We start from the raw sequence: 72,089 nt of genomic DNA on the forward strand, positions 1-72,089 counted from the left end.
AATTAATAAGTTGAGTAAATGGATATTTGACCACATTCATGAACTGGTCTCTGATCTCAGTTTGAGTAACAACATAAATAATAGGGTTTGTATAGCAACTCAGGAGTTGCGACACAAATCCTATTTCACAAATAAATGTAGGCAACGGTCCAGATTCATATCCTCTGAACCACGTTCCAGGCCATGCGTAATACACTGCAGTCAGTGACCATAAGAGGATGCAATCAGCAGAAATGAAAAACAGTAAAATAATAGATTTTCTTTGATTCTCCAGCTGTGGAGTGTGGTGACCCTGGAGAATCCTACATGGTCTACTGGCCAAGAAAACATGTCTGATGGTGAAAACATTGAGCAGCAGAATGAGAACAAATGGAACAAATGGAGTGAGAATGTAGTGAAGGAGCATAAATGTTGACCACTTTGGTGAGTCCAAAATGTTTCTTGGCATAGGGCAAAACCAGGGGCCATTCCACAGTGGATAACTATCTGAAAATATAAAATACCAAGTGATTACCTTCAAACCACTCAGTAAAGTCACTGTTCCCAGAACCACCACAGCAGTTTTCTCAGTGCAATATTTCCTTTTCAGCTTCTGGCAACAAATGGCCACAAATCGATCAAAGATGAAAGTGACGGTGAACCAGACAGAGCACTTTGTGGCTGCATAAAGCAGGACACTGTGGATATCACACTTTGGGATGGAATCGACAAAAAACAACTCTTCCTGATTAACAAATGGAGTGTACCTCGTCATCAAATCTGTAATAATTATAAGAACCAGTAGATCTGCTGCTGCCATGGCCACCAGATAGCAGGTCACACAATTGCAGAGCCCATACATCCCCTGGAAGAGCATCACAATTGTCACTACGTTAACTGTGAGGAGGAGATATAACAAGTATACTTTCCTTCAGATTGGGAGCACAGTCACCAGTTTCACTGAATATTTCCTGACATATGGAAATATTTGTATTTTCTTTAATAATATGTTAGTGTCTGATCTCAGAAAGATCTATATAATTTTCTAGACGTCTGTAAAATAATGAGAGGGCATAGATCAGGTAGACAGTCAGTGTAGTTTCCCAATGGTCAAGGAGTCTAGAGATACAAAAGGGTTCAGAGGGGCAATTTTTTCACACAGACGATGGTGGGTGTCTGGAACAAGCTGCCAGGTGTAGTAGTAGAGGTGGGTATAATGTTGCCTTTTAAAAAGCTTTAGATAATTACATGGGCAAGTTGGATATAGAGGGATGTGGGCCAAACACGGGCAATTGGGACTAACTTAGTGGTTAACAAAAGGGGCGGCATGGACAAATTGTGCCGAAGGACCTGTTTCCATGCTGTAAACCTCTATGGCTCTTTAAGTTGAATTGGTTCTACTCTGTTTTGTTTATGCTCCTACTGACTTACTTCTTCCCAACATTTGTGAAAAAGAACTCATCCATACAGGATCAATTGGGAAAAAAATACCTGAACATATTAAGAATAAAAGCTGAACAATATGTGATCTGTCCGGATCACAGAACCTCTGCATGCTGCTCACACTGAGGAAACTGCTGCATGAGCAGACGACCTGCTCCAAGTGTACGTGGGAATTCTATCCCATGCTCTGCGCACCTTGTCCTTCATAAATACAGCATTCATAAAGACAACACTCCTTGGTCATGATGTTGTATTTCAGTCTGTGAATGTGACTTAAGAGCACCCTACTGGAAACAGTAAGCAAATGCTGGCACTTTGTATCTTTGCTGACAGGTTTCCTGCCTCTGCACAGTGAGCTCAGTTCATGCATTGAAAAAGCAGATGACAAGTTGTTGATTAAACAACACAACAGACACGAAAGATCATCAGATCAACTCAAGGGACTCAAAAGGAAAGATTGCGTCTTCAGGACATTGTTGTATGATAATGAGTCTCTGCAACTTGCACCTACCAAGAACAAAGGCATTTGCCTACAACACTGGTTTCACATGAGGTTGGTGGGTGGGTGGGGGTCAAATTCCTCAGTAATGCTGCCCTTTCTCAGAAATGCTAGCAACAGTCAAGTAAATGAGGGCCATTGAGGTTGGTGTTTGCACTAGTTGGACAGTGGCAACATTACTATTGACCTGTGATCTGGCAGTAGAGTACTGTTTACTGCCTAGACAGGGGAGGGCAGCCAAATCCCCTAAGCAGGAATGCTGACAAAAAAGCCCGCAAATCCTTAACATGAATGACAATGAGTTGGAATTTCTAGTTGGCAATTGATGGAAATGATAATATCAGCTATGAGCAGGGTTTTAACACCATGAAGTCATGTCCTTGCAGAAGATCACCCACAACAACGGCAAGAGGCAACCTCATGGGTGGCAACTGAGGCAGATTTTACCTTTGTAGAATGAACATATTCACCATCAGAAAAGGTACAACAAGCGATCTGACGAAACCCTTGCCAATGTTTAGATGCTGTATTTGCATCATCTCTCACTGATGGAAGGATGCCAACTCAAAACAAACAATGAACTATACAATGACAGTGTTACCTGTTAAAGGCAGTGACTGTCATTGAATGAAAGCAATCATTAAAATTAATTTCATATTTCAATTGCAGTATCACATAGAGAGAAACAGTTTGTAAAGGCTAGGTAAAAGTTGCTGCAGATCTAACCCTTTCCTTGTTCTGATGAAAGTAGTTGAGTGTTGCAGCAAATATGAAAGTTGACATGAAATATTTACATTAAAGGTCAGAGCAACCGATATTTGTCTATGAGGTTTACTGAGATATTTGCTCATGGGTTATAATTCAATAAAGCCTAAACAGTAATTCAACAGGAGACCTTTGGAATCAATGCAATCCATCAACTTACTTGCTGCAGAAATGTCAATACTTCTTCAAACAAAAAAGCATTTACAAAAAATATCACTATGGATTTTGTCAGCTGAAACAAGTTCAGAAAATGCTGGACAATCTCAGCAGGTCTGGCAGCATCTGTGTAGAGAGAGAGAATAGACTTAATGTTTCAAGTCCACATCACTTGAACTCTGAAGTGGGTCATGCGGACTCGAAATATTAACTCTGTTTTCTCTCCGCACAAATGCTTCCAGTCCTGCTGAGCTTTTCTTCCAGCATATTCAGAAATGCTGCAGAAAGTGAAACATCTGAAAGCAGAGATGTCTGATTGTGAACTGGACTGCAGGACGTGGATTCTGAGCCATCAGCACAAACCATGTCAACATTTATTTATGTTCCAGCAGAATCTGATTTCAGATTTCTATTCTGTATTAAAGGCAGGAGAATCCTTTAAAATTAAGAAGCGGACAATAGGTGAAGGATATGTTGAAAGTGACAGATACGCCATTCTTAAAGTTCAGAATGAAGTGAATATTGTGTAATAATAAAATCAAACCAAATGAAAACAACATCAAGAGCAGAACGCAAGAATTTCACTGAACCTACCTGAGCTGAATCTACTGATAAACAGGATGAGAAGATTAATGCAGTGGAACATGGATTATAGAATTAATAGCTAGATATTGGGACTTACCAGGGATGCCAATGGCAGCAAGGAGAGGATAGAAAATCTGTTTTAACCCAAAAATAAAGAAGATTATCTTCCACTGGTCCATTCCTGTGGAGCCACTGATCCTGGTTACCATTGGAGGTGAAACTCCTCCTGATACTAAGAGATAAAACACATTGGAAGCAGGCTTTTATGAATAGAAGGGTGAGATCTCCAGAGACTCAAAGTGGATCCATGGAGACTAACATTAATCATAGTCACTGAACAAACAAATTCATTGAACTCCTTCCAATCTGATACCTAGTGGCAGCATATTTGTTTGACAATGTTTGAAAGTGTTCCAGTGTCAAAGGGCAAACAGAAGTACACATTTTATGGCCAAATCTATTCCTGTTTTACAGCCTTGTGTCCTGTGTGTTGATGGTATGAACCTAGATGCTCAGCTGTAGGTAGTCAAGGTCTATTTTCCAAATGTTTATAATAGCACTGGAGATTGTGATAAGATTAATAGATATCTAAAAGAGAAAATTGATTAAAATAATTAAGATATAGAGATGTCAGCATTGGCGTGGAGTGTGCAGACCAAGAAGTCTCACAACACTTGCGTCAAGTCTAACAGATTTATTTGGTATCACATGCTTTTGGAGCACTGCTCCTTCACTGGGTGAATGGAGAATAGGTTTACAAACATGGTATACATAGGCAAAGACACAATTGCAAGATAATTACAGATTGAATGAAAAGAATGATTGGAATGGAGTCTTTATAGGTAATCAAGTCTTTACATTTAAAGACAGTACGAGTGAAGATAGGGATGATTACAGGTTAAAGAGGTGTGAATTGTCTCAAGCCAGGACTGTTAGTAGGAGCTTGCAAGCTCAGGTCAAATGCTGGTGGTGTGACATGATCCCAAAATCTCTGTTGCAGTCATCCTCACACATGTGGAACTTGGCTATCAATTTCAGCTTGGTTATTCTGTGCTTTGCTGTGTCTTGAAGGCCGCCTTGGAAAATGCTTACCTGAATATCAAAGGCTAAATGTCCTTGGCTGCTGCATTTTTCCCTGACTGGAAGGGGACACACCTTTCTGGCCTTTGTTGCATAGTGTCCATTCATCCGTTGTCCTAGCATTTGCATGTCCTTGACAATGTACCACACCTTGGGACATCATTTCCTGTAGAGTATGAGGTAAACAACATTGGCTGAGTTGCATGAGTGTGTACCTTGAACCTGGTGGATGGTGTTCTCAAGCGTGATAGTTCTATCATGTTGATGATCCAGCATGCCTTGCATAGGTTGCCACGGCAGGCTTGTGTGCTGTCATTGTTACTATTCTCCTGAAGGCTGGGTAATTTGCTGCGAACAAAGAGGTTGGGCGATTGTTTGATGGAAATTAGTGGGGGTTTGGGGATGGCCTTGGCGAGATGTTTGCCTTCATCAATGACATGTTGAAGGCTCTAAAGAAGATGTTGTAGTTTCTCCACTCTGGGGAAGTACTGGACGACGAAGGACACTCTGTCAGTATTGTCCTGTGTTTGTCCTCTGAAGAGAAGGTGTGATTTTATGCTGTGGCGCGTTGAAACTGTCGATCGATGAGTTGAGCGCCATGTCCTGTTCTTAAGAGGGTGTATTTCAGTGTCTGTAGGCATCTGTTGTGTTCCTCTTCGTTCGAGCAGATCCTATGCAAACGGAGTGCTTGTCTAGAGGGGATGGCTTTTTTAAACTTATTTAGGGTGGAAGCTGGAGAAGTGGAACATTATCAAATTAGCCGTGAGCTTGTGGTAGAGTGACGTGCTGAAGTGACTATCCTTGATGAAGATGAGTGTGCCCAAGAATGCAACTGATTCTGGAGAGTAGTCCATGGTGAGTCTGATGACAGAATGGAATTTGTTGATATCATCTATAGTCGTTTCAATGATTCTTTGCTGTGAGTCCAAAGGAAGAAAATGTCACTAATGTACCTGGTGTACAGCGTCATTTGAAGATCCTGTGCTGTGAAGAGGTCTTTTTCGAATTTGTGCGTGAAGATATTGGCGTGTTGAGGTGTGAATATTGTCCTCTTGGCTGGCTTGTGTATCTGGATGAAGAACTGGTTTCTAAGGTGAATGAATGGATAATTGCAGAATTGCGTTTGGAAATTGGCAGTTGTCAGTGTTGAATGCTGACGCTGTTCCAGCAATGCCTTCATTCTGGGGGATGCTGGTGTAGAGTGCCAAGACATCCATTATAACGAAGAGTGTTCCTGGTTCAACTGGACCATAGGTGCTGAGTTTCTGTAAAAAGGCCATACTGTTGCAACAGAAGCTGGAAGTTTGTTGTTAACTGTGTGGACAATAATGTGGCAGATGGAATATGATGTAAAAAAATATGAAGTTATGCAATTTGTTAGAAAATGTAAAAACTGAATATCAATTAATGAGAGAAAGACTGGAGAAAGTTTTAGCAAAGAGGGATTTGGGCATACTTGTGCAAGTTCAACACATAATAGAGAAATGAAATGGAAAGTCGGTATTTATCTCCACGGGAATGGAGTACAAAAAGGGAAAGTCTTGCTCCAACTATACAAGACAATAGTAGGATCACATCTGGAATAATGTGATTTGTTTTGGTCCTCTGTCTCAGGAATGATATAGTGGAGGGTGTTCAGAGAAGGTTCACACAATTGATCTCGGGTATGGAGGGATTTTCTTAAGAACAAAGGATGAGTAGATTGGGCATGTACTCATTGGAGTTCAGAAGAATGAGAAACGACTTTGTTGAGACACATTGGACCCTCAGGGGGTTTGATGGGGATGGAACTGAGAGATTGTTTACCCTTGTGTGAGAGTCCACAATCAGAGGGAATGATCTCAGAGTAAGTGGTTAACCATTTAAGACAAAGCTGAGGAGGAATTTCTTCTCTCGGGGGAGGGCAGCAAATATATGCTTTTTTTAAACCACAGACAGCTATAGGGGTTGGGTCATTAAGTATGTTCCACGCTGAGATGGACAGGTTTTTAATTAGTTATGGAACCAATGGTTTTAGGGATAAGAATGAGAAAGTGGAGGTGCGGATATCACATTAGATCAGTAATGATCTCACTGAATGACAGAGCAGACACAATGGGTCGAATGACCTTCTTCTGCTCCGACATGGTATGGTCCAAGGCAGCTCACCATCACCTTCTCAAAGGAAGTTAGGAATGGGCAACAAATGCTGGTGTGGACAACTCCCACATCCTTTGAATGAGTGAATACATATTTTTTATGAGAAAGAAGGCAACTTCATGAGAGAAAATTAAATTAAAAGATAAGCTAAAAACGTGAGATAGGGCTGATTAAGTGAGAAGTATCACCTGGAGACTATAAGGCCAGCTCAAAATATTTAGTTTGAATCACCTGATATTCTTCTGTAGTATCCACACAAAATATAATCCTCTACCAATTCAGTTCTGCCTGCCTACCTATCAAGAAGGCAGAGACTCTGGAAGTTGCAGATGCCTTTCTCCATTAAACGGATGAACTAACTTTTCACTGCCGAGCACAAGCAAAATGCCACAAATTACTGATACTGCCCTGAAAGCAAATGTTACAACACCAGTCCAAAAACAGAACCATGTCCGCTACACAAATGTTTGCCCTCTGTGTCACTGGAGTGATTTCACAACTTGCCACACAGTACATCCCCAGCTCCTTTTGGAGTTAATTGAGAATAACCCCAAGTGAAACACTTTCAAACCTCCAGGCAGAGAAATCCAGCCCTCATTGATGCTTAAATAAGTGTACAGAATTGTGAACTCTCCCACTTAATGAGAAACTAAGTTTCCATTCAAGATTCTTACCTTCCCTTGGATAGCCTTTTTCAAATAAATAACTAATAACCAGCTCATCATTTTCTAGGATATTGTCAGTGTTTGGGTGAGAGCTCCTCGTTAATGTATTCCAACATTGAAGGGAAAGTGGAGTTGTATTCTTCATTATTGACAGAAAATGAGAGGAAGTAGTCAATTTAAAGTGTACAGCATTGTACTGAGGAACTGAACCTGGAGTCCAATTTCTAGGTGATAAACATAAATCAATACATCACAAAAATCTAAAAAAAGTCTGAAAAACTAGCCTTATGCAAGATTAAGATTTAATTGTGATGGAGATAGCGGAAAGCAATCTCATATTGAAGTAATGTGATCCTAATCCTTCCCTTTGTCAAAATTTCTTGTAATTATAGAGACTGTATGGTTATTGTTAAAGAGAGATGTGTTTCTTTTTTGCTAATGGGGGCGCCCCTACTAACCTTCCATGTTTGGTGAAAACACAACTTATCATCATTATATGTCATTTTTTTAATCCTGTGAATTCATAGCTGAACCTGTCCCAAGAAAGCAAGGACTAGTTAATGTTCATGTTGGCCCTTTGCTCTCTTAGTCATAGGCTGGCCTGCTGTGAGAAAATATGACTCGAATCCTGCAGCTTTTCAATTTGGTTGTGACTTTCATTATTACTGCCTGCATCTTCCGCTTTTTGAACCAATTGTACAATAATTGACATTGTCTCATTGTTTTTTGATTGTAGATAATTGATATCGATGGAGTCACATGGTTGTGAAGAGGATTACACTCTAACTTGTATCTGAATGATAGTAGGCAATTCTTAGTCACGTAACCTGTTTGTCTGGGGGAATGCAGCTCAGGGAGTTGCTGAGAGAATAGGATAATTATTTATTTTAACCAATGATAGTTGTGCACTTAAACAGAGCTAATGAATATTTGTGTTTGGATGTAATTTTCCCTTATGGTCTTGATTAAAGCAACGGAATGTGGGTTTAAGCATACAGGTTCATGTGATGATATTGTTAATAGGAGGAGCTATGCTGGTAACAGGAAATAAGAAACATCTTTTATGTTCTATGTGGAGTTGATTTGAAGACAGATATCTGCAAACTCCTCTGAATCTCATATTCTCTCTCTGACATCTTTGAGCCTGCAAACACTCCTTATAGCAAGCATATTTATGGTTACTAATGCCATTTCACGTGGACTTGCAAGTCTAGAAGAGAATGTTGCTTTCTCAGAACTGAACACTTGTAAGCTAGAAATTTGAGTTGTTTTCATTTATTTTTAACTGTTGTTCAGTTTTTAATAATTATGCTGTTTCCTTTATTAGCCGTAATCAAAACTGTGTTATCAAATAAAGTTGGTTTTATGATACAACATTTTAATTTGTCAGTGGAATTACTCCTGGAGTGAAGCATCCTACCCTCACCCTTATGCCAAAAAATGTTGATCTCCCATCTGATTTCGGGATATACCTTGGAGTTCTGGTCTGGGACCTTAATGAGGACTTTTTTTTATTTTTGTGTTAAAAATTAATGATATTTTCTATGATTCCACATGGAAATAAGTCTTCTAACTTCATCTTCTGGAGCCATGTTCAGATTTCTTTACATCTATCTTTGCTCTATCTCTGCCTGTTTCTGGTGTCATTCAACTGAAGGAAATATAAGAATAAACAGTAATTCATGGATTAGAAACACTAGAACTGTCTACGTTTTCCTTCCTTCAGTCATTAGCTCTTTTCTAAGTTGTTAATTTATTAATTAATTGAAGAATTGATGTAACTGAATACTTCACCATGATTGTGAGCTCCTGTCTGAACTTGGACTGAGTCAGCCCATAAAAAATGTGTTTGTGCAGCAGCTCAATTCCAACAGCAACACTTTGACTTCATCAATGCTGTATGAAGAATTTTCATGATACCTGGAATTTTCTTTCCTGCAACATTATGATATATGAAGTGTATAACATCTAATATCCACAGAATTATGAAGTTGCCAGATATGGTGAAATGTAAAATACAGACTTCCTTCTGCTCTCTATCTCTGGGTCTTTATGATCATCTCTTTTGTCCTGAGCCCTCAGTCTTTGACAGACTTGACTGTTTACTAAAATTTTTTTGACTGTCAGTATGCTGACCAACAGAATAATTGCATATGAGATCAATGGGGTTAAAATAGTAACAAACCAGTTAAATGCCACCCATCCTGGATCTGTATAAAAGCTTAATTTTTCATTGCAGAACCAGGAGACATTATAAACTATTTCTCTACGTTCAAAATCATAGTAAAATGGAATGGTTTTGAACAGAGAAAAATACCCCTTGTTGCTTTTGCAGCTGCAGTTTTCTTGGTGCAGTATTTTATTTCCAACTTCGGGTAAGGTAAGGTCAAAAAAACGACAAAAGAGATAGTGAACCAGACAGAGCAGACAGCTGCTGTAAAAGGCAGGGCAGTGAGAACACTACACACTGGGGTAATTTCCAAAAACGATTCTAGGAAATAATAAAAACTGATTTGGAAGAGTATGACATCCACAATAATGCCCAATTAATCAGCTGCTGCCATGGCCACCAGGTAGCAAGCCGTGCAAGCGGAGAGGCTACATTTCCTTCGATTCAGGATCACAATTGCCGGTAAATTAAGACAAATAACTTATTGATCACACATTGTCTGCTACCGCTGGATTGAAGTCAGGTAATGTGAATATATTTTACAAAATAGCCTTAACAGCCCATGTCCATCATAAACCGATCTACTTTAGAGTTAAGCAGAGACACACAATGGGAGTTGAACAGTTGAGCCAAATTAATAAGGCAAGAGAATCAGGAGGCTAAGGAAATCCGGCATGCCCGCTTCGATTCTCACCAAGTTTTACAAATGCACTATAGATAACATCCTCTCTGGTTGGATCGCCGGTTGATATAGCTGCTGCTCTTTCCAAGAAAGCAGAAAACTACAAAGTGCATGAAGGAAGCCCAGTCCATCACGCAAACCAGTCTCCCATCCATTAACTCCATCTACATTTCCCACTGCCTTGGAAAAGCAGTCAGCATAATTAAGGACCCCACGTAACCCGGACATACTCTCCTCCACCTTTTTCATCAGGAAAACGATGCAAAAGTACGAACCAGCTCAAGAACAGCTTCTTCACTGCTGTTATCAGGCAGTTGAATGGACCTTTCTTGTATTAAGTTGATATTTCTCTGCACCCTAACTATAACTAGAGCATTGCATTCTGCAATCACCCATTTCCTTCTCTATAAATGGCTTACTTTGTTTGTCTAGCAAGTAAGAGACGGTACTTTTCACTGTATGCTAATACATGTGACAAGAATAAATCAAATCAGATCAAATGAAATCTACTGGTATCTGCTGATTTTCACCTGTCTTACAGAGATAGTGCAATACAACAGCTGAAGTGAGGGTGAAAAAAGCTTTGCGGGAAAGTTAAGTCTTTTCAGTGCACGGTCCTTTGAATCACATGTCCTTATCTTCCAGCTTATTTAACATCCACTGTACATTCTCCAACAGCATCCTATACAAACATACCAAGTACAACGCTGCCCTTTCGCCACTTTCCTTCCCATTGTCTGCGGTCCCAAGCACTCCTTGCAGAAACAGCCGTTTACTAATACATCTTAAAATTCAGTCATTGCTTTTACTGCTCACAACTTGGTGTCCTCTACATTGAAGATACTGAGTGAAAAATAACAAGATCATTACAACTGCAAATGAAGGAGAGTGGTTACTATCCATAGGATTCGAATAATATCTAATAGCAGAGGTCAAATTATACTTTTTACAGAACATTGATAATATTACACCTATTGTATTGATCTCCATAGAACAAGAAGATGTTGAATGGTTGAACATATTTCACAATGATGATATCAGCCTACTCCTGCTCCTATTTCTTATGTTCTTATATGTCTGATTATGAGTAGCTGGGAGGAAGGGACTGGTCGGGCATCTTTTCTTTCGTAGTGGGAAGTCTGAGGCTATAAATTCGATTACATTATAGCATCCACATAGAGACGATGGTTCCAGTTCGTGAGGCGTCTAAAATGAAAGATAATCAGTATAATCGCTAATGAGCCCAAAATGAATTCAGGAGAAATATACTCAATCAGGTAATGGTTGAATGTGGAACTCGGTATAACGCAGAGCAGGTATGATGAATACAACAATTTTTTCTGATTCCATGAGATACAGAGCAGCAGAGTACCACAGAAAGATCAGTTAAATACATTGAAGAAGAAAGCGACCTAGTGATGAGAAAAGTCCTCTTTATAAAGGGCAGACGGCAGGGCACCATTCGACTAAAGGAGAAAATGCTTAATGCAAAAGTGAAGGAAAAACATGTGATATTTATAATTGCAACAAGTTTGCATACACGAGGTCGAATTGCTGGAAGTAAAATGGGATCCTGATTGCACTGAAAAGTTCTAAAGTAAAGGTGAACGGACAAAGATAAAATGCTATCATTGCAACAAGTTTGACATAGGAGGTAGAATTAATGGAAGTCAAATAGGAGGCAGAGAGTGGGGGTCAACGGGTGCTATTCGGATTGGCGGATGGTGACTAGTGGAGTGCCCCAGGGGTCGGTGCTGGGGCCTCAGCTTTTTACCATTTATATAGATGATCTGGAGGAGGGAACTGAGTGTAGGGTGTCGAAATTTGCTGATGACACCAAGATTGGGGGAACGGCAAATTGTGCGGAGGGTGTGGAGAGTCTGCAGAAGGATCTAGATAGGCTGGGCGAATGGGCCAGGGAATGGCAAATGGAATTTAATGTTGGCAAGTGTGAGGTGGTCCACTTTGGTAGGAAGAATGGTAGGAAGGACTATTACTTACGTGGCGAAAAACTGCAGCAGGCGACGGTGTAGAGGGACCTCGGGGTCCTTGTGCATGAGTCGCAAAAACCCAGCTTGCAGGTGCAGCAGGTGGTCAGGAAGGCGAATGGGATGCTGGCCTTCATAGCGAAGGGGATTGAATATAAAAGTAGGGAGGTCTTGCTGCAGCTGTATAGGGCATTGGTGAGGCCGCAGCTGGAGTACTGTGTGCAGTTTTGGGCGCCGCACCTGCGCAAAGATATTTTGGCCTTGGAGGGAGTGCAGAGGACGTTTACTAGGCTGATACCGGAGTTGAGGGGGTTGAGCTATGAGGAGAGGCTGAATAAACAAGGCTTGTACTCGTTAGAGTTTAGAAGAATGAGGGGAGATCTCATTGAGACGTATAAGATGATGAATGGGATGGATAGGTAGAGGTGGAGAGACTCTTCCCGCTCAAAAAAGACAGTAGGACTAGGGGGCACAGCCTCAAGATAAAGGGGGGGTGGTTTAGAACGGAGTTGAGGAGGAACTTCTTCACTCAAAGGGTGGTGAATCTCTGGAATTCTCCACCCGTTGAAGTGGTGGAGGCTGCCTCGCTAAATATTTTCAAGAAGCGGGTTGATGGGTTCTTGATAAGAGAGGGGGTTAAGGGTTATGGGGAGAGGGCGGGAAAGTGGAACTGAGCCACGACAGATCAGCCATGATCTTATTGAATGGCGGGGCAGGCTCGAAGGGCTAGATGGCCTACTCCTGCTCCTATTTCTTATGTTCTTATGTTCTTAAATGGGAGCCCGGTTGCAGTGAAATGTTCTAAAGCAAAGATGAAGGGAAGACGGTGATAGGTTATCATTGCAACAAAATTATTGAATTACTGGAAGTTAAACGGGACACAGATTGCACACACAAAAAAAACGCAAGAGTTAAATAAATAAATGTGTTTTGGACTCTGTGTCTCAAGGGAGGACAAACAAAGAGCATTCGTACAGGTACACAGGGATCAGCTAGAGAGATGGATGGAGAGATTATTCTACACCGGGAAATTCGGCGGACAGGCGACATAGTTGTTCAAAACTTTCATATCTGACGGGAAGTTGTAAACTCTTGTTTTTCAGGAAAAGAAACACAAGGTGTCGACATTTTGGGAGGTACGGTTGGCAGTCAATCACAAATGTTATGGGCTAGTGCCATCTGTTGTCCAGAGGAGTTATTGCAGGTTTATGTTCAATTACTCGACAGATTCAATTTGAAACTTAATTTGAAAATTGGGGAGGCAAGTATTGGTGTGATAGAGAGATTGCCCATTACAGGAGTTCAAATCATTTTCGGAAATTACACAGTTAGATCTCAAACATTGACCACACATAGAGAGGTAGAAAGACCAACTGAAATACATTCAATGAATGTGATACAAGAGCATCCAGGTTGTGTGGTGACAAGAGCACAGGCACCAAATAATACAGGATGGATCCAAAAACACAGGAGGCAAATGCCAAACCTCAGATGGCTGGGGTTATTTTTGATACTGTTTGCTCAGGGGGAGAAAGTTGGAGGAAATGTGGCTGAGGTGCTTAGCCCATCAAATTTGGTGGAATTACAGCAGAATGATCCAGCATGCAAGCAGTTATACAAGCAAGCTGTGACAGAGTGTCGTTTCTTTTTTCTCTCCTAGAGGCTCAACAAGAATAAATTGCTGGACGCTCACATTGTCAAGCAGATTATCAGCATAATGTTGTACACAGGGCAGGGGAACGCAATGTGAATGCCGACGCATTGATTTGTGTTTCTCTACTGCATTTAACCATCAAAGACAATTTTCTTATTCGAGCGAGTGGCACAGTCTACGGTAAGCGTGAAGCAGCGGATGGACAGAGATCCTAATCTGACACGAGTTGAAAGATTTCTGATTGCAAGGATAGCCAACTATCTTCGAAGATGTTGAGCTGAAACTTACTGTGAAGAATATGGATGAATTAATTGTGCGGATCGGGTGCATACAGTGAAGGTAAAAGAGAGGCCGTCCCACTGCTTGTTATTTACAAGTAATCCAGGTGCTTCTATAATGAAACGTCAAGCCAGGTCATATGTGGTGTCTAATATGGACCTGGTGTTAGAGTGCAAGGTAAAATCATGGTAGATATGGCAGATAAACTACAAGATAGCGCCACCAGCACCACTTCAGCTTGGGGATAGCCTGATGTGGATCCGAATTGCATGCTGACTTTGTCGCAAATTTCATGAACCATGGCCAGAATTATCCATCCCGCCCACTACAGGAATTCTCGCGGGCGGGGAGTGGATCATGTATAGGTCCATTGAAATCGGGCGGGATTCTCTGTTTTTCGAGCGCGGTCGGAGAATCATACGTTTTCGGTTGTCTTGGATGCACTTTATTCCTTCTCTGACAATTGTTGTGATTCATGGTGTACCAGATTCGCTTGTGTTGGACAAGGGAACTGGGTTTACAAATGGATTATTTCAAGAGTTCGTGCAAAATAAGTATTTGCACAATGCGTATCTGTGCATTTTGTCCGCGCTGTTTCATTTGACTTCGAGTGGTTTGCGCAGTGATCCGTTCAAATTCTAAAGGAGGGATCGAAGAAAATGGCAGATAATCGTTCGAGTACAAAGGTCAGAATTTATTTCATTACTACATCACGAGACAATCCGCAACCTGGCACCCTTCAACAGAACTGTTGTCAGCAGAACTGACCTGGAATTGAATCAACTCGATCTGGAGACAAGAGAAGCAATATTATGTATTGTGTGTCTCACTTCTGGGGTGGAATGTTCCAACCCCGTCTGCAACTGGGATTATCCAGTCCCGCTGAAGTGAAAGGAGTTTTGGCTGAGCACAAATTCTCCATTCTCGCTGTCAGCGGTAACGGGGAATAGAGTTTTCAAGAAGTTTCACACTTTATTTAGGAACAAGAAGGTATTTACTCAAAAAGAGAATTAGGCATTTGAGATATCGCAGCACTAGGCTGCCCAAGGCAACAGCTCCAATTCTTGCACGCTTATTAACTGAAGGTTATACGTAAACTGGTCGAGAGAGGGCGCCACCCTTCAGGGTGATCACTCACTCTCTGTTCCCATTGGTCCTTCAAGTCAGGTGACACTTTTCTTCTCTATTGTCTTAAAGAGGAAACACTACATACACAACTTCCCTTTACCTTTCCTTTACAACCTTCAAAATCGATTTAATCAATCCACATTCTAAATAAACGCTAAAGTCACAAGGTAGTCATTTATAAATCAATGGAGTCATAGTTTAATCGAGGGGTCTTGAGGGTTGCGTTTAATGTAACATTTCGAGAATGCTTCAAAAATGATCAATCGCAATATAGTCTTGCACGGGACTCCTGCATACAGGCTTGTAGCTTTTTGAGTTATTTTCTAAAATGTATGCTGAGCAAAGACTACGTCCTTTATCCCCTGTACAGTGCCACTCAAATCCACGGTTGGTTCTTATTTCTGTCAATAAACGTACTCTACATTTCCTGCAGGTACCGTCATTGCAATGCAACACATTCTTACATCTTGACAATTCGTGCGCAACCTTCGTTTCTCACTTGCCCTTGTCCTCTATTCCTCATACTGATGTCAAGACAACGTTTCTTCTTCTGGTGTCTCTATGTAGCATCTTTTCCAGCGACCATTTTATCAGATTACTTCTTATGCTTTTCTGCTAGTGTGAACATCTTGTAATTTCCGATTACATGCAATCTTATATCGGTTACAGCTTTTACAGCAATCTTATATCGGTTACATGTAATCTTAGTTTCATTCTGTGGCTGAATTGTTGATTGTTCTACTTATCTCTGGTACAACTCTTTGAACTGAGTGGCTTAATTTCCCAATCTGTTTCTTTCGCCCTCTGCATCAACCAAACCGCTATTTTCACTTGAGCAGCTCTTGGCTTAATACACATGCTTTCCCCTCCGCCCGTGTGTGACACTCAGTCTCCGCCAATTGTATTTGGCCTGACCAAGTTACAGCTCCATATCCAGTCTTTTTTTTTAAAGCTTCTTTGTTTTATCTCGATATTCATCTGCAGTATCCTTCAATGAAGTGACAATTTTAAACCATCCATCTTTGTTAAAACGTTCTCTGCAGTGACCACCGTCTTTAACCTGCTTCCAATCCTGTTTTAACTCATATTTATTTCGCAACAGTTGCCTTCCCAATCTCTCACTCAACTGAGAGCTGATTTGCCTGTATCTGTTGATTAAGCTCGTCTTCTTAGTTTCTGAATCACATTCTCAGAATGTACAAGTTTCACTCTGTCCATTTGACCCATGTAAACATTACTCTATCAGCTCTCCAACCTTGATTTCCGGGTACTTGTGAGGAATTTCCGATCAACTGATATTTTTTCGCCCCCTGAACAGTCTGTAACTGAACGCATCGGAGTTCTTCCTCAAACACAGCAGTTTTTTCTCTTTCGTTTCTCTGTCAAAATAACTTTCTTTTGCCCAAGATAATCACAATCATGTTTTAGACTTGTTCTGCCTTTGCAATAAATTCAGTTTTTTTTTCATTTGCAGAACATTTCAACAACTTCTTGATTAATTGGCATCTCCAAAAGACTGAAAGTGAGAATTAGTATTTATTGACAATTGGTGATGTTAGTGGCAATGGCGAATGTATCCACAAGAGGCGAGTTCTTTATAGAATAACAGCAGAGGTGATTGTCCAAGAATTAACCAAATTCTTTAAAATATTCCACTTGCAGAAGAAATACAATCTGATCAGGGTTGAAAATTCGCGTTGCATGTGCTTAAAGATGTGAGGCACAGCCTGGGAATAAAATAAATCAGTCTGTCAGCTTATCATCCTGAATCACATGCTGCTGTGGAATGATGGCAACAACCTTACAAACAAGAGGCTAGAGCGTACTTTCATGCTTGGAAATGGGAAGCTCTATCCTTGTTAATTTCTGCTACGGACCATGTGTCATAAGGACTCAGTTCTTTCGAGGCAATTTGTGGTTAAGAAATGCTCAGTCAAACGAATTCAGAATAAGTTATTGAAATTATTCTCCTGAATTATTGAATGAAATCAGGAAAAATATTAAGTAGAGTATGTGAGGGAGCCAGGAAGGATAGCATTTTAAGGCACCTCAATAAGGTAGATGCAGACGAAAATTGATCGTCGATTTGTAGTTGGGGTGGGGGAGGGTAAGGGATGTTTGTATTGTTGCTCGTCTCACGTGAACAAATTGAAGGCAAGGTTTAGGGACCCTTATCAGATCGAAAATAAACATGACAACCTAAAATATGTGGTGAATACTCCATATTGGAGAAAGAGTCAGCGAGTGTGCTATATCAACATGCTCAAGTGGTAAATTAACAGGCGGGATGAACAGGAGCGGGTGTGAGTAAAGGAAGAGAAAACGGGGGGTATAATGTGCAATCCTTACACGTGACTCTAGAGCCACAGCAATGTATTAGATTATGCATGACAGCTTAAAGATTGTACTGATGACAACTGTTTTAACAATACCTGATTCAATGAACACATTCTAAAATGGTTGTTGGTACCAGTAATGTTGGTATTGTTTTGTTGCCGGAAGATAAAACGGGAATTGAGAAATCATTCGGATATTTTTCACAGGACGTAACAGTACACCAGAAGAAACATTCAACTGTGGAAAAGGAGACATTCAGCTTTTGAAGTCTGTATTGCAAACAACTCAGAGATGATTACCTAAAATGAGAACAGTTCTTTGAAGTTTCTGTGGACCTTTTGGGATACAAATGTATGACTCTTCCAGTGGAGATTGTAAATGCAAACATTCAACTTGAAAGTGATCCATGTAACTGAATGGGAGATATCATTACAGATGTGTTGTCAAGAATTTAAATTCAAAGGACTTGGATGTGGCTAACTGAAAAATTAACTAGAACTAACTTCATTCTTACTAAAGACTTCTGCACATTATCATGACTCATGCAAGTACATTATAATCTAATAGTTTTTGCATAGCTAAGTACAGTATGTAACAAGAAATAGGTAAATAAAATGAATACGTATTTAAAATATGACATTTCGTTCTTTTTCTAAGATAAATGTATTTTTTAAAATTTCTTGTGATTGTGTTCCATGCCTAAGTAAAGCAAATTGTGTGTGTGTGTGTGTGCGTGTGTGTGTGAGAGAGAGAGAAAAGCATTAGTCGATGGGGTGAAGTAACAAAAAAGATTGCCTGTGTGTTGTATGAGATGAAAGGTTAAGGTGTTAGAATTGTACATTTGTAATGACAGGTTATGTTGTGTTTTAAGTACAAGTGAATAGGCTAGTTTGAAATTTGCATTGAGAGACAAGTGGTTGAACTGATTTTGGATTGGTAAATTCAAACAGGGAAATGCAGAAGTGTTGAGGAATATATGCATTCAACAGGAGTCCCATGAGTAAACAATGCATGGTATATTCAATTTTAGTGACTTGAAGTAGAGACAAATCAGAGAACATGATGTTGAGTTTGAAGGTGTGTTTAACAATGGAATCTGAGATGAAAGGGAGAAAATTATTTAAGAAAAAGGATGATTAACTGAGTCGAGTTGCTGTCTGGGAAAGTCCTGGAGAACAATCCATTTGTGTTCGAAGTTGAGATGCTGTGAAGGTTTTGAACTGGTGGCTGATTCTCCATGTTAAACACACAGGGTGTTTGCTTTGGGAAACTTATTGTTTAAACTGTCTTATTTGAATGTGCATCTCACTTTATGATAAAAACATCTCCTATACGATGATCAAATAGTAATCCAGGTTTCAGGAGTTAAGAATTTCTTTTTCCTTCTGACTCACTCAGGGAAACACATTGAAACTAACAACAGCCTTTATAGCTGCATCGACACAATTTCATTTCACAAACATACATTTGGGTTTGGCCACAGAGTTTGCCTGAACATCTACTCCCCAGGGCATGAGCATTCTGCTGCCAATGGAGATTTCCAAGAGTTTATGGATCCTGATTAAGATGCTTTCATGTAAACGCTGTGGGTTGTTGTTTAGATCACATTAAGCCGAATCCTGATCGTTCTAACTAATTTGAGGAGAGAGTCTAATGTTGATACAGGTTAGTAATACATTAGGAGAACACATTTGATGCATTGGCGTCAAATTGAGCTACGTGACTGTGCATTATTCGACGATCGGGGGAACAGATCCACAGATCTAAGTTGAATTGTACACTTACTATAAATCTGTTTTGGAAAATAATTGGTGTGTTTATGTAATTAGTCCTCAGAGGCAGAAGTTCTTTCACCATAATCTCTTTATTTTCAAGTCTGACAGAGGCATACAGAGTGCTTTCAGTTAGCAGTTCAACATCAGGAGTCCCAGAGGAACTGACACTCCTGGTCAAATACGAAGCAGGGGGCTTCCTGGTTGGTCCATCAGTTCAGCCCTAAATCAGGAAGCACATATTCTTAACAGGCCAACCTCAATTGTCTGATTAGAGCTGTTACAGTTTATATCTAATCAATTCAGGAAAAATAATAAAAACGGTGATGGATGTTATCCACTCAGGAAGCACTGTGTGTAAGCAGTTGGAGCCTCTTCATTTCTCTCACTAAAGCCATGTCTTTAACTAATATTCACCTAACCACAGTTAAATACAAAATTGTTTCTGCTGTACCATTTGTGGGGACGGACTTGGAGTGTGCTTCCGCTGGGAGGGCAAATCAAAACTTATTCTGTTTGCATTAATCCATTCCATATCCTGGATATCTAATTTAACTATTCTCGCCCTCGCCCTGTCCATATATGACTCAATAGCGGCTACACTGCTTCACTTGTATTGTTATTGCGTTGTAAAGGAGAATATTTCTCATCAGTCATACCGACGCTATGCCTTGTGGCCCTTAATTTTGGGAGAATCATTTTTCCTGCTCACTCATTAGTAAATTTTAAGAATCAGCACATCCTTCATTTATAATACAAACCCATTTGAAATAATTGAATTGTCTTTCCAATATTACACACTATAGATATCCACTTCATTCCTTCATGGAGTGTCACACCACAATTAGTTTCCTATCCACAATTGCCCTTCAACTGAATGGCTCGCTATGATGTTTCCAAGGGCAGTTTCAAGTCAAAAACATTCCTATCTGCCTGGCCTAGCCAACATTGCTCATTACTCGTAAAATAATAAAAATCAATTAGCTGGTCTAGATTTCCTACCCAGCAACATAACCACAGTTGTTCCCCCTATGACCACCACTACCACTAACCCATCAATCTGAACCTTATTCTGATACAATGAAAACATTAAGTTCATGCATTTTAAACGTCTATTAAGAGAGTTGTCATCACTATGATGTATAAAGTGTTGATAAAATTCGAGCGTGTTTATCTTATGGAACCAATGTTCTTGTATTGACACATGAGAAGATGCTTGAAGGTTTTCTTCAAGGTCGGATTACAGAGCGCGTAGCAAGCGGGGTTGACAGTGCTATTGATATAACAGAGCCAATATCCAATAGTCCAGACTGTGTCGGGGACACTGCTTGGACTTATGGTGTAAATGAGCACCATGACAAAGTATGGGCTCCAAGTGACGATATGTGCCAAGAGAAGAGCCAGGACAGTTCTAGTTACCTTCTTCTCCCGGGACAGGTCTCCCTTACTCTTAGAAGCTGTGCTGGTAATCGAAATGATCTTCTCTGCTCTACTTTCGCTGTCATGCCCATTCTTGCTGATGACATTTGGCACTGTCCTGATTGTGGTGGCACTATCAGCACCATTTTCAGATTTGCCTATAGCTTTTATGGAAGAGAGTTTGGGGTTGTCCATTCTTAAATGGTTTGATGGGACCACACTGGGGTGAGGTAATTTACCAGGAGACGACGTCGCCACCTGGCCATCCTTACTAGTTAGTATTTCTCCAGTTATTTTGACATTTTGCTGTTTGTCATGTGACAAAAAAATAGTACCATCTAATGTGTTGTTTTGGTTCAGCTCCATTGTGCTGCCGTTCACTAGAGAGGGTGAAATGGCGCCCTTGCTGGATCCCGGCACCTTTTTATTCCCTTTCATTCGACTTTTGCTGGCTCGAGCTGTTTCCACAGAGAGAACAATTACAATGAGCGCAGGGGCATAGAAAGTAGCTACAGCAGTGCCAAAGACGATGGCTGGATTGGAGAGGAACTGTACATAACACTCGATCTCACTAACTGTCCGTTCGCCTACGATGAACTGCCAGAAGAGAATAAGAGGAGCCCAGATCGTTAATGGTACCACCCAAATTGCTGCAATCATCATCCCCGCCACCTTCACTGTTCTCTTCACGGGGTAGCTCAGGGGCCTGGTCACACAGAAATAGCGATCAAAGCTGATGGCTAGAAGGTTCGCGCCGGAGACATTGCTGACAAAATAATCCAGAGCAAGCCATAAGTCACATACCACTGGGCCCAATGGCCAGTAGCCCATTACAATGTAAGTGGTGTATAGGTTCATAGAGAACACACCAATAAACAAATCAGCGCAGGCCAAGCTGAAAAGGAAGTAACTGTTAATAGTTTGTAAATGTCTGTTTAGTTTGATAGAAACAATGACCAAAATGTTTCCAATAATTGTCACCAAGCTTAACGCAGCTGTCACAGTCACAATAAGGACCACTTCAAACGTTTTGTAAGGACTCGCTCTTTCACCGTCAAACAATCCTGTTGGGTTGCTGAGAAATGAGTTGACTGCCGTTGAGTTTGCCATCATTTGCTTCTGATGTGTAGGTAGCACTGACAAGGCTAAAGTGCAGAAAATAAGAGAAAAAAATTAGGAATCATTTCACAGTGAATAGTCAACCAGCAACTCACTGACTTTCAACCAGCAAAACTATCTATTCTTACAAACTTCAATACTTTTAGCAGAAAGGGCTCGGTTTTAATTAGGAATCATCTCAAAGGTTGTCCATTGTACACTTACATAAGAACATAAAAAATTGGAGCAGGAGTAGGCCATCTAGCCCCTCAAGCCGGCTCTGCCATTCAATAAGATCATGGCTGATGTGATAGTGGTTCAGTTCCACTTATCCACCTGCTCCCCTTATTGGTCAAAATTCTCTTAATTCCCTTATTGGTCAAAAATCTATTTGTCTGTGACTTAAACACGTTCCAAAGATTCATTACCCTCTGGGAGAAGAAGTTCCTCCTCAACTCTGTTCTATTGTTATATTATTCTATTTAATTATAAGCTTATCCTTAATTATTTGTATGGAACTGAACACAGATGATGATGAGTGACTTTTCAAATACACCTCTCAAGGTTCATAGCTTCATCGCTCCAGAATAACTCGATTAAACATCTTTGAAAACTTAAATGTTCTGCATTTCCCCCGAGAAGGAGAGAGGAATCTGAACCTGAATCACTTCATGTCGAAGTCATGTGTTTAAATGCAGAAGTTCATGGGTTTTTAAGAATAAAGGCTTAAAACAAATTTTAATTTCTCTAATTTCGATAGCCATTTAATTTGAAACTTGTATGAGGATTGTGCTGAGTATGTATATGTATATATATAAAATATGTGAGGATAACTTTTAAAGCAGAAATTTGAAGGCAAAAGTAGGAATGCAATACATCAGACTTGGACACCAAATGGGAATATCCATCACTTGTGCTCATGTGCGTAGATGATAACTTCCTCTGGCTTAACTCCTGTGCCTTTACTCAGCTATTCCAATTCACCTTTAATTATCCTGAATTCGTCCCTCAATCTCATTCATTTGTTTATCCTTTATGTAGATATTTAATTTCTCATATTGCCAACATGTCCTGAATATTGAATCATTTGATCTGTGTGCTGCGTTTATGGTAGCTAATAAACTTACCTCATCGTTGACTCAAGAGAAGCTGTTTATATTGACTCCGAGTAAAAAGTAAATATACTTAGATTGTGAAAATGTATCTTGGGAACTGGATTATTAATAAGATGTGGCCTAGAAAAGGGTGTGGGGCTATGTGGGAGAGGGGATTCAATAAATAAGGGCAGCCAGAAAACTCCACCTCACCTGAGGGCATAACAAAATCGAGCACCGTCCAGGACGTTAACAAATTAGAGGATCTCATCTGCGACCAATTATAACAAAGTGCACTCAAAAATTTCAAGTATTAGCTTTGTAAGTCTTCTCTACACCCTCTCTGATGCCTCTATGTCACTTTTTTATAACGTGGCCACCAGTTCTGCTTTTAATAGTGCGCAAAGTTGTGCACTGAACTCTTAAATATATGTGTGGTCTTAACATGTTTGTTGCAGATTAAAAATAACTTCTCTACTTTTCAAATCTATCCCTCTACGAATAAACCCTTGTGCTTGCTTTGCCATGTTTTCATGGCAAGACAAGCAGGAGGCCACAGTGTATCTTTTAGTGATTGACGTATTTGGAGCAAAACGTCAATTTCTGCATCAATCCTACAGTGACTTGAAATTTCCAAGTAACGTGAGCTCGCTATTCCTCTAATGAAGTGTTCCACTGCACACTTCTTTCTGTCAGGCTTCATTTTTTCCATTATTTGCTGCTCTGAAAATTTAACAATATCCTTCTAAAATCTTTTGCAGTCTTCCCAACCATGACACCAAATGCCTACCCAATCTACCCACAAAAGTTAATTGCACATGGAATGGGTTGGACAATGATCTTGGAAATTCTTCAGTTCTTTTCATTATTTAATCAATTTAACAAGTTCAGTAAATGGATATTTGCCCACATTCACCAACTGCTCTCTGAACTCAGTTTGACTAACAGCATAAATGAAAGGGTTTTTACAGCAATTGAGGAGCTGCAGCATGAATGCTATTATGCCAATAAATGTCGGCAAAAATCCAGATTCATACCCTCTGAACCACATTCCAGGCCATGTGTAATATGTTGCATACACTAACCATAAGAGGATGCAATCTGCAGAAAAGTAAAACAGTAAAATAATACATTTTCTTTGACTCTCCCCCTGTGACATGCTGGGACTCTTGCCAGTGCTGTGATGCTCGAGTCTCCTACAGACTCTACTGGCCAAGAAAACATGTCTGAGAGTGAAATCATTAAGTAGCAGAATGAGAACAAGTGGGACAACCGGAATGAGAATGTAGTGGAGGAGCAGAAGTGTTGACCAGACTCGTGAGTCCAAAATGTTTCTTGGCACAAAACAAAAGGGGTCATTCCACAGCCGAAATCTATCTGAAAATAAAAAATACCATGTGGTCTCCTTCAAACCATGCAGTAAAGTCACTGTTCCCAGAGCCAGCACTGCAGTTTTCTCGGTGCAATATTTCCTTCCCAGCTTCTGGCAACAAATGGCCACAAATCGATCAAAGATGAAAATGATGGTAAACCAGATGGAACAGTCTGTGGCTGCACAAAGCAGGGCACTGAGGATATTACACTTTGGGATGGAGTACACAAAAAGTAATTCCTGCTGATGAACAAACGGAATACGCCTCATCATCAGATCGGTAATAATTATAATAACCAGTAGATTTGTTGCTGCCATGGCCACCAGGTAGCGGATCACAAAATTGGAGAGCCCACACCTCTCCCAGAAGAGGATCATAATTGTCACCACATTAACTGTGAGGAGGAGACATGAACAAGGACATCTTCCATCAGGTTGAAAGCACAGTCACCAGTATTTCCTGACATATGGAAACATTTGTATTTTCTTTAATGATATGTTAGTGTCTGGCCTCAGAGAGGTCTGTATGATCTCATAGAGGTCTGTAAAATAATGAGAGGGCATAGATCAGGTAGTTAGTCAATGTAATCTCCCAAAGGTAGAGAAGTCTAAAATGAGAGGGCATAGGTTTGAGGTGAAGCAGGAGAGATACAAAAGGGTCCAGAGGGGCATTTGTTTTCACACAGAGGGTGGTGAGTGTCTGGAACAAGCTATCAGGGGTAGGAGTCGAGGTAGGTATAATGTTGTCTTTTAAAAAGCTTTCGATAATTACATGGGCAAGTTGGATAAAGGGGGATGTGGACCAAACACGGGCAATTGGAAATAGCTTAGTGGTTAACTAAAGAGGTGGCATGGACAAGTTGGGCCGAAGTGCCTGTTCCCATGCTGTAAATCCCTATGACTCTAAATGTTGAATTTGTTCTACTCTGTTCCATTTCACGCTACTACCGACTTACTTCTTTGCTACGTTTGTGAAAGGAGGAAGCATTCACACAAGATCAATTGGGAAAAACCTGAACATATTAAGAATAAAAGCTGAAGAAAATGTGACCTGTCCTGATCACAGAACCTCTGCATGCTGCTCACGCTGAGGAAACTGCTGCATGTGCACACAATCTGCTCCAAGTGTACGTGGGAATTCTATCCCATGCTGTGCGCACCTTGTTCTTCATAAATACAGCATTCATAAAGACAACATTCCTTGGTCATGATGTTGTATTTCAGTCTGTGAATGTGATTTAAGAGCACCCTACTGGAAACAGTAAGCAAATGCTGGCACTTTGTATCTTTGCTGACAGGTATCCAGGCACAGTGAGCTCAATGCATGCATTGGAAAAGCAGATGACAACTTGTTGATTAAATAAGACAGTAGACACGAAAGATCATCAGATCAACCTGTGGCACCAAGAGACTCAAAAGGAAAGATTGCGTCCTCAGAACATTGTTGAATGATAATGAGTCTCTGTAACTTGCACCTACCAAGAACAAAGGCATTTGTCTGAGACACAGGTTTCATATGAGGTGGGTGGGTGGGGAGGACAAATAACGCTGCCCTTTCTCGCAAATCAAACAAATAAGGGCCATTGATGTTGCTGTTTGCACTAGATGGACAATGGCCACATTACTATTGCCCTGTGATCCGGAGAGGTAGCCCGTGCCTGGATAGTAGCGGGTAGCCGAATCTCCTATTCAGGGATACTGACAAAAGGACCTGCAATCTCTTAACATGACTGATGATTAGTGAGAATTTCTGGTTGGCGATCAATGGAAATGATAATAACAGTTATAAGCAGGGTTTTACTGCCATGAAGTCATGTTCTTGCAGAAGATGACACGCAACAACGGCAAGAGGCAACCTCATGGTTGGCAACTGAGGCAGATTTTACTTTTGTAGAATGAACATACTCACCATCAGAAAAGGTACAACAAGCGATCTGATGAAACCCTTGCCAATGTTCAGATGCTGCATTCGCATCATCTCTCACTGATGGAAGGATGCCAACTCGAAACAAGCAGTGAACTAAACAATGACAGTGTTACCTGTTAAAGTCATTGAATGAAAGCAATCATTAAAATTAATTTCATATTTCCATTGCAATATCACATGAAGAGAAACAGTTTGTAAAGGCCAGGTAAAAGTTGCTGCAGATCTAACCCTTTCCTTGTTCTGGTGAAAGTAGATTAGTATTGCAGCAAATATGACGGTTGACAAGAAATGTTTACAGTAAAGGACAGAGCAACCTGATAGAAATTTTTCCATGAGGTTTGCTGAGAGATTCGCCCGCAGGTTATAATTCAATAAAGTCTAAACAACAATTCGACAGGAGAGTTTTGGAATCACTGCAATCCATCAACTTTCTTTCTCACACATTTCAATGCTTCTTCAAACAAAAAAACCATTTAGCAAAAAAAAAAACCACTGGGGATGCTCTAATCTGAAACAAATTCGTAAAATGCTGGATAATCTCAGCAGGTCTGTCAGCATCTGGGCAGAGACAGAGAGAATAGACTTAAAGTTTCAAGTCCACATCACTGGAACTGTGAAGTGGGGTCACACAGATTCGAAAAGTTAAATATTAACGAAATATTTATCTCCCCACAAATGCTACCAGTCCTGCTGAGCTTTCATCCAGCATAATCAGAAATGCTACAGAAAGTGAAACATCTGAAAGCACAGATATCAGATTGTAAGCTGGACTGCGGGACATGGATTCTGAGCTATCGGCACAAACCATGTCAACATTTATTTATGTTCTAGCAGAATCTGATTTCAGATTTCTATTCTGTATTAGAGATGAAGGATATGTTGAAAGTGACAGATACGCCATTCTTTAAGTTCAGAATGAAGCGAATATTGTGTAATAAAATCAAACCAAATGAAAACAACATCAAGAGCAAAACACAAGAATTGCACTGAACCTACCTCAGAGCTGAGTCTACTGATAAACAGGATGAGAAGATTAATGTAGTGGAACATGGAATATAGAATTAATAGCTAGGTATTGGGACTTACCAGGGATGCCAATGTCACCAAGGAGAGGATAGAAAATCTTTTCTATCCCAAGGACGAAGAAGGTTATCTTCTGCTGGTCCATTTCTATAGAGCCACTGATCCTTGTTACCATTAGATGTGAAACTCCCCCTGATATGAAGAGATAAAACACATTGGAAGCAGGCCTTTATGAATAGAAGGGTGAGATCTCCAGAGACTCAAAGGGGATCCATGGAGACTAATATTAATCATAGTCACTGAACAAACAAATTCATTGAATTCCTTCCAATCTGACACTTAGTGGCAGTGCATTTGTTTGACAATGTTTGAAATGTGTTCCAGTGTCAAAGGACAAATAAAAGCACACACCTTGTGGCTAAATCTATTACTGTTGCAGCCTTGTGTCCTGTGTGTTGATGGTATGAAGCTAAATGGTCAGCTGTAGGTAGTCATGGTCTATTTTCAAAATGCTTAAAATAGCACTGGAGTTTGTGATAAGATTAATACATATCTAAAAGAGAAAGTTGATTAAAATAGTCAGGATATGGAGATGCCAGCATTGGAGTGTGGGTGGGCACAGTAAGAAGTCTCACAACACCAGGTTCAAGTCCAACAGGTTTATTTGGTATCAGGAGCTTTTGGAGGGCTGCTCCTTCATCAGATGAATGGAGAATAGGTTCACAAACATGGTATATATATGCAAAAACACAACTGCAAGATAATTACAGATTGGAATGTGAAGAATGTTTGGAATGCAGTCTTTATAGATAATCAAGTCTTTAAATTTAGAGACAGTACGAGTGGAGATAAGGATAATTACAGGTTGAAGAGGTGTGAATTGTCTCAAACCAGGACAGTTAGTAGGAGCTTGCAAGTCCAGGCCAAATGGTGGGGGTTACGTGTAGTGTGACATGAACATAAAATCTCAGTTGCAATCATCCTCACACATGTGGAACTTGGCTATTCTGTGCTTTCCTGTGCCTTGAAGGCCGCCTTGGAGAGTGCTTACCCAAATATCAGAGGCTGAATATCCTTGGCTGTATAATTGTTCCCCGACTGGAAGGGGACACACATGTCTGGCGTTTGTTGTATGTTTCCGTTCATCCATTGTCCTAGCATCTGCATGTCCTCGTCGATGTACCACACCTTGGGACATCCATTCCTGCAGTGTATGAGGTAGACAACATTGGCTGAGTTGCATGAGTGTGTACCTTGTACCTGGTGATGGTGTTCTCATGTGTGATGGTGGTATCCATGTTGATGATTCGACACATCTTGCATAGGTTGCCATGGCAGGCTTGTGTGGTATCGTCCTGAAGGCTGGGTAATTTGCTGCGTACAATGTTCTGTTTGTGGTTGGGCGATTGTTTGATGGAAAGTAGTAGGATTGGGCTTGGCCTTGGCGAGATGTTTGCCTTCATCGATGACATGTTAAAGGCTCTGAAGAAGATGTCATGGTTTCTCCACTCCGGGGAAGCACTGGATGTCAAAAGGTACTCTGTCAGTCATGTCCTGTGTTTGTCCTCCGAAGAGAAGGTATGATTTTTATGCTGTGGCACATCAAAACTGTCGATCGATGAGTTCAGTGCCATATCCTGTTCTTATGAGTGTTTCTTTCAGCTTCTTTTATATCTGTTGTGTTCCTCTTCATCTGAGCAGATCCTATATATGCAGAGTGCTTGTCCAGAGGGGATGGCTTCTTTAACGTGTTTAGAAGTGGAACATTGTGAAGTTATTGGTGCACTTGCAGTACGGTGAAGTCCTTGATGGAGATGAGTGTATCCAAGAATGCAACTGATTCTGGACAGTGATCCATGGTGAGTCTGATGGTGGCATGGAACTTGCTGATATCATCATGTAGTAATTTCAATGATTCTTTGCCGTGAGTCCAAAGGGAGAAAATGACATCAATGTATCTGGTGTATAGCGACAGTTAAATATCCTGTGCTGTGAAGAGGTCTTGTTCGAATGTGTGCGTGAAGATGTTGGCCTGTTGAGGTTTGAATATTTGTCCCCGTGAGCAGTTTGTGTGTCTGGATGAAGAACTGGTTGTCTAAGGTGAAGGTGTTATAGCCCAGGATGAAGTGGATGTGTTGTAGAATTGTGTGTGGAAATTGGTAGTTGTCAGTGTTGAGTCCTGAGGCTGTGCCAGCAATGCCTTCATCGTGGGGGATGCTGGTGTAGAGTGCCAAGATGTCCATTGTAACGAGGAATGCTCCTTGTTCCACTGGACCATGGGTGCTGAATTTCAGAAATAAGCCCATAGTGTTGCGACAGAGGCTGGGAGTTTTTTGTTAACTTTGCAGATAGTATATGAAGTAGGAAAATGTGAAGTTATGCAATTTGTCAGAAAATATATAAGCTGAATATCAAGTAACAAGAGAACGATTGGAGAAAGCTGCAGCAAAGAGGGATTTGGATGTACTTGGGCATAAATCACAAAAAGCTAGCTTGCAAGTTCAGCATATAATAGAGAAATGAAATGGAAAGTTGGTATTTATGTCCACAGGAATGGAGTATAAAAAAGGAACGTTTTGTTCCAACTATACAAGACAATGTGATCTGTTTTGGTCTCAGGAATGATATAGTGGAGAGAGTCCAGAGGAAGTTCACTCAGTTGATCTGGGGTGTGGAGGGATTTTCTTATGAGCAAAGAATGAGTAGATTGGGCATATACTCACTGAAGTTCAGAAGAACGAGATGCGATCTTGTTGAGACCCATTGGGTTCTCTGGGGTTTGACAGGGAGGATACTGAGAGATTGTTTACCCTTGTGTGAGAGTCCAGGACCAGAGGTAATGGAATCAGAGTAAGGGGTTATTCATTTAAGGCAGAGGTTAGGAGGAATTTCTCCTCTCGGGGACAGCAAATATGTACATTATTTTTACCACAGGAGGCTGTAGAGGTGGGGACATTAAGTATGTTCCAGGCTGATATGGACAGATTTTTAATTATTGGAATAAGGGTGAGAAAGTGGAGGTGAGGATATCACGCCAGATCAGGAATGATCTCATTGAACGATAGAACAAACACGATAGGCTGAATGGCCTTCTTCTGCTCCAACATGGTATAGCCCAAGGCAACTCGCCACCACCTTCTCAAAGGAAATTATGACGGGTAGTCAATGCTGGTGTGGACAACGTCTACTTCCTTTGAATGAGTAAATATGTATTTTTTAAGAGAAACAAGGCAAGCTCATGAGAGAAAGTTAAATGAAAAGATGTACTAAAAACAGAGATGGGGCTGATTAAATGAGAGGACCCTCGTGAGGAGTATAAAACTAGCCCAAAATAGTCGGTTTGAATCGCCTGATATTCTTCTTAGTATCTACACAAAATATGGCCTCTACAGGTTCAGCTCTGCCAGCCTACCTATCAAAAAGGCAATGGCTTTGGAAGTTGCAGATGATTTCCCCCATTAAACGGCTGAGCTTTTTTTTGACAGCCGAGCACAAGCAAAATGCAACAAATCGCTGATCCTGCCCTGAAAGCAAATGTTAGAACGGCGGTCGAGAAACAGAACCATGTCCGCTACACAAACGTTCACCCTCTGTGTCACTGGAGTGATTTCACAACTTGCCATACAGTACAACCCTAGTCCCTTTTGGAGTTAATTGAGAATAACCCCAGTTGAAACACTTTCAAACCTCAGGCACAGAAATCCAGCTCTCATCAGTGCTTAAATAGATGTGCAGAATTGCGAAGTCTTCCCCTTAATGGGAAACTAAGGCCAGTCGAGATTCTTGCCTTCCCTCGACAGCCTTTTTCAAATAAATAACGAACAACGAGCTTGTAATTTTCTAGGATATTATTGGTGTTTGGCTGACAGTTCTTCTGTAATGTCCTCCAACATTGTAGGGAGAGTGGAGTTGTGTTCTTCATTATTGGCAAAGAATGAGAGAATGTAGACAATTTAAAGTGTACAGCATTGTATTGATGAACTGAACATGCGTTCCAATTTCTAGATGGTGAGCATGAATCAATACTGCCTAAAAACCTAAAAAAAGGTTAATAAAGCCTTATGCAAGATTAAAATTTAATTGTGATGGAGAGAGTGAAATCCCACTCATGTTGAAGTAAGGTTATCTTAATCCTCAAATGAGATTCACGTTTTGTCAAAGTTCTTGTCCTCATACGGTTACAGTGAATATAGGGACTGTATGGTTATTTTTAAAGACAGGTGTGCTTCTTTTGTGCTGAGGAGGGCACCCCTACTAAGCTTCCATATTTAGTGAAAAGACGACTTACCATCATTTTTTTAATTCCAAGAATTCATGGTTGAACCTGTCCCACAAATGCGAGGACTGCTTAATGTTCATACTGGCCATTTGTTCTCTTAGTCATAAGCTGGCCTTCTGTGAGAAATTATGACTCGGACTCCACAACTTTTCTGTTTGGTTATGGTTCTCATTATTGCAGCCAGCACTTTCCACTTTCCACTTGCACATCAATTGACATTTTGTCATTTTTTTAAATTCTAGATCCTCGATATCGATGGAGTCACGTTGCTATGACGAGGACTGCACTTTAACTTGTATCTGAATGATAGCAGGCAATTGCTGTATATATATATATATATATATATATAATTATGTTTCAGCTAAATGTTTAAAATTCAGCTTTATTCTGCAGGTAATCAGAATGTCTGGGCTAATGCAGCTCAAAGAGCTGCTGGGAGAATAGGGTAATTGCTGATTTTAACCATGTAGTTTGCACTTAGGAGAGAGCTAATGAATATATGTGTATAGATGGAAATTTCCCCTATGGTCTTGATTAAAGCAATGAATGTGGGGGTTTAGGCATGCAGGTTCATGTGATGATATTGTTAATTGGAGGATCTACGTTGGTAACAGAGAAAAAAGAAACATCTTTTGTGTTCTATCTGGGGCTGGGGAGGCTGACATCTGCAAACTGCTCTGAATCTCAAAATCGCTCTCTGAAAGCTTTGAGGCAGCATACACTCATTAAAGCAAGTATATTTATGGTTGCTAACTCTATTTCAAGAGGACATGTAAGTCTATAAGAGAGTATTGCTCATTTAGAACTGAACCATTGTAAGCTAGAAATTTGAGTTGTTTCCTTTCATTTTTAACTGTTGTTCAGTTTTTTTTAATAATCAAGCTGTTTCCTTTGTTCGTTATAATCAAAACTATCTTCTCAAATAAAGTTGGTTTTACAATGAAACATTTTAATTTGTCAGTGGAATGCTCCTGGAGTGAATAATCCTATCCTTACAATTGTGCCACAAAATGTTGGTCTCTAATCTGACCTCATGATTATCTTGGACTTCTGGTCTGGAACTTTAACACAAACTATTTTTTTGATTTTTGTGGTAAAAAAATGATATTTTATATGAGTCCATGCAGAAATAACTCTTCTAACTTCATATTCTGGGTACCATGTTCAGATTTGTTTACGCCTATCTTTTCTCTATCTCTGCCTGTTTCTGTTGTCATTCAACTGAAGGAAATATGAGGATAAACAGTGATTCATGGATTAGAAACACTGGAAGTTGTCTATGTTTGCCTTCCTTCATTCAGTAACTCTTTTCTAAGCTGTTACATTATTAATTAATTGAACAATTGGTGTAACTGAATATTTCACTATGATCATGAGCTCCTGTCTGAACTTGGACTGAGTCACCCCATTAAAAAAAATGTTTGTGCAGCAATTTAATTTTAACAGCAATACTTTGAATTCATCAAAACTGTATCAAGAGTTTTTGTAATTCTTGGGATTTTTTCCTGTAACGTTGTAATATATGAAATGTATAACATGTAAAAGCCATGGAATTGTGAAGCTGCCAGATATGGTGACGTGTAAAATACAGACTTCCTTCTGTTCTCTATCTCTGGGTCTCTATGATCATCCCTTTTGCTCTGAGCCCTCAGTCTTTGATGGACTTGACTGTTTACTAAAATGCATCTGACTGTATGAATGCTGAGCAACAGAATAATTGCATATGGGACATTAGTGTTAAATCTTACACTCCAAGGTCTGCATAAAATCTTAATTTTTCATTGCAGAACCAGGGGACTTAATGAACGATTCCTCTACCTTCCAATCCAAAGTAAAATGTCATGCATTTAAACAGAGAAAAATGCCACACGATGCAATAACAGCTGCAGTTTTCTCGGTGCAATAATTCATTTTCAACTTCTGGCAATAAAAGGATAAGAATCGATCAAAAGAGAAAGTGACAGTGAGCCAGAAAGAGCAGTCCGGTGCTGCGGAAAGCAGGACAGTGAGGACGCTACACACTGAGGTAATTTTCAGAAACAATTGCAGGAAATAATAAAAACTGATCCTGAAGAGTATGACATTAACAATAATGACCAGAAAATCAGCTGTTGCCATGCCCGTCAGGTAGCAAGTAGTGCAGGCGGAGAGGTCACATTTTCAGACTGACAGGATCACAATTGCCAGTAAAGAACGCAAAAGAGGCTATGACTTGTAGATCAAAAATTCTCTGCTGCCGCTGGATTGAAGTCAGGTAATGCGAATATATTTTACAAAATAGCCTTAACAGCCCATGCCCAACATAGACCCATCTACTTTAGAGTTAAGCAGAGACAGGACAATGGGCGCTGAATAACTGATCCTGACTAATAAGGCTATGAGACACAGGAGGCTAAGGAAATTCGGCATGCCCACTACGACTGTCACCAACTTTTAAGATACACCGTAGAGAGCATCCTTTCTGATTGGCTCGCCGCTTGGCTCCTGCTCTGTCCAAGGTAGCAAGAATCTACAAAGGTCGTGAATGAAGCCCAGTCCATCACGCAAACCAACCTCCCACCTAGTAACTCCGTCTATATTTCCGGCTGCCTTGGAAAAGCGGCCAGCGTAATCAAGGACCCCACGTACCACGGACATACTCTCTTCCACCATTTTCAGTCGGGAAAACGATGCAAATGTACGAAAAAGTCAAGAACAGCTTTTTCCCTGCTGCCATCAGAATTTGCATGGACCTATCTTATGTTAAGTTGATATTTCTCTGCACCATATCTACGGCTGTAACACTACATTCTGCACTGTCTCCTTTCCTTCTCTTTAAACGGTATGCTTTGTCTGTCTAGCGTTCAAGAAACAGTACTTTTCACTGTATACTAATACATGTGACAAGAATAAATCAAATCAGATCAAATCAAATCATCCGGCAGCTTTGAATTTCACCTGTTTCACAGATATAGTGCAATGTAACAGCTGAAGTGAGGGTGACAATAGGTTTGCGGAAAAGGAAAGTGCTTTCAGTGCACTGTCCTTTGAATCGCATGTCCTTATCTTCCGTCTTATTTAACATCCACTGTACATTCTCCAACAGCATCCTATACAAGCATACCAAGTACAACGCTGCCCTTTCGCCACTTCCCTTCCCATTGTCTGCAGACCCAAGCACTCCTTCCAGAAGCAACGGTTTACTGGTACATCTTCCAATTCTGGCACAGCTTTTACTGCTCACAAATAAGTGTCCTCTATATTGGAGATGCTGAGTGAAAAATTACGAGGTCATTACAATTGCAAATTAAGGAGAGTGATTACTATCCAGAGCACTGGAGTAATATCTAATATCAGAAGACAAATTGTACTTTTTGCAGAACATTGATAATATTACACCTATCGCATTGATCTCCATAGTACAAGAAGATATTAAGGAATTCAAGATGGTTGAACATATTTTACAATGATAATATCAGTATATGCCAGATTATGACTAGCTGGGAGGGAGGAACAGGTTGGGCATCTTTTCCTTCGTAAAAGGAAATCTGAGGCTGTAAATTCGGTTGCGTTAGAGCGTGAACATAGAGACGATGGTTCCAGTTCGTGAGGTCTCTAAAATGAAAAAAGTCCGTTTAATCGCTAATGAGACCAAATCAGAACTCAGGAGAAATATCTCAAATCAGAGAGATTGAATGTGGAACTCAGTATAACGCAGAGCAGGTGTGATGACTACAACACATTTATTTGAATCCATGAGGTACAAAGCAGCAGAGTGCCACAGAAGGACCACATTGGAACAATTAAATAAATGGAAGATGAAAGCGACCTGGTGAGGAGAAATGCACTCGTTGTAAGGGGCAGACGGAAGCGCACCTTTACACTAAAGAAGAACATGTTTAATGCAAAAGTAAATGGAAAAATGTAACATGTTACAATTGCAACAAAGTTGCATACACGAAGTCGAATCGCTGGAAGTTTGTTGGGAGTCTGATTGCACTGAAAAGTTCTAAACCAAAGGTGAACGGAAAAAGTTGGGACATAGGAGGTGGAATTGTTGGAAGCTAAATGGGAGCTCGGTTGCACTGAAATGTTCTAAAACAAAGGTGAAGGGCAGATGATGATAGGTTATCATTGCAACAAGATTATTGAATTATTGGAAGTTAAACGGGACACAGGTTGCACATAAAAAACCTAAGAGTTCTGTAAATGTGCTTTGGCCTCTGTCTCAAGAGAGGACAAGTGCAGAGCGTTCGTACAGGTTCACAGCGAACAATTCGAATTAGCTAGAGAGATGGATAGAGAGATTAATCTACACCGGAAAATTCGGCGGACAGGCTACATAGATGTTCAAAATTTTCATATCTGTGGGGAAATTGTATAACTCTTGTGTTTCTGGACAAGAAACACAATCTGTCGGCATTTTGAGAGGTACGGTTAGCAGTTACAAATATTATGGGCTAGTGCCATCTGTTGTCCAGAAGGGTTATTGCAGGTTGATGTTCCGTTTCTCCACAGATTCAATTTGAAACTTAATTTGAAAATTGGGGAGGCAAATACTGGTGTGATAGAGAAATTGTCCATTACAGGAGCTCAAATCATTTTTGGAAATGATACAGTTACATCTTAACTGTATTGTTTGCTGGAGCAGACGAGTGAAGGAGCAGAGAGAGAGATAAGATTTTTACCTGTTTAAATAAGTTTAAAGCACTTTGTTCTTTGAAGAACTGTTTAAAGCATTTATTTATTGTATTTACTGCTTTAAGAATTCTGAGGGAGTGGTTAGAAGGAGTTGTGGTCCAGCCAGCTTTAAATCAGCGCCAGGTTTAAAAGGAGGCCTGGTGTAGACAGCGGGCAGCGTCTGAGCGGGCAGTGGAGTGAGAGGGAAGCAGAGTGAGCAATTAGGGCTTAATATCAAAAAGGGCTGGAGAGAAAAAGGGCCAGGTCAGTTCGTGTGGAAATTTTCAAAATTACTGCAGTGAATAATGGAGGGGCATGTGATGTGTGGTTTCTGTATGATGTGGGAACTGGTGGACCCCAGGGTCCTCCCCAGTGACCATGCCTGCAGTAAGTGCAGGTTGCTGGAGGAGCTCCAGCTCAAGGTAGATGAGCTGGCCTCTGAGCTACGGACGCTGAGGCTCATCAGGGGGAGAGAGGGTGCCATTGTCAATGGGGTGCAAGTAACATCCACCCCCCCTGGACTGGCTAACTCTAAGGGTCAGGGACAAGAGGGGGCTGCTGGGAGGAGGAAGGGGGGTGAGGAGCGGAGGACTCAGCCTCTTAATCTGCATAACAGGTTTGAGGTTCTTGCTTCCAGGCTGGACGAGAACGAAGCAGGTGAGGTTGGTGAGCAAACTGCACATGGTACAGTGATGCAGCAGGACATAGGCAAACAGAGGGGGAAAAGGAACGTAGTAGTGATTGGGGATAGTGGGGTGAAGGGTATTGACACTGTCCTTTGTCACAATGACAAAGTGCACAGAAGGGTGTGTTGTCTGCCTGGTGCTCGGGTCCGGGATGTCGCAGCTGGGCTGCAGAGTAACCTGGAGTGGGAGGGTGAGAATCCGGTCGTTGTGGTACATGTGGGTGCCAACGACGTAGGCAAAATGCGAACTGAGGACCTGGGGAGGGAGTATGAAAAGCTGGGAATGGAATTAAAAAGTAGAACCGACAAGGTGGTTATCTCTGGGCTACTGCCTGAACCGAGTGCAGACGGGCATAGGGTTGACAGGATTAAGGAAGTGAATGGGTGGCTCAGAGATTGGTGTGGGAGGAATGGGTTTGAATTTATGGGGCATTGGCACCAGTATTGGGGTAGGTGGGACCTGTTCAGGCGGGATGGGGTTGGTCTGAACCGTGCTGGGACCAGAGTGCTGGCGAAACGAGTAAAGAGGACTGTAGACAGGGCCTTAAACTAATTAGGGGGGGGAGGGTGCGAGGGTAGGTGATGTTACGAGGTCTAAAGTTAAGGAGAGGGTACAGGTAAGGGAAGAGGCCGAGGATGTCCCAATAATAGAGGGAGTAGGGGGCGTGAGTATGGTTGGTGGCATTACGGCAAATAGGGTCCAGGTGAAGGCTGGGATGAAAGCGCTTTATCTGAATGCACGAAGCATTCGGAATAAAGTGGATGAGCTGGTGGTGCAGATCGACACAAATGGATATGATCTGGTGGCCATTACAGAGACGTGCTGCAGGGTGACAGGGACTGGGAGCTGAATGTACAGGGCTATCAAGTGTTTAGGAAGGATAGGCAGGAGGGAAAAGGGGGGGGGCGTAGCTCTGCTGATTAGGGATAGCATCACGGTGGTAGCAAGGGATGATATTGGAGCCAAGGAGCAGAGGGTGGAATCGTTGTGGGTGGAGATAAGGAACAGCAAAGGGAGGAAGACGCTGGTGGGTGTCGTCTATAGGCCCCCGAATAATGATCTGGAGGTGGGGCGGGCTGTTAACGCGCAAATAAGTGCGGCGTGCAGGAATGGGACGGCCGTAGTTATGGGGGATTTCAATCTGCATATTGATTGGTCGACCCATGTTGGACGCGGGGGGCTCGAGGAAGAGTTCTTGGATTGCTGCCGGGATAGTTTCCTCGAACAGTGTGTGTTGGAGCCGACGAGGGAGCGAGCTATCTTGGATCTGGTGCTATGTAATGAGGCGGGTAGAATTAGGGACCTTGTGGTGAAGGATCCTCTTGGGGAGAGTGATCATTGTATGGTGGAGTTTCTGGTGCAGATGGAGGAGGAGAAAGTGGGTTCCCGGACACGCGTCCTCTGTTTGAATAGAGGGGAGTACGGTAGGATGAGAGAAGAATTGGCGAATGTGGACTGGGGGAGCGCGTTGGAGGGAGGGTCTGTTGAGGAGCAGTGAAGGATCTTTAAGGAGATCTTTCTTGGTGCTCAGCGGAAATTTATTCCGATGTTCAAAAAGGATAGTCGGAAGAGAGGTGATGAGCCGTGGATAACGAAGGAGGTGAAGGAAAGTGTTAAATTAAAAACGGAGGAATTTATAGTAGCTAAGAGTAGTGGGCGAGAAGAGGATTGGGAGAGGTTTAAATGTCAACAAAGATTGACAAAGAAGTTGATAAAGAAGGGTAGGAGAAACCATGAAGCTGGGCTAGCGCTTAATATAAAAAAGGATAGCAAGAGTTTTTATAAATATATAAAAAGGAAGAGGCTGGCTAGGGTGAATGTTGGTCCTTTAGAGGATGAGAAAGGGGACCTAGTGGTAGGGGATGAGGATATGGCTAAGGTATTGAATAACTTTTTTGTTTCTGTCTTCACGGAGGAGGATGTGAATAATTTGCCGGGTGTTAGCGATGGAATGGTGGTAGGAATGGAGGGTCTTAATGACATTACTGTTACTAGAGAGGCGGTGCTCGACAGACTGGAGGGGCTGATTGTGGACAAGTCCCCAGGACCGGATGGAATGCATCCGAGGGTTCTGAAAGAAATGGCGGAGGTGATAGTGGCTGCCTTGGTGGTTATTTTCCAGACGTCGCTGGATTCTGGGGAAGAGCCGGATGATTGGAAAACGGCTAATGTTACGCCGTTGTTTAAGAAGGGTGCCAGGCAAAAGGCGGGGAATTATAGGCCGGTTAGTTTAACGTCTGTGGTAGGTAAAATGTTAGAATCTGTCATTAAGGAGGAAATTGCGAGGCATCTTGAAGGGAATTGCTTGATAGAGCAGACGCAGTACGGTTTCATTAAAGGGAAGTCGTGTCTGACAAATTTACTGGAGTTCTATGAGGATGTGTCTAGGGCGGTGGATAGAGGAGAGCCAGTGGATGTGGTCTTTCTAGATTTTCAGAAGGCGTTTGACAAAGTACCTCACAAGAGGTTATTGCAGAAGGTCGAGGGACATGGAGTTGGGGGTAGGGTGTTAGCGTGGATAGAGGATTGGTTGTCAAATAGGAGGCAGAGAGTGGGGGTCAACGGGTGCTATTCGGATTGGCGGATGGTGACTAGTGGAGTGCCCCAGGGGTCGGTGCTGGGGCCTCAGCTTTTTACCATTTATATAGATGATCTGGAGGAGGGAACTGAGTGTAGGGTGTCGAAATTTGCTGATGACACTAAGATTGGGGGAACGGCAAATTGTGCGGAGGGTGTGGAGAGTCTGCAGAAGGATCTAGATAGGTTGGGCGAATGGGCCAGGAAATGGGAAATGGAATTTAATGTTGGCAAGTGTGAGGTGGTCCACTTTGGTAGGAAGAATGGTAGGAAGGACTATTACTTACGGGGCGAAAAACTGCAGCAGGCGACGGTGCAGAGGGACCTCGGGGTCCTTGTGCATGAGTCGCAAAAACCCAACTTGCAGGTGCAGCAGGTGGTCAGGAAGGCAAATGGGATGCTGGCCTTCATAGCGAGGGGGATTGCATATAAAAGTAGGGAGGTCTTGCTGCAGCTGTATAGGGCATTGGTGAGGCCGCAGCTGGAGTACTGTGTGCAGTTTTGGGCGCCGCACCTGCGCAAAGATATTTTGGCCTTGGAGGGAGTGCAGAGGAGGTTTACTAGGCTGATACCGGAGTTGAGGGGGTTGAGCTATGAGGAGAGGCTGAATAAACTGGGCTTGTACTCGTTAGAGTTTAGAAGAATGAGGGAAGATCTCATTGAGACGTATAAGATGATGAATGGGATGGATAGGATAGAGGTGGAGAGACTCTTCCCGCTCAAAAAAGACAGTAGGACTAGGGGGCACAGCCTCAAGATAAAAGGGGGACGGTTTAGAACGGAGTTGAGGAGGAACTTCTTCACTCAAAGGGTGGTGAATCTCTGGAATTCTATGCCCATTGAAGTGGTGGAGGCTGCCTCGCTAAATATTTTTAAGACGCGGGTTGATGGGTTTTTGATAAGAGAGGGGATTAAGGGTTATGGGGAGAAAGCGGGAAAGTGGAACTGAGCAGCGACAGATCAGCCATGATCTTATTGAATGGCGGGGCAGGCTCGAGGGGCTAGATGGCCTACTCCTGCTCCTATTTCTTATGTTCTTATGTTTTTTTTTTAAGCTTCTTTGTTTTATCTCGATATTCATCTGCAGTATCCTTCAATGAAGTGACAATTTTAAACCATCCATCTTTGTTAAAACGTCCTCTGCAGTGACCACCGTCTTTAACCTGCTTCCAATCCTGTTTTAACTCATATTTATTTCGCAACAGTTCCCTTCCCAATCTCTCACTCAACTGAGAGCTGATTTGCCTGTATCTGTTGATTAAGCTCTTCTTCTTAGTTTCTGAATCACATTCTCAGAATGCACAAGTTTCACTTTGTCCATTTGACCCATGTAAACATTACTCTATCAGCTCTCCAACCTTGATTTCCAGGTATTTGGGAGGAATTTCCGATCAACTGATATTTTTTCGCCCCCTGAACAGTCTGTAACTGAACGCATCGGAGTTCTTCCTCAAACACAGCAGTTTTTTCTCTTTCGTTTCTCTGTCAAAATAACTTTCTTTTGCCGAAGATAATCACAATCATGTTTTAGACTTGTTCTGCCTTTGCAATAAATTCAGGTTTTTTTTTCCATTTGCAGAACATTTCAACAACTTCTTGATTAATTGGCATCTCCAAAAGACTGAAAGTGAGAATTAGTATTTATTGACAATTGGTGATGTTAGTGGCAATGGCGAATGTATCCACAAGAGGCGAGTTCTTTATAGAATAAAGAAGAGGTGATTGTCCAAGAGTTAACCAAATTCTTTAAAATATTCCACTTGCAGAAGAAATACAATCTGATCAGGGTTGAAAATTCGCGTTGCATGTGCTTAAAGATGTGAGGCACAGCCTAGGAATAAAATAAATCAGTCCGTCAGCTTATCATCCTGAATCACATGCTGCTGTGGAATGATGGCAACAACCTTACAAACAAGAGGCTAGAGCGTACTTTCATGCTTGGAAATGGGAAGCTCTATCCTTGTTAATTTCTGCTACGGACCATGTGTCATAAGGACTCAGTTCTTTCGAGGCAATTTGTGGTTAAGAAATGCTCAGTCAAACGAATTCAGAATAAGTTATTGAAATTATTCTCCTGAATTATTGAATGAAATCAGGAAAAATATTAAGTAGGGTATGTGAGGGAGTCAGGAAGGATAGCATTTTAAGGCACCTCAATAAGGCAGATGCAGACGAAAATTCTTCGTCGATTTGTAGTTGGGGTGGGGGAGGGTAAGGGATGTTTGTATTGTTGCTCGTCTCACGTGAACAAATTGAAGGCAAGGTTTAGGGATCCTTATCAGATCGAAAATAAACATGACAACCTAAAATATGTGGTGAATACTCCATATTGGAGAAAGAGTCAGCGAGTGTGCTATATCAACATGCTCAAGTGGTAAATTACCAGGCGGGATGAACAGGAGCGGGTGTGAGTAAAGGAAGAGAAAACAGGGGGTATAATGTGCAATCCTTACACATGACTCTAGAGCCACAGCAATGTATTAGATTATGCATGACAGATTAAAGATTGTACTGATGACAACTGTTTTAACAATACCTGATTCAATGAACACATTCTAAAATGGTTGTTGGTACTAGTAATGTTGGTATTGTTTTGTTGCAGGAAGATAAAATGGGAATTGAGGAATCATTCGGATATTTTTCACAGGACGTGACAGTACACCAGAAGAAACATTCAACTGTGGAAAAGGAGACATTCAGCTTTTGAAGTCTGTATTGCAAACAACTCAGAGATGATTACCTAAAATGAGAACAGTTCTTTGAAGTTTCTGTGGACCTTTTGGGATACAAATGTATGACTCTTCCAGTGGAGATTGTAAATGCAAACATTCAACTTGAAAGTGATCCATGTAACTGAATGGGAGATATCATTACAGATGTGTTGTCAAGAATTTAAATTCAAAGGACTTGGATGTGGCTAACTGAAAAATTAACTAGAACTAACTTCATTCTTACTAAAGACTTCTGCACATTATCATGACTCATGCAAGTACATTATAATCTAATAGTTTTTGCATAGCTAAGTACAGTATGTAACAAGAAATAGGTAAATAAAATGAATACGTATTTAAAATATGACATTTCGTTCTTTTTCTAAGATAAATGTATTTTTTTAAAATTTCTTGTGATTGTGTTCCATGCCTAAGTAAAGCAAGTTGTGTGTGTGTGTGTGCGTGTGTGTGAGAGAGAGAGAGAAAAGCATTAGTCGATGGGGTGAAGTAACAAAAAAGATTGCCTGTGTGTTGTATGAGATGAAAGGTTAAGGTGTTAGAATTGTGGATTTGTAATGACAGGTTATGTTGTGTTTTAAGTACAAGTGAATAGGCTAGTTTGAAATTTGCATTGAGAGACAAGTGGTTAAACTGATTTTGGATTGGTAAATTCAAACAGGGAAATGCAGAAGTGTTGAGGAATATATGCATTCAACAGGAGTCCCATGAGTAAACAATGCATGGTATATTCAATTTTAGTGACTTGAAAGTAGAGACAAATCAGAGAACGTGATGTTGAGTTTGAAGGTGTGTTTAACAATGGAATCTGAGATGAAAGGGAGAAAATTATTTAAGAAAAAGGATGATTAACTGAGTCGAGTTGCTGTCTGGGAAAGTCCTGGAGAACAATCCATTTGTGTTGGAAGTTGAGATGCTGTGAAGGTTTTGAATTGGTGGCTGATTCTCCATGTTAAACACACAGGGTGTTTGCTTTGGGAAACTTTTTGTTTAAACTGTCTTATTTGAATGTGCATCTCACTTTATGATAAAAACATCTCCTATACGATGATCAAATAGTAATCCAGGTTTCAGGAGTTAAGAATTTCTTTTTCCTTCTGACTCACTCAGGGAAACACATTGAAACTAACAACGGCCTTTATAGCTGCATCGACACAATTTCATTTCACAAACATACATTTGGGTTTGGCCACAGAGTTTGCCTGAACATCTACTCCCCAGGGCATGAGCATTCTGCTGCCAATGGAGATTTCCAAGAGTTTATGGATCCTGATTAAGATGCTTTCATGTAAACGCTGGGGGTTGTTGTTTAGATCACATTAAACCGAATCCTGATCGTTCTAACTAATTTGAGGAGAGAGTCTAATATTGATACAAGTTAGTAATACATTAGGAGAACACATTTGATGTATTGGCGTCAAATTGAGCTACGTGATTGTGCATTATTCGACGATCGGGGGAACAGATCCACAGGTCTAAGTTGAATTGTACACTTACTATAAATCTGTTTTGGAAAATAATTGGTGTGTTTATGTAATTAGTCCTCAGAGGCAGAAGTTCTTTCACCATAATCTCTTTATTGTCAAGTCTGACAGAGGCATACAGAGTGCTTTCAGTTAGCTGTTCAACATCAGGAGTCCCAGAGGAACTGACACTCCTGGTCAAAGACGAAGCAGGGGGCTTCCTGGTTGGTCCATCAGCTCAGCCCTAAATCAGGAAGCACATATTCTTAACAGGCCAACCTCAATTGTCTGGTTAGAGCTGTTACAGTTTATATCTAATCAATTCAGGAAAAATAATAAAAATGGTGATGGATGTTATCCACTCAGGAAGCACTGTGTGTAAGCAGTTGGAGCCTCTTCATTTCTCTCACTAAAGCCATGTTTTTAACTAATATTCACCTAACCACAGTTAAATACAAAATTGTTTCTGCTGTACCGTTTGTGGGGACGGACTTGGAGTGTGCTTCCGCTGGGAGGGCAAATCAAAACTTATTCTGTTTGCATTAATCCATTCCATATCCTGGATATCTAATTTAACTATTCTCGCCCTTGCCCTGTCCATATATGACTCAATAGCGGCTACACTGCTTCACTTGTATTGTTATTGCGTTGTAAAGGAGAATATTTCTCATCAGTCGTACCGACGCTATGCCTTGTGGCCCTTAATTTTGGGAGAATCATTTTTCCTGCTCACTCATTAGTAAATTTTAAGAATCAGCACATCCTTCATTTATAATACAAACCCATTTGAAATAATTGAATTGTCTTTCCAATATTACACACTATAGATACCCACTTCATTCCTTCATGGAGTGTCACACCACAATTAGTTTCCTATCCACAATTGCCCTTCAACTGAATGGCTCGCTATGATGTTTCCAAGGGCAGTTTCAAGTCAAAAACATTCCTTTCTGCCTGGCCTAGCCAACATTGCTCATTACTCGTAAAATAATAAAAATCAATTAGCTGGTCGAGATTTCCTACCCAGCAACATAACCACCGTTGTTCCCCCTATGACCACCACTACCACTAACCCATCAATCTGAACCTTATTCTGATACAATGAAAACATTAAGTTCATGCATTTTAAACGTCTATTAAGAGAGTTGTCATCACTATGATGTATAAAGTGTTGGTAAAATTCGAGCGTGTTTATCTTATGGAACCAATGTTCTTGTATTGACACATGAGAAGATGCTTGAAGGTTTTCTTGAAGGTCGGATTACAGAGCGCGTAGCAAGCGGGGTTGACAGTGCTATTGATATAACAGAGCCAATATCCAATAGTCCAGACTGTGTCGGGGACACTGCTTGGACTTATGGTGTAAATGAGCACCATGACAAAGTATGGGCTCCAAGTGACGATATATGCCAAGAGAAGAGCCAGGACAGTTCTAGTTACCTTCTTCTCTCGGGACAGGGCTCCCTTACTCTTAGAAGCTGTGCTGGTAATCGAAATGATCTTCTCTGCTCTACTTTCGCTGTCATGTCCATTCTTACTGATGACATCTGGCACTGTTCTGACTGTGGTGGCACTGTCAGCACCATTTTCAGATTTGCCTATAGCTTTTATGGAAGAGAGTTTGGGGTTGTCCATTCTTAAATGGTTTGATGGGACCACACTGGGGTGAGGTAATTTACCAGGAGACGACGTCGCCACCTGGCCATCCTTACTAGTTAGTATTTCTCCAGTTATTTTGACATTTTGCTGTTTGTCATGTGACAAAAAAATAGTACCATCTAATGTGTTGTTTTGGTTCAGCTCCATTGTGCTGCCGTTCACTAGAGAGGGTGAAATGGCGCCCTTGCTGGATCCCGGCACCTTTTTATTCCCTTTCATTCGACTTTTGCTGGCTCGAGCTGTTTCCACAGAGACAACAATTATAATGAGTGTAGGGGCATAGAAAGTAGCTACAGCAGTGCCAAAGACGATGGCTGGATTGGAGAGGAACTGTGCATAACACTCGCTCTCACTAACTGTCCGTTCGCCTACGATGAACTGCCAGAAGAGAATAAGAGGAACCCAGATCGTAAATGGTACCACCCAAATTGCTGCAATCATCATCCCCGCCACCTTCACTGTTCTCTTCACGGGGTAGCTCAGGGGCCTGGTCACACAGAAATAGCGATCAAAGCTGATGGCTAGAAGGTTCGCGCAAGAGACATTGCTGACAAAATAATCCAGAGCAAGCCATAAGTCACATACCACTGGGCCCAATGGCCAGTAGCCCATTACAATGTAAGTGGTGTATAGGTTCATAGAGAACACACCAATAAACAAATCAGCGCAGGCCAAGCTGAAAAGGAAGTAACTGTTAATAGTTTGTAAATGTCTGTTTAGTTTGATAGAAACAATGACCAAAATGTTTCCAATAATTGTCACCAAGCTTAACACAGCTGTCACAGTCACAATAAGGACCACTTCAAACGTTTTGTGAGGACTCGCTCTTTCACCGTCAAACAATCCTGTTGGGTTGCTGAGAAATGAGTTGACTGCCGTTGAGTTTGCCATCATTTGCTTCTGATGTGTAGGTAGCACTGACAAGGCTAAAGTGCAGAAAATAAGAGAAAAAAATTGGGAATCATTTCACAGTGAATAGTCAACCAGCAACTCACTGACTTTCAACCAGCAAAACTATCTATTCTTACAAACTTCAATACTTTTAGCAGAAAGGGTTCAGTTTTAATTAGGAATAATCTCAAAGGTTGTCCATTGTACACTTACATAAGAACATAAGAAATAGGAACAGGAGTCGGCCATCTTGCCCCTCAAGCCGGCTCTGCCATTCAATAAGATCATGGCTGATGTGATAGTGGTTCAGTTCCACTTATCCACCTGCTCCCCTTATTGGTCAAAATTCCCTTAATTCCCTTATTGGTCAAAAATCTATTTGTCTGTGACTTAAACATGTTCCAAAGATTCATTACCCTCTGGGAGAAGAAGTTCCTCCTCAACTCTGTTCTATTGTTAAATTATTCTATTTAATTACAAGCTTATCCTTAATTATTTGTATGGAACTGAACACAGATGATGATGAGTGACTTTTCAAATACATCTAAGAACATAAGAACATAAGAAATAGGAGCAGGAGTAGGCCATCTAGCCCTTCGAGCCTGCCCCGCCATTCAATAAGATCATGGCTGATCTGTCGTGGCTCAGTTCCACTTTCCCGCCCTCTCCCCATAACCCTTAATCCCCTCTCTTATCAAAAACCCATCAACCCGCATCTTAAAAATATTTAGCGGGGCAGCCTCCACCACTTCAACGGGCAGAGAATTCCAGAGATTCACCACCCTTTGAGTGAAGAAGTTCCTCCTCAACTCCGTTCTAAACCGTCCCCCCTTTATCTTGAGGCTGTGCCCCCTAGTCCTACTGTCTTTTTTGAGCGGGAAGAGTCTCTCCACCTCTATCCTATCCATCCCATTCATCATCTTATACGTCTCAATGAGATCTCCCCTCATTCTTCTAAACTCTAACGAGTACAAGCCTAGTTTATTCAGCCTCTCCACATAGCTCAACCCCCTCAACTCCGGCATCAGCCTAGTAAACCTCCTCTGCACTCCCTCCAAGGCCAAAGTATCTTTGCGCAGGTGCGGCGCCCAAAACTGCACACAGTACTCCAGCTGCGGCCTCACCAATGCCCTATACAGCTGCAGCAAGACCTCCCTACTTTTATATTCAATCCCCCTCGCTATGAAGGCCAGCATCCCATTCGCCTTCCTGACCACTTCTGAAGGTTCATAGCTTCATCGCTCCAGAATAACTCGATTAAACATCTTTGAAAACTTAAATGTTCTGCATTTCTCCCAAGAGGGAGAGAGGAATCTGAACCTGAGTCACTTCATGTCGAAGTCATGTGTTTAAATGCAGAAATTCATGGTTTTTTAAGAATAAAGGCTTAAAACCAATTTTAATTACTCTAATTTCGATAGCCATTTAATTTGAAACTTGTATGAGGATTGTGCTGAGTATGTATATATATATATATATAAAATATGTGAGGATAACTTTTAAAGCAGAAATTTGAAGGCAAAAGTAGGAATGCAATACATCAGACTTGCTCACCAAATGGGGAAATCCATCACTTGTGCTCATGTGTGTAGATGATAACTTCCTCTGGTTTAACTCCTGTGCCTTTACTCAGCTATTCCAATTCACCTTTAATTATCCTGAATTCGTCCCTCAATCTCACTCATTTGTTTATCCTTTATGTAGATATTTAATTTCTCATATTGCCAATATGTCCTGAATGTTGAATCATTTGATCTGTGTCCTCGTTTATGGTAGCTAATAAACTTACCTCGTCGTTGACTCAAGAGAAGTTGTTTAAATTGACTCCGACTAAAAAGTAAATATATTTAGATTGTGAAAATGTATCTTGGGAACTGGATTATGAATAAGATGTGGCCTAGAAAAGGGTGTGGGGCTATGTGGGAGAGGGGATTCAATAAATAAGGGCAGCCAGAAAACTCCACCTCACCTGAGGGCATAAGGAAATCGAGCACAGTCCAGGAAGTTAACAAATTAGGAGATCTCATCTGCGACCAATTATAACAAAGTGCACTCAAAAATTTCAAGTATTAGCTTTGTAAACCTTCTCTACACCCTCTCTGATGCCTCTGTGTCACTTTTTTATAACATGGTCACCAGTTCTGCTTACAGTAGTGTGCAACTTTGTGCACTGAACTCTTAAATATATGTGTGGTCTTAACATGTTTGTTGCAGATTAAAAATAACTTCTCTACTTTTCAAATCTATCCCTCTACGAATAAACCCTTGTGCTTGCTTTGCCATGTTTTTATGGCAAGACAAGCAGGAGGCCACAGTGTATCTTTTAGTGATTGATGATTTGGAGCAAAACATCAATTTCTGCATCAATCCTACAGCGACTTGAAATTTCCAAGTAACGTGAGCTCGCTATTCCTCTAATGAAGTGTTCCACTGCACACTTCTTTCTGTCAGGCTTCATTTTTTCCATTATTTGCTGCTCTGAAAATTTAACAATATCCTTCTAAAATTTTTTGCAGTCTTCCCAACCATGACACCAAATGCCTACCCAATCTACCCACAAAAGTTGATTGCACATGGAATGGGTTGGACAATGATCTTGGAAATTCTTCAGTTCTTTTCATTATTTAATCAATTTAACAAGTTGAGTAAATGGATATTTGATCACATTCACCAACTGCTTTCTGAACTCAATTTGACTAACAGCGTAAATAAAAGGGTTTTTACAGCAATTCAGGAGCTGCAGCATGAATGCTATTATGCCAATAAATGTCGGCAAAAATCCAGATTCATACCCTCTGAACCACATTCCAGGCCATGTGTAATACGTTGCATACACTAACCATAAGAGGATGCAATCTGCAGAAAAGTAAGGCAGTAAAATAATACATTTTCTTTGACTCTCCCCCTGTGACATGCTGGGACTCTTGCCAGTGCTGTGATGCTCGAGTCTCCTACAGACTCTACTGGCCAAGAAAACATGTCTGAGAGTGAAATCATTAAGTAGCAGAATGAGAACAAGTGGGACAACCGGAATGAGAATGTAGTGGAGGAGCAGAAGTGTTGACCAGACTGGTGAGTCCAAAATGCTTCTTGGCACAAAACAAAAGGGGTCATTCCACAGCCGAAATCTATCTGAAAATATAAAATACCATGCGGTCTCCTTCAAACCATTCAGTAAAGTCACTGTTCCCAGAGCCAGCACTGCAGTTTTCTCGGTGCAATATTTCCTTCCCAGCTTCTGGCAAGAAATGGCCACAAATCGATCAAAGATGAAAATGATGGTAAACCAGATGGAACAGTCTGTGGCTGCACAAAGCAGGGCACTGAGGATATTACACTTTGGGATGGAGTACACAAAAAGTAATTCCTGCTGATGAACAAACGGAATACGCCTCATCATCAGATCGGTAATAATTATAATAACCAGTAGATTTGTTGCTGCCATGGCCACCAGGTAGCGGATCACAAAATTGGAGAGCCCACACCTCTCCCAGAAGAGGATCATAATTGTCACCACATTAACTGTGAGGAGGAGACATGAACAAGGACATCTTCCATCAGGTTGAAAGCACAGTCACCAGTTTCATTGAGTATTTCCTGACATATGGAAACATTTGTAGTTTCTTTAATGATATGTTAGTGTCTGGCCTCAGAGAGGTCTATATGATCTCATAGAGGTCTGTAAAATAATGAGCGGGCATGGATCAGGTAGTTAGTCGATGTAATCTCCCAAAGGTAGAGGAGTCTAAAATTAGAGGGCATAGGTTTGAGGTGAAGCGGGAGAGATACAAAAGGGTCCAGAGGGGCATTTGTTTTCTCACAGAGGGTGGTGAGTGTCTGGAACAAGCTATCAGGGGTAGGAGTTGAGGTGGGTATAGTGTTGTCTTTTAAAAAGCTTTAGATAATTACATGGGCAAGTTGAATAAAGAGGGATGTGGACCAAACACAGGCAATTGGAAATAGTTTAGTGGTTAACAAAAGAGGTGGCATGGACAAGTTGGGCCGAAGTGCCTGTTCCCATGCTGTAAATCCCCATGACTCTAAATGTTGAATTGGTTCTACTCTGTTCCATTTCACGCTACTACCGACTTACTTCTTTGCTACGTTTGTGAAAGGAGGAAGCATTCACACAAGATCAATTGGGAAAAACCTGAACATATTAAGAATAAAAGCTGAACAAAATGTGACCTGTCCTGATCACAGAACGTCTGCATGCTGCTCACGCTGAGGAAATTTCTGCATGTACAGATGATCTGCTCCAAGTGTACATGGGAATTCTATCCCATGCTCTGCGCACCTTGTCCTTCATAAATACAGCATTCATAAAGACAACATTCCTTGGTCATGATGCTGTATTTCAGTCTGTGAATGTGATTTAAGAGCACCCTAGTGGAAACAGTAAGCAAAAGCTGGCACTTTCTATCTTTGCCGACAGGTATCCTGCCTCTGCACAGTGAGCTCAGTTCATGCATTGAAAAAGTAGATGACAACTTGTTGATTAAATAAGACAGTAGACACGAAAGATCATCAGATCAACCTGTGGCACCAAGAGACTCAAAAGGAAAGATTGCGTCCTCAGAACATTGTTGAATGATAATGAGTCTCTGTAACTTGAACCTACCAAGAACAAAGGCATTTGCCTGCGACACAGGTTTCATATGAGGTGGGTGGGTGGGGAGGCCAAATAAAGCTGCCCTTTCTCGTAAATCAAACAAATAAGGGCCATTGATGTTGCTGTTTGCACTAGATGGACAATGGCCATATTACTATTGCCCTGTGATCCGGAGAGGTAGCCCATGCCTAGATAATAGCGGGTAGCCGAATCTCCTATTCAGGGATACTGACAAAAAGACCTGCAATCTCTTAGCATGAATGATGATTAGTGAGAATTTCTGGTTGGCAATCAATGGAAATGATCATAGCAGTTATAAGCAGGGTTTTACCGCCATGAAGTCATGGCGGTAAAATCACACGCAGCAATGGCAAGATTTTACCTTTATAGAATGAACGTGTTCACCATCAGAAAAGGTACAACAAGCGATCTGATGAAACCCTTGCCAATGTTCAGATGCTGCATTCGCATCATCTCTAACTGATGGAAGGATGCCAGCTCGATACAAACAGTGAACCGTACAATGACAGTGTTACTTGTTAAAGGCAGTGACTGTCATTGAATGAAAGCAATCATTAAAATGAATTTCATATTTCCATTGCAATATCACATGGAGAGAAACAGTTTGTAAAGGCCAGGTAAAAGCTGCTGCAGATCTAACCCTTTCCTCGTTCTGGTGAAAGTAGGTGAGTTTGCTGCAAATATGAAGTTGACAAGAAATGTTTACAGTAAAGGACAGGGCAACCTGATAGAAATTTGTCCATGAGGTTTGCTGAGAGATTCGCCCGCAGTTTATAATTCAATAAAGTCCAAACAGCAATTCGACAGGAGAGTTTTGGAATCACTGCAATCCATCAACTTACTTTCTCACACATTTCAATGCTTCTTCAAACAAAAAAACCATTTAGCGAAAAAAAAAACCACAGGGGATGCTCTAATCTGAAACAAATTCATAAAATGCTGGATAATCTCAGCAGGTCTGTCAGCATCTGGGCAGAGAGAGAGAGAATAGACTTACAGTTTCAAGTCCACATCACTGGAACTGTGAAGTGGGGTCACAGAGACTCGAAAAGTTAAATATTAACGAAATATTTATCTCCCCACAAATGCTACCAGTCCTGCTGAGCTTTCATCCAGCATAATCAGAAATGCTACAGAAAGTGAAACATCTGAAAGCACAGATATCAGATTGTAAGCTGGACTGCGGGACATGGATTCTGAGCTATCGGCACAAACCATGTCAACATTTATTTATGTTCTAGCAGAATCTGATTTCAGATTTCTATTCTGTATTAGAGATGAAGGATATGTTGAAAGTGACCGATACGCCATTCTTTAAGTTCAGAATGAAGCGAATATTGTGTAATAATAAAATCAAACCAAATGAAAACAACATCAAGAGCAAAACACAAGAATTGCACTGAACCTACCTCACAGCTGAATCTACTGATAAACAGGATGAGAAGATTAATGTAGTGGAACATGGAATATAGAATTAATAGCTAGGTATTGGGACTTACCAGGGATGCCAATGTCACCAAGGAGAGGATAGAAAATCTTTTCTACCCCAAGGACGAAGAAGGTTATCTTCTGCTGGTCCATTTCTATAGAGCCACTGATCCTTGTTACCATTAGATGTGAAACTCCCCCTGATATGAAGAGATAAAACACATTGGAAGCAGGCCTTTATGAATAGAAGGGTGAGATCTCCAGAGACTAAAAGGGGATCCATGGAGACTAATATTAATCATAGTCACTGAACAAACAAATTCATTGAATTCCTTCCAATCTGACACTTAGTGGCAGTGCATTTGTTTGACAATGTTTGAAATATGTTCCAGTGTCAAAGGACAAATAAAAGCACACACCTTGTGGCTAAATCTATTACTGTTGCAGCCTCGTGTCCTGTGCCTTGATGGTATGAAGCTAAAGGGTCAGCTGTAGGTAGTCATGGTCTATTTTCAAAATGCTTAAAATAGCACTGGAGTTTGTGATAAGATTAATACATATCTAAAAGAGAAAGTTGATTAAAATAGTCAGGATATGGAGATGCCAGCATTGGAGTGTGGGTGGGCACAGTAAGAAGTCTCACAACACCAGGTTCAAGTCCAACAGGTTTATTTGGTATCAGGAGCTTTTGGAGGGCTGCTCCTTCATCAGATGAATGGAGAATAGGTTCACAAACATGGTATATATAGGCAAAAACACAACTGCAAGATAATTACAGATTGGAATGTGAAGAATGTTTGGAATGCAGTCTTTATAGATAATCAAGTCTTTAAATTTAGAGACAGTACGAGTGGAGATAAGGATAATTACAGGTTGAAGAGGTGTGAATTGTCTCAAACCAGGACAGTTAGTAGGAGCTTGCAAGTCCAGGCCAAATGGTGGGGGTTACGTGTAGTGTGACATGAACATAAAATCTCAGTTGCAATCATCCTCACACGTGTGCAACTTGGCTATCAGTTTCTGCTTGGCTATTCTGTGCTTTCCTGTGCCTTGAAGGCCGCCTTGGAGAGTGCTTACCCAAATATCAGAGGCTGAATGTCCTTGGCTGTATAATTGTTCCCCGACTGGAAGGGGACACACATGTCTGGCGTTTGTTGTATGTTTCCGTTCATCCATTGTCCTAGCATCTGCATGTCCTCGTCGATGTACCACACCTTGGGACATCCATTCCTGCAGTGTATGAGGTAGACAACATTGGCTGAGTTGCATGAGTGTGTACCTTGTACCTGGTGATGGTGTTCTCATGTGTGATGGTGGTATCCATGTTGATGATTCGACACATCTTGCATAGGTTGTCATGGCAGGCTTGTGTGGTACCGTCCTGAAGGCTGGGTAATTTGCTGCGTACAATGATCTGTTTGTGGTTGGGCGATTGTTTGATGGAAAGTAGTAGGATTGGGCTTGGCCTTGGCGAGATGTTTGCCTTCATCGATGACATGTTAAAGGCTCTGAAGAAGATGTCATGGTTTCTCCACTCCGGGGAAGCACTGGATGTCAAAAGGTACTCTGTCAGTCATGTCCTGTGTTTGTCCTCCGAAGAGAAGGTATGATTTTTATGCTGTGGCACATCAAAACTGTCGATCGATGAGTTCAGTGCCATATCCTGTTCTTATGAGTGTTTCTTTCAGCTTCTTTTATATCTGTTGTGTTCCTCTTCATCTGAGCAGATCCTATATATGCAGAGTGCTTGTCCAGAGGGGATGGCTTCTTTAACGTGTTTAGAAGTGGAACATTGTGAAGTTATCGGTGCACTTGCAGTACGGTGAAGTCCTTGATGGAGATGAGTGTATCCAAGAATGCAACTGATTCTGGACAGTGATCCATGGTGAGTCTGATGGTGGCATGGAACTTGCTGATATCATCATGTAGTAATTTCAATGATTCTTTGCCGTGAGTCCAAAGGGAGAAAATGTCATCAATGTATCTGGTGTATAGCGACAGTTAAATATCCTGTGCTGTGAAGAGGTCTTGTTCGAATGTGTGCGTGAAGATGTTGGCCTGTTGAGGTTTGAATATTTGTCCCCGTGAGCAATTTGTGTGTCTGGATGAAGAACTGGTTGTCTAAGGTGAAGGTGTTATAGCCCAGGATGAAGTGGATGTGTTGTAGAATTGTGTGTGGAAATTGGTAGTTGTCAGTGTTGAGTCCTGAGGCTGTGCCAGCAATGCCTTCATCGTGGGGGATGCTGGTGTAGAGTGCCAAGATGTCCATTGTAACGAGGAGTGCTCCTTGTTCCACTGGACCATGGGTGCTGAATTTCAGAAATAAGCCCATAGTGTTGCGACAGAAGCTGGGAGTTTTTTGTTAACTTTGCAGATAGTATATGAAGTAGGAAAATGTGAAGTTATGCAATTTGTCAGAAAATATATAAGCTGAATATCAAGTAACAAGAGAACGATTGGAGAAAGCTGCAGCAAAGAGGGATTTGGATGTACTTGGGCATAAATCACAAAAAGCTAGCTTGCAAGTTCAGCATATAATAGAGAAATGAAATGGAAAGTTGGTATTTATGTCCACAGGATTGGAGTATAAAAAAGGAACGTTTTGTTCCAACTATACAAGACAATGTGATCTGTTTTGGTCTCAGGAATGACATAGTGGAGGGAGTCCAGAGGAAGTTCACTCAGTTGATCTGGGGTGTGGAGGGATTTTCTTATGAGCAAAGAATGAGTAGATTGGGCATATACTCACTGAAGTTCAGAAGAACGAGATGCGATCTTGTTGAGACCCATTGGGTTCTCTGGGGTTTGACAGGGAGGATACTGAGAGATTGTTTACCCTTGTGTGAGAGTCCAGGACCAGAGGTAATGGAATCAGAGTAAGGGGTTATTCATTTAAGACAGAGGTTAGGAGGAATTTCTCCTCTCGGGGACAGCAAATATGTACATTATTTTTACCACAGGAGGCTGTAGAGGTGGGGTCATTAAGTATGTTCCAGGCTGATATGGACAGATTTTTAATTATTGGAATAAGGGTGAGAAAGTGGAGGTGAGGATATCACGCCAGATCAGGAATGATCTCATTGAACGATAGAACAAACACGATAGGCTGAATGGCCTTCTTCTGCTCCAACATGGTATAGCCCAAGGCAACTCGCCACCACCTTCTCAAAGGAAATTATGACGGGCAGTAAATGCTGGTGTGGACAACGTCTACTTCCTTTGAATGAGTAAATATGTACTTTTTAAGAGAAATAAGGCAAGCTCATGAGAGAAAGTTAAATGAAAAGATGTACTAAAAAGCAGAGATGGGGCTGATTAAATGAGAGGACCCTCGTGAGGAGTATAAAACTAGCCCAAAATAGTCGGTTTGAATCGCCTGATATTCTTCTTAGTATCTACACAAAATATGGCCTCTACAGGTTCAGCTCTGCCTGCCTACCTATCAAAAAGGCAATGGCTTTGGAAGTTGCAGATGATTTCCCCCATTAAATGGCTGAGCTTTTTTTTTACAGCCGAGCACAAGCAAAATGCAACAAATCGCTGATCCTGCCCTGAAAGCAAATGTTAGAACGGCGGTCGAGAAAGAGAACCATGTCCGCTACACAAACGTTCACCCTCTGTGTCACTGGAGTGATTTCACAACTTGCCATACAGTACAACCCTAGTCCCTTTTGGAGTTAATTGAGAATAACCCCAGTTGAAACACTTTCAAACCTCAGGCACAGAAATCCAGCTCTCATCAGTGCTTAAATAGATGTGCAGAATTGCGAAGTCTTCCCCTTAATGGGAAACTAAGGCCAGTCGAGATTCTTGCCTTCCCTCGACAGCCTTTTTCAAATAAATAACGAACAACGAGCTTGTAATTTTCTAGGATATTATTGGTGTTTGGCTGACAGTTCTTCTGTAATGTCCTCCAACATTGTAGGGAGAGTGGAGTTGTGTTCTTCATTATTGGCAAAGAATGAGAGAATGTAGACAATTTAAAGTGTACAGCATTGTATTGATGAACTGAACATGCGTTCCAATTTCTAGATGGTGAGCATGAATCAATACTGCCTAAAAACCTAAAAAAAGGTTAATAAAGCCTTATGCAAGATTAAAATTTAATTGTGATGGAGAGAGTGAAATCCCACTCATGTTGAAGTAAGGTTATCTTAATCCTCAAATGAGATTCACTTTTTGTCAAAGTTCTTGTCCTCATACGCTTACAGTGAATATAGGGACTGTATGGTTATTTTTAAAGACAGGTGTGCTTCTTTTGTGCTGAGGAGGGCACCCCTACTAAGCTTCCATATTTAGTGAAAAGACGACTTACCATCATTTTTTTAATTCCAAGAATTCATGGCTGAACCTGTCCCACAAATGCGAGGACTGCTTAATGTTCATATTGGCCATTTGTTCTCTTAGTCATAAGCTGGCCTTCTGTGAGAAATTATGACTCGGACTCCACAGCTTTTCTGTTTGCTTATGGTTCTCATTATTGCAGCCAGCACTTTCCACTTTCCACTTGCACATCAATTGACATTTTGTCATTTTTTTAAATTCTAGATCCTCGATATCGATGGAGTCACGTTGCTATGACGAGGACTGCACTTTAACTTGTATCTGAATGATAGCAGGCAATTGCTGTATATATATATATATATAATTATGTTTCAGCTAAATGTTTAAAATTCAGCTTTATTCTGCAGGTAATCAGAATGTCTGGGCTAATGCAGCTCAAAGAGCTGCTGGGAGAATAGGGTAATTGCTGATTTTAACCATGTAGTTTGCACTTAGGAGAGAGCTAATGAATATATGTGTATAGATGGAAATTTCCCCTATGGTCTTGATTAAAGCAATGAATGTGGGGGTTTAGGCATGCAGGTTCATGTGATGATATTGTTAATTGGAGGATCTACGTTGGTAACAGAGGAAAAAGAAACATCTTTTGTGTTCTATCTGGGGCTGGGGAGGCTGACATCTGCAAACTGCTCTGAATCTCAAAATCGCTCTCTGAAAGCTTTGAGGCAGCATACACTCATTAAAGCAAGTATATTTATGGTTGCTAACTCTATTTCAAGAGGACATGTAAGTCTATAAGAGAGTATTGCTCATTTAGAACTGAACCATTGTAAGCTAGAAATTTGAGTTGTTTCCTTTCATTTTTAACTGTTGTTCAGTTTTTTTTTAATAATCAAGCTGTTTCCTTTGTTCGTTATAATCAAAACTATCTTCTCAAATAAAGTTGGTTTTACAATGATACATTTTAATTTGTCAGTGGAATGCTCCTGGAGTGAATAATCCTATCCTTACAATTGTGCCACAAAATGTTGGCCTCTAATCTGACCTCATGATTACCTTGGACTTCTGGTCTGGAACTTTAACACAAACTATTTTTTTGATTTTTGTGGTAAAAAAATGATATTTTATATGAGTCCATGCAGAAATAACTCTTCTAACTTCATATTCTGGGTACCATGTTCAGATTTGTTTACGCCTATCTTTTCTTTATCTCTGCCTGTTTCTGTTGTCATTCAACTGGAGGAAATATGAGGATAAACAGTGATTCATGGATTAGAAACACTGGAAGTTGTCTATGTTTGCCTTCCTTCATTCAGTAACTCTTTTCTAAGCTGTTACATTATTAATTAATTGAACAATTGGTGTAACTGAATATTTCACTATGATCATGAGCTCCTGTCTGAACTTGGACTGAGTCACCCCGTTTTAAAAAAAATGTTTGTGCAGCAATTTCATTTTAACAGCAATACTATGACTTCATCAAAACTGTATCAAGAGTTTTTGTAATTCTTGGGATTTTTTTCCTGTAACATTGTAATATATGAAATGTATAACATGTAAAAGCCATGGAATTGTGAAGCTGCCAGATATGGTGACGTGTAAAATACAGACTTCCTTCTGTTCTCCATCTCTGGGTCTCTATGATCATCCCTTTTGCTCTGAGCCCTCAGTCTTTGATGGACTTGACTGTTTACTAAAATGCACCTGACTGTATGAATGCTGAGCAACAGAATAATTGCATATGGGACATTAGTGTTAAATCTTACACTCCAAGGTCTGCATAAAATCTTAATTTTTCATTGCAGAACCAGGGGACTTAATGAACGATTCCTCTACCTTCCAATCCAAAGTAAAATGTCATGCTTTTAAACAGAGAAAAATGCCACACGATGCAATAACAGCTGCAGTTTTCTCGGTGCAATAATTCATTTTCAACTTCTGGCAATAAAAGGATAAGAATCGATCAAAAGAGAAAGTGACAGTGAGCCAGAAAGAGCAGTCCGGTGCTGCGAAAAGCAGGACTGTGAGGACGCTACACACTGAGGTAATTTTCAGAAACAATTGCAGGAAATAATAAAAACTGATCCTGAAGAGTATGACATTAACAATAATGACCAGAAAATCAGCTGTTGCCATGCCCGTCAGGCAGCAAGTAGTGCAGGCGGAGAGGTCACATTTTCAGACTGACAGGATCACAATTGCCAGTAAAGAACGCAAAAGAGGCTATAACTTGTAGATCAAAAATTCTCTGCTGCCGCTGGATTGAAGTCAGGTAATGCGAATATATTTTACAAAATAGCCTTAACAGCCCATGCCCAACATTGACCCATCTACTTTAGAGTTAAGCAGAGACAGGACAATGGGCGCTGAATAACTGATCCTTACTAATAAGGCTATGAGACACAGGAGGCTAAGGAAATTCGGCATGCCCACTACGACTGTCACCAACTTTTAAGATACACCATAGAGAGCATCCTTTCTGATTGGCTCGCCGCATGGCTCCTGCTCTGTCCAAGGTAGCAAGAATCTACAAAGGTCGTGAATGAAGCCCAGTCCATCACGCAAACCAACCTCCCACCTAGTAACTCCGTCTATATTTCCGGCTGCCTTGGAAAAGCAGCCAGCGTAATCAAGGACCCCACGTGCCACGGACATACTCTCTTCCACCATTTTCAGTCGGGAAAACGATGCAAATGTACGAAAAACTCAAGAACAGCTTTTTCCCTGCTGCCATCAGAATTTGCATGGACCTACCTTATGTTAAGTTGATATTTCTCTGCACCATATCTGTGGCTGTAACACTACATCCTGCACTGTCTCCTTTCCTTCTCTTTAAACGGTATGCTTTGTCTGTCTAGCGTGCAAGAAACAGTACTTTTCACTGTATACTAATACATGTGACAAGAATAAATCAAATCAGATCAAATCAAATCATCCGGCAGCCTTTGAATTTCACCTGTTTCACAGATATAGTGCAATGTAACAGCTGAAGTGAGGGTGACAATAGGTTTGCGGAAAAGGAAAGTGCTTTCAGTGCACTGTCCTTTGAATCGCATGTCCTTATCTTCCGTCTTATTTAACATCCACTGTACATTCTCCAACAGCATCCTATACAAGCATACCAAGTACAACGCTGCCCTTTCGCCACTTCCCTTCCCATTGTCTGCAGACCCAAGCACTCCTTCCAGAAGCAACGGTTTACTGGTACATCTTCTAATTCTGGCACAGCTTTTACTGCTCACAAATAAGTGTCCTCTATATTGGAGATGCTGAGTGAAAAATAACGAGGTCATTACAATTGCAAATTAAGGAGCGTGATTACTATCCAGAGCAGTCGAGTAATATCTATTATCAGAAGACAAATTGTACTTTTTGCAGAACATTGATAATATTACACCTATCGCATTGATCTCCATAGTACAATAAGATACTGAGGAATTCAAGATGGTTGAACATATTTTACAATGATGATATCAGTATATGCCAGATTATGACTAGCTGGGAGGGAGGAACAGGTTGGGCATCTTTTCCTTCGTAAAAGGAAATCTGAGGCTGTAAATTCGATTGCGTTAGAGCGTGAACATCGAGACGATGGTTCCAGTTCGTGAGGTCTCTAAAATGAAAAAAATCCGTTTAATCGCTAATGAGACCAAATCAGAACTCAGGAGAAATATCTCTAATCAGAGAGATTGAATGTGGAACTCAGTATAACGCAGAGCAGGTGTGATGACTACAACACATTTATTTGAATCCATGAGGTACAAAGCCGCAGAGTGCCACAGAAGGACCACATTGGAACAATTAAATAAATGGAAGATGAAAGCGACCTGGTGATGAGAAAAGCACTCGTTGTAAGGGGCAGACGGAAGCGCATCTCTACACGAAAGAAGAACATGTTTAATGCAAAAGTAAATGGAAAAATGTAACATGTTACAATTGCAACAAAGTTGCATACACGAAGTCGAATCGCTGGAAGTTTGTTGGGAGTCTGATTGCACTGAAAAGTTCTAAACCAAAGGTGAACGGAAAAAGTTGGGACATAGGAGGTGGAATTGTTGGAAGCTAAATGGGAGCTCGGTTGCACTGAAATGTTCTAAAACAAAGGTGAAGGGCAGATGATGATAGGTTATCATTGCAACAAGATTATTGAATTATTGGAAGTTAAACGGGACACAGGTTGCACATAAAAAACCTAAGAGTTCTGTAAATGTGCTTTGGCCTCTGTCTCAAGAGAGGACAAGTGCAGAGCGTTCGTACAGGTTCACAGCGAACAATTCGAATTAGCTAGAGAGATGGATAGAGAGATTAATCTACACCGGAAAATTCGGCGGACAGGCTACATAGATGTTCAAAATTTTCATATCTGTGGGGAAATTGTATAACTCTTGTTTTTCAGGACAAGAAACACAATCTGTCGACATTTTGAGAGGTACGGTTAGCAGTTACAAATATAGTGTGCTAGTGCCATCTGTTGTCCAGAAGGGTTATTGCAGGTTTATGTTCCGTTTCTCCACAGATTCAATTTGAAACTTAATTTGAAAATTGGGGAGGCAAATACTGGTGTGATAGAGAAATTGTCCATTACAGGAGCTCAAATCATTTTTGGAAATGATACAGTTACATCTTAACTGTATTGTTTGCTGGAGCAGACGAGTGAAGGAGCAGAGAGAGAGATAAGATTTTTACCTGTTTAAATAAGTTTAAAGCACTTTGCTCTTTGTTGAACTGTTTAAAGCATTTATTTATTGTATTTACTGCTTTAAGAATTCTGAGGGAGTGGTTAGAAGGAGTTGTGGGCCAGCCAGCTTTAAATCAGCGCCAGGTTTAAAAGGAGGCCTGGTGTAAACAGCGGGCAGCGTCTGAGCGGGCAGTGGAGTGAGAGGGAAGCAGAGTGAGCAATTAGGGCTTAATATCAAAAAGGGCTGGAGAGAAAAAGGGCCAGGTGAGTTCGTGTGGAAATTTTCAAAATTACTGCAGTGAATAATGGAGGGCCATGTGATGTGTGGTTTCTGTATAATGTGGGAACTGGTGGACCCCAGGGTCCTCCCCAGTGACCATGTCTGCAGTAAGTGCAGGTTGCTGGAGGAGCTCCAGCCCAAGGTAGATGAGCTGGCCTCTGAGCTACGGACGCTGAGGCTCATCAGGGGGAGAGAGGGTGCCATTGTCAATGGGGTGCAAGTGACATCCACCCCCCCTAGACTGGCTAACTCTAAGGGTCAGGGACAAGAGGGGGCTGCTGGGAGGAGGAAGGGGGGTGAGGAGCGGAGGCCTCAGCCTCTTAATCTGCATAACAGATTTGAGGTTCTTGCTTCCAGGCTGGACGAGAACGAAGCAGGTGAGGTTGGTGAGCAAACTGCACACGGTACAGTGATGCAGCAGGACATAGGCAAAGAGAGGGGGAAAAGGAACGTAGTAGTGATTGGGGATAGTGGGGTGAAGGGCATTGACACTGTCCTTTGTCACAATGACAAAGTGCACAGAAGGGTGTGTTGTCTGCCTGGTGCTCGGGTCCGGGATGTCGCAGCTGGGCTGCAGAGGAACCTGGAGTGGGAGGGTGAGAATCCGGTCGTTGTGGTACGTGTGGGTGCCAACGACGTAGGCAAAATGCAAACTGAGGGCCTGGGGAGGGAGTATGAAAAGCTGGGAATGGAATTAAAAAGTAGAACCGACAAGGTGGTTATCTCTGGGCTACTGCCTGAACCGAGTGCAGATGGGCGTAGGGTTGACAGGATTAAGGAAGTGAATGGGTGGCTCAGAGATTGGTGTGGGAGGAATGGGTTTGAATTTATGGGGCATTGGCACCAGTATTGGGGTAGGTGGGACCTGTTCGGGCGGGATGGGGTTGGTCTGAACCGTGCTGGGACCAGAGTGCTGGCGAATCGAGTAAAGAGGACTGTAGACAGGGCTTTAAACTAATTAGGGGGGGGAGGGTGCGAGGGTAGGTGATGTTACGAGGTCTAAAGTTAAGGAGAGGGTACAGGTAAGGGAAGAGGCTGAGGATGTCCCAATAATAGAGGTAGTAGGGGGCGTGAGTATGGTTGGTGGCGTTACGGCAAATAGGGTCCAGGTGAAGGCTGGGATGAAAGCGCTTTATCTGAATGCACGAAGCATTTGGAATAAAGTGGATGAGCTGATGGCGCAGATCGACACAAATGGATATGATCTGGTGGCCATTACAGAGACGTGCTGCAGGGTGACAGGGACTGGGAGATGAATGTACAGGGCTATTAAGTGTTTAGGAAGGATAGGCAGGAGGGAAAACGTGGGGCGGGGGGGTAGCTCTGCTGATTAGGGATAGCATCACAGTGGTAGCAAGGGATGATATTGGAGCCAAGGAGCAGAGGGTGGAATCGTTGTGGGTGGAGATAAGGAAAAGCAAAGGGAGGAAGACGCTGGTGGGTGTCATCTATAGGCCCCCGAATAATGATCTGGAGGTGTGGCGGGCTGTTAACGCGCAAATAAGTGCGGCGTGCAGGAATGGGACGGCCGTAGTTATGGGGGATTTCAATCTGCATATTGATTGGTCGACCCATGTTGGACGCGGGGGGCTCGAGGAAGAGTTCTTGGAATGCTGCCGGGATAGTTTCCTCGAACAGTGTGTGTTGGAGCCGACGAGGGAGCGAGCTATCTTGGATCTGGTGCTATGTAATGAGGCGGGTAGAATTAGGGACCTTGTGGTGAAGGATCCTCTTGGGGAGAGTGATCATTGTATGGTGGAGTTTCTGGTGCAGATGGAGGAGGAGAAAGTGGGTTCCCGGACACGCGTCCTCTGTTTGAAAAGAGGGGAGTACGGTAGGATGAGAGAAGAATTGGTGAATGTGGACTGGGGGAGCGCGTTGGAGGGAGGGTCTGTTGAGGAGCAGTGGAGGATCTTTAAGGAGATCTTTCTTGGTGCTCAGCGGAAATTTATCCCGATGGTCAAAAAGGATAGTAGGAAGAGAGGTAATGAGCAGTGGATAACAAAGGAGGTGAAGGAAAGTGTTAAATTAAAAGCGGAGGAATTTAGAGTAGCTAAGAGTAGTGGCCGAGAAGAGGATTGGGAGAGGTTTAAATGTCAACAAAGATTGACAAAGAAGTTGATAAAGAAGGGTAGGAGAAACCATGAAGCTGGGCTAGCGCTTAATATAAAAAAGGATAGCAAGAGTTTTTATAAATATATAAAAAGGAAGAGGCTGGCTCGGGTGAATGTTGGTCCTTTAGAGGATGAGAAAGGGGACCTAGTGGTAGGGGATGAGGATATGGCTAAGGTATTGAGTAACTTTTTTGTTTCTGTCTTCATGGAGGAGGACGTGAATAATTTGCCGGGTGTTAGCGATGGAATGGTGGTAGGACTGGAGGGTCTTAATGACATTACTGTTACTAGAGAGGTGGTGCTCGACAGACTGGAGGGGCTGATTGTGGACAAGTCCCCAGGACCGGATGGAATGCATCCGAGGGTTCTGAAAGAAATGGCGGAGGTGATAGTGGATGCCTTGGTGGTTATTTTCCAGACGTCGCTGGATTCCGGGGAAGTGCCGGATGATTGGAAAATGGCTAATGTTACGCCGTTGTTTAAGAAGGGTGCCAGGCAAAAGGCGGGGAATTATAGGCCGGTTAGTTTAACGTCTGTGGTAGGTAAAATGTTAGAATCTGTCATTAAGGAGGAAATTGCGAGGCATCATGAAGGGAATTGCTTGATAGAGCAGACGCAGTACGGTTTCATTAAAGGGAAGTCGTGTCTGACAAATTTACTGGAGTTCTATGAGGATGTCTCTAGGGCGGTGGATAGAGGAGAGCCAGTGGATGTGGTCTTTCTGGATTTTCAGAAGGCGTTTGACAAAGTACCTCACAAGAGGTTATTGCAGAAGGTCGAGGGACATGGAGTTGGGGGTAGGGTGTTAGCGTGGATAGAGGATTGGTTGTCAAATAGGAGGCAGAGAGTGGGGGTCAACGGGTGCTATTCGGATTGGCGGATGGTGACTAGTGGAGTGCCCCAGGGGTCGGTGCTGGGGCCTCAGCTTTTTACCATTTATATAGATGATCTGGAGGAGGGAACCGAGTGTAGGGTGTCGAAATTTGCTGATGACACCAAGATTGGGGGAACGGCAAATTGTGCGGAGGGTGTGGAGAGTCTGCAGAAGGATCTAGATAGGCTGGGCGAATGGGCCAGGAAATGGCAGATGGAATTTACTGTTGGCAAGTGTGAGGTGGTCCACTTTGGTAGGAAGAATTGTAGGAAGGACTATTACTTACGGGGCGAAAAACTGCAGCAGGCGATGGTGCAGAGGGACCTCGGGGTCCTTGTGCATGAGTCGCAAAAACCCAGCTTGCAGGTGCAGCAGGTGGTCAGGAAGGCAAATGGGATGCTGGCCTTCATAGCGAGAGGGATTGAATATAAAAGTAGGGAGGTCTTGCTGCAGCTGTATAGGGCATTGGTGAGGCCGCAGCTGGAGTACTGTGTGCAGTTTTGGTCGCCGCACTTACGCAAGGATATTTTGGCCTTGGAGGGAGTGCAGAGGAGGTTTACTAGGCTGATACCGGAGTTGAGGGGGTTGAGCTATGAGGAGAGGCTGAATAAACTGGGCTTGTACTCGTTAGAGTTTAGAAGAATGAGGGGAGATCTCATTGAGACGTGTAAGATGATGAATGGGATGGATAGGATAGAGGTGGAGAGACTCTTCCCGCTCAAAAAAGACAGTAGGACTAGGGGGCACAGCCTCAAGATAAAGGGGGGACGGTTTAGAACGGAGTTGAGGAGGAACTTCTTCACTCAAAGGGTGGTGAATCTCTGGAATTCTATGCCCATTGAAGTGGTGGAGGCTGCCTCGCTAAATATTTTTAAGACGCGGGTTGATGGGTTTTTGATAAGAGAGGGGATTAAGGGTTATGGGGAGAAAGCGGGAAAGTGGAACTGAGCAGCGACAGATCAGCCATGATCTTATTGAATGGCGGGGCAGGCTCGAGGGGCTAGATGGCCTACTCCTGCTCCTATTTCTTATGTTCTTATGTTCTTTTTTTTAAGCTTCTTTGTTTTATCTCGATATTCATCTTCAGTATCCTTCAATGAAGTGACAATTTTAAACCATCCATCTTTGTTAAAACGTCCTCTGCAGTGACCACCGTCTTTAACCTGCTTCCAATCCTGTTTTAACTCATATTTATTTCGCAACAGTTGCCTTCCCAATCTCTCACTCAACTGAGAGCTGATTTGCCTGTATCTGTTGATTAAGCTCTTCTTCTTAGCTTCTGAATCACATTCTCAGAATGCACAAGTTTCACTCTGTCCATTTGACCCATGTAAGCATTACTCTATCAGCTCTCCAACCTTGATTTCCAGGTATTTGGGAGGAATTTCCGATCAACTGATATTTTTTCGCCCCCTGAACAGTCTGTAACTGAACGCATCGGAGTTCTTCCTCAAACACAGCAGTTTTTTTCTCTTTCGTTTCTCTGTCAAAATAACTTTCTTTTGCCGAAGATAATCACAATCATGTTTTAGACTTGTTCTGCCTTTGCAATAAATTCAGGTTTTTTTTTCATTTGCAGAACATTTCAACAACTTCTTGATTAATTGGCATCTCCAAAAGACTGAAAGTGAGAATTAGTATTTATTGACAATTGGTGATGTTAGTGGCAATGGCGAATGTATCCACAAGAGGCGAGTTCTTTATAGAATAAAGAAGAGGTGATTGTCCAAGAGTTAACCAAATTCTTTAAAATATTCCACTTGCAGAAGAAATACAGCCTGATCAGGGTTGAAAATTCGCGTTGCATGTGCTTAAAGATGTGAGGCACAGCCTGGGAATAAAATAAATCAGTCTGTCAGCTTATCATCCTGAATCACATGCTGCTGTGGAATGATGGCAACAACCTTACAAACAAGAGGCTAGAGCGTACTTTCATGCTTGGAAATGGGAAGCTCTATCCTTGTTAATTTCTGCTACGGACCATGTGTCATAAGGACTCAGTTCTTTCGAGGCAATTTGTGGTTAAGAAATGCTCAGTCAAACGAATTCAGAATAAGTTATTGAAATTATTCTCCTGAATTATTCAATGAAATCAGGAAAAATATTAAGTAGGGTGTGTGAGGGAGCCAGGAAAGATAGCATTTTAAGGCACCTCAATAAGGCAGATGCAGACGAAAATTGATCGTCGATTTGTAGTTGGGGTGGGGGAGGGTAAGGGATGTTTGTATTGTTGCTCGTCTCACGTGAACAAATTGAAGGCAAGGTTTAGGGATCCTTATCAGATCGAAAATAAACATGACAACCTAAAATATGTGGTGAATACTCCATATTGGAGAAAGAGTCAGCGAGTGTGCTATATCAACATGCTCAAGTGGTAAATTAACAGGCGGGATGAACAGGAGCAGGTGTGAGTAAAGGAAGAGAAAACAGGGGGTATAATGTGCAATCCTTACACATGACTCTAGAGCCACAGCAATGTATTAGATTATGCATGACAGATTAAAGATTGTACTGATGACACCTGTTTTAACAATACCTGATTCAATGAACACATTCTAAAATGGCTGTTGGTACTAGTAATGTTGGTATTGTTTTGTTGCAGGAAGATAAAATGGGCATTGAGAAATCATTCGGATATTTTTCACAGGACGTAACAGTACACCAGAAGAAACATTCAACTGTGGAAAAGGAGACATTCAGCTTTTGAAGTCTGTATTGCAAACAACTCAGAGATGATTACCTAAAATGAGAACAGTTCTTTGAAGTTTCTGTGGACCTTTTGGGATACAAATGTATGACTCTTCCAGTGGAGATTGTAAATGCAAACATTCAACTTGAAAATGATCCATGTAACTGAATGGGAGATATCATTACAGATGTGTTGTCAAGAATTTAAATTCAAAGGACTTGGATGTGGCTAACTGAAAAATTAACTAGAACTAACTTCATTCTTACTAAAGACTTCTGCACATTATCATGACTCATGCAAGCACATTATAATCTAATAGTTTTTGCATAGCTAAGTATAGTATGTAACAAGAAATAGGTAAATAAAATGAATACGTATTTAAAATATGACATTTCGTTCTTTTTCTAGGATAAATGTATTTTTTTTAATTTCTTGCGATTGTGTTCCATGCCTAAAAAAGCAAATTGTGTGTGTGTGTGTGTGCGTGTGTGTGTGTGTGTGAGAGAGAGAAAAGCATTAGTCGATGGGGTGGAGTAACAAAAAAGATTGCCTGTGTGTTGTATGAGATGAAAGGTTAAGGTGTTAGAATTGTGCATTTGTAATGACAGGTTATGTTGTGTTTTAAGTACAAGTGAATAGGCTAGTTTGAAATTTGCATTGAGAGACAAGTGGTTAAACTGATTTTGGATTGGTAAATTCAAACAGGGAAATGCAGAAGTGTTGAGGAATATATGCATTCAACAGGAGTCCCATGAGTAAACAATACATGGTATATTCAATTTTAGTGACTTGAAAGTAGAGACAAATCAGAGAACGTGATGTTGAGTTTGAAGGTGTGTTTAACAATGGAATCTGAGATGAAAGGGAGAAAATTATTTAAGAAAAAGGATGATTAACTGAGTCGAGTTGCTGTCTGGGAAAGTCCTGGAGAACAATCCATTTGTGTTGGAAGTTGAGATGCTGTGAAGGTTTTGAATTGGTGGCTGATTCTCCATGTTAAACACACAGGGTGTTTGCTTTGGGAAACTTTTTGTTTAAACTGTCTTATTTGAGTGTGCATCTCACTTTATGATAAAAACATCTCCTATACGATGATCAAATAGTAATCCAGGTTTCAGGAGTTAAGAATTTCTTTTTCCTTCTGACTCACTCAGGGAAACACATTGAAACTAACAACAGCCTTTATAGCTGCATCGACACAATTTCATTTCACAAACATACATTTGGGTTTGGCCACAGAGTTTGCCTGAACATCTACTCCCCAGGGCATGAGCATTCTGCTGCCAATGGAGATTTCCAAGAGTTTATGGAACCTGATTGAGATGCTTTCATGTAAACGCTGTGGGTTGTTGTTTAGATCACATTAAGCCGAATCCTGATCGTTCTAACTAATTTGAGGAGAGAGTCTAATGTTGATACAGGTTAGTAATACATTAGGAGAACACATTTGATGCATTGGCGTCAAATTGAGCTGCGTGGCTGTGCATCATTCGACGATCGGGGGAACAGATCCGCAGATCTAAGTTGAATAGTACACTTACTATAAATCTGTTTTGGAAAATAATTGGTGTGTTTATGTAATTAGTCCTCAGAGGCAGGAGTTCTTTCACCATAATCTCTTTATTTTCAAGTCTGACAGCGGCATACAGAGTGCTTTCAGTTAGCAGTTCAACATCAGGAGTCCCAGAGGAACTGACACTCCTGGTCAAATACAAAGCAGGGGGCTTCCTGGCTGGCCCATCAGTTCAGCCCTAAATCAGGAAGCACATATTCTTAACAAGCCAACCTCAATTGTCTGGTTAGAGCTGTTACAGTTTATATCTAATCAATTCAGGAAAAATAATAAAAATGGTGATGGATGTTATCCACTCAGGAAGCACTGTCTGTAAGCAGTTGGAGCCTCTTCATTTCTCTCACTAAAGCCATGTCTTTGACTAATATTCACCTAACCACAGTTAAATACAAAATTGTTTCTGCTGTACCAATTGTGGGGACGGACTTGGAGTGTGCTTCCGCTGGGAGGGCAAATCAAAACTTATTCTGTTTGCATTAATCCATTCCATATCCTGGATATCTAATTTAACTATTCTCGCCCTTGCCCTGTCCATATATGACTCAATAGCGGCTACACTGCTTCACTTATATTGTTATTGCGTTGTAAACGAGAATATTTCTCATCAGTCATACCGACGCTATGTCTTGTGGCCCTCAATTTTGGGAGAATCATTTTTCCTGCTCACTCATTAGTAAATTTTAAGATTCAGCACATCCTTCATTTATAATACAAACCCATTTGAAATAATTGAATTGTCTTTCCAATATTACACACTATAGATACCCACTTCATTCCTTCATGGAGTGTCACACCACAATTAGTTTCCCATCCACAAGTGCCCTTCAACTGAATGGCTCGCTATGATGTTTCCAAGGGCAGTTTCAAGTCAAAAACTTGAAACTGCCCTTGGAAACATCATGTCTGCCTGGCCTAGCCAACATTGCTCATTACTCGTAAAATAATAAAAATCAATTAGCTGATCTAGATTTCCCACCCAGCGACATGACCACTGTTGCTCCCCTCTGACCACCACTACCACTAACCCATCGATCTGAACCTTATTCTGATACAATGAAAACATTAAGTTCATGCATTTTAAACGTCTATTAAGAGAGTTGTCATCACTATGATGTATAAAGTGTTGATAAAATTCGGGTGTGTTTATCTTATGGAACCAATGTTCTTGTATTGACACATGAGAAGATGCTTGAAGGTTTTCTTAAAGGTCGGATTACAGAGCGCATAGCAAGCGGGGTTGACAGTGCTATTGATGTAACAGAGCCAATATCCAATAGTCCAGACTGTGTCAGGGACACTGCTTGGACTTATGGTGTAAATGAGCACCATGACAAAGTATGGGCTCAAAGTGATGATAAATGCCAAGAGAAGAGCCAGGACAGTCCTAGTTACCTTCTTCTCCCGGGACAGGGCTCCCTTACTCTTCTCAAAAGCTGTGCTGGTAATCGAAATGATCTTCTCTGCGCTACTTTCGCTGTCATGCCCATTCTTGCTGATGACATCTGCGACTGTTCTGATTGTGGTGGCACTATCAGCACCATTTTCAGATTTGCCTATAGCTTTTATGGAAGAGAGTTTGGGGTTGTCCATTCTTAAATGGCTTGATGGGACCACACTGGGGTGAGGTAATTTACCAGGAGACGGCGTCGCCACCTGGCCATCCTTACTAGTTAATATTTCTCCAGTTATTTTGACATTTTGCTGTTTGTCATGTGACAAAAAAATAGTACCATCTAATGTGTTGTTTTGGTTCGGCTCCATTGTGCTGCCGTTCACTAGAGAGGGTGAAATGGTGCCCTTGCTGGATCCCGGCACCTTTTTATTCCCTTTGATTCGACTTTTGCTGGCTCGAGCTATTTCCACAGAGAGAACAATTATAATGAGTGCAGGGGCATAGAAAGTAGCTACAGCAGTGCCAAAGATGATGGCTGGATTGGAGAGGAACTGTACATAACACTCGCTCTCACTAACTGTCCGTTCGCCTACGGTGAACTGCCAGAAGAGAATAAGAGGAACCCAGATCGTAAATGGTACCACCCAAATTGCTGCAATCATCATCCCCGCCACCTTCACTGTTCTCTTCACGGGGAAGCTCAGGGGCCTAGTCACACAGAAATAGCGATCAAAGCTGATGACTAGAAGGTTCGCGCAAGAGACATTGCTGACAAAATAATCCAGAGCGAGCCATAAGTCACATACCACTGGGCCCAATGGCCAGTAGCCCATTACAATGTAAGTGGTGTATAGGTTCATAGAGAACACACCAATAAACAAATCAGCGCAGGCCAAGCTGAAAAGGAAGTAATTGTTAATAGTTTGTAAATGTCTGTTTAGTTTGATAGAAACAATGACCAAAATGTTTCCAATAATTGTCACCAAGCTTAACGCAGCTGTCACAGTCACAATAAGGACCACTTCAAACGTTTTGTAAGGACTCGCTCTTTCAGCGTCAAACAATCCTGTTGGGTTGCTGAGAAATGAATTGACTGCCGTTGAGTTTGCCATCATTTGCTTCTGATGTGTAGGTAGCACTGACAAGGCTAAAGTACAGAAAATAAGAGAAAAAAATTGGGAATCATTTCACAGTGAATAGTCAACCAGCAACTCACTGACTTTCAACCAGCAAAACTATCTATTCTTACAAACTTCAATACTTTTAGCAGAAAGGACTCGGTTTTAATTAGGAATCATCTCAAAGGTTGTCCAATGTACACTTACATAAGAACATAAGAAATAGGAGCAGGAGTAGGCCATCTAGCCCCTCAAGCCGGCTCTGCCATTCAATAAGATCAGGGCTGATGTGATAGTGGTTCAGTTCCGCTTATCCACCTGCTCCCCTTATTGGTCAAAATTCCCTTAATTCCCTTATTGGTCAAAAATCTATTTGTCTGTGACTTAAACACGTTCCAAAGATTCATTACCCTCTGGGAGAAGAAGTTCCTCCTCAACTCTGTTCTATCGTTATATTATTCTATTTAATTATAAGCTTATCCTTAATTATTTGTATGGAACTGAACACAGATGATGATGAGTGACTTTTCAAATACATCTCTCAAGGTTCATAGCTTCATCGCTCCAGAATAACTCGATTAAACATCTTTGAAAACTTAAATGTTCTGCATTTCCCCCGAGAGGGAGAGAGGAATCTGAACCTGAGTCACTTCATGTCGAAGTCATGTGTTTAAATGCAGAAATTCATGGGTTTTTAAGAATAAAGGCTTAAAACAAATTTTAATTTCTCTAATTTTGACAGCCATTTAATTTGAAACTTGTATGAGGATTGTGCTGAGTATGTATATATATATATATATAATATGTGAGGATAACTTTTAAAGCAGA

At 41.4% G+C, this 72,089-nt stretch overlaps 3 protein-coding genes across 3 annotated transcripts; all 3 read right to left on the reverse strand.

Moving 5' to 3' along the window:
- Positions 1 to 20,491: 20,491 nt before the first annotated feature.
- LOC145348494 (muscarinic acetylcholine receptor M2-like) lies at positions 20,492 to 21,853 on the reverse strand. The gene has a single exon (XM_080196681.1). The coding sequence runs from the start codon at positions 21,851 to 21,853 to the stop codon at positions 20,492 to 20,494; it is 1,362 nt and encodes a 453-aa protein (XP_080052807.1).
- Positions 21,854 to 44,838: 22,985 nt separating this feature from the next.
- Positions 44,839 to 46,200, reverse strand: LOC145348495 (muscarinic acetylcholine receptor M2-like). The gene has a single exon (XM_080196682.1). It carries the CDS (start codon positions 46,198 to 46,200, stop codon positions 44,839 to 44,841), a length of 1,362 nt encoding a protein of 453 aa, XP_080052808.1.
- A 23,693-nt stretch (positions 46,201 to 69,893) lies between these two features.
- On the reverse strand, positions 69,894 to 71,258 carry LOC145348496 (muscarinic acetylcholine receptor M2-like). Its single transcript, XM_080196684.1, has one exon. The coding sequence runs from the start codon at positions 71,256 to 71,258 to the stop codon at positions 69,894 to 69,896; it is 1,365 nt and encodes a 454-aa protein (XP_080052810.1).
- Positions 71,259 to 72,089: the final 831 nt, after the last annotated feature.

Source organism: Carcharhinus amblyrhynchos, chromosome 9, assembly GCF_965287045.1.
Source record: "Carcharhinus amblyrhynchos chromosome 9, sCarAmb.v2.hapA, whole genome shotgun sequence".
Taxonomy (NCBI): domain Eukaryota; kingdom Metazoa; phylum Chordata; class Chondrichthyes; order Carcharhiniformes; family Carcharhinidae; genus Carcharhinus; species Carcharhinus amblyrhynchos.

What these genes read in the sequence shown, in the direction of transcription:
- LOC145348494 (XM_080196681.1), bottom strand. Translation starts at nt 21,853, where the DNA reads ATGATGGCAAACTCAACGGCAGTCAACTCATTTCTCAGCAACCCAACA.
- LOC145348495 (XM_080196682.1), bottom strand. Translation starts at nt 46,200, where the DNA reads ATGATGGCAAACTCAACGGCAGTCAACTCATTTCTCAGCAACCCAACA.
- LOC145348496 (XM_080196684.1), bottom strand. Translation starts at nt 71,258, where the DNA reads ATGATGGCAAACTCAACGGCAGTCAATTCATTTCTCAGCAACCCAACA.